A 60,948-nucleotide genomic window follows, 5' to 3' on the forward strand; every position below is an offset into this window, starting at 1 on the left:
TTTGGAGGAAGTGATCAAACCGCTAGGCTTTAATAACCCTTGGCCGCCAAGGATGCTGCGTGCAGTCTTCCTTCTCAAACTTTCTTTCACTTTCTAATTTTTCCCAACTTCCCTCTACAGGACAAGAATGTCTGCAAAAACTCGGAAGAAACATATCGATTGTCAGTCAGAACAAATGAACATTTAAGTTCAGCCGCCAAGGTTAATTTTCCTCAAGCTTGGAGACTTTAACATCTGCAAGAAAGCCACCGAGCTCAGAGAGCTCAAGGATGCCACAGTCCTCCTCCCCCCTCTCCGCTTCTCTGCAAACCCATCCTCTTCTATCATTGATCATGTTACCCAGTTGGGTCACGAAGCGTCTGCAAGAAAACCACCAAGCTCAGAGAGCACCCAGGGCCCTTCAGTTCACACCTGAGCTACCACAATCTCACCTGCTTAAGTGCAACACAGGCACAGCCGTCTCCCTGTCAGAGCAGCCCTTTCCAGGGCAATCTGAACCGTCTGCTGAGAGAGTTGACCCTGGAAGGCTTTGAGAAACTCCTCTTATCCCTCCCACCGTCAAAAGGCTTTGAAACCCCCCGTCACCCCATTGCAGGACTGGGTGTCCACTCTACCTTGCCAGGAGGACCTCTCCAGTGGGCAGAAGGTGCCCTCAGGTGGCGAATGGCTGCACTGCAAGGGGGAACTGCCAGCATGGCGGAGACCCTTCCTCTGGCAGAGTGCCAAGCCAAAGGGCACGTCTTGGAAACTTCAGGGAGGCCCAAAGGGGACAAGTTCAGAGAAGAAGTAGAATCAGCCAGTTTTATTCTCAGACATTTCGGTTACCAGCAAAAAGCTGATGGGGCAAAAAGGGTGATGGAGAGGCAGCTTCTCCTATGCGCATCCTGTGGCGGTGGAGAGAGGGAGAGAGGGAGAGAGAGGGGGGGCAGGCTCTCTCTGACGCTGGGGGTTAAGTGGGAACTTGGTCTTCTCTGAGTGACCCGAGGTTAACGGAAAAAAGCCAGCCGCTCTTTGAGCCACTGCTCTGTCAGCTCTTCTGTGGACCGGATCTCAAAGACCTGGAAGAAAGAGAATTGCCGCCCATGTTAATAATTCAAGGCGGGATATGTGACCCTGCTGCACGCTACATATAAATGGGACATTTGACAAAATTGAAATCCAAGGAGGAGAAAATAAACTCAACACCGAGACTCACCGAGAATGCGGAGCGATCGGCAGCAGAAAAAAGCGAGACGAATAAAAATCTTGGTCACTAGATTCTATGGATCAGCAGCCATAAAAAAGGAGATGGCTTAAAAAAAAATCCCCAGAAGAATCAAAAGGAATGGCAGAACGGTAAACAGTAAACAAACAAAATAAGTCAGGATTAAATACCTTTGTGAGCTCAGCTGCCTGGACCAGCCGGGTTTTGCTCCCAGCGTACATCATCTGCTGCTCCGGCTTGCACCCTGGGTGGGAGGGAGAGGGAGCACGGTTCATTTCCAAGTAGCATTCATTCCCTGAGTCAGAATGCCTTGCAACGGGCGGCATAATTCACGGGCACTCAAGGAGATGGGATTGACTGAGCTAGGGAGAGACTGGACGATCTTGAGTCACTCAGATGCTGGACCACGGCATTCTCTCCATCAGAATAGAGCTGGAAGGGACCTTGGAGGTCTTCCAGTCCAACCCCTTGCTCAAGCAGGAGACCCTATATCAGAGGTGTCCAAACTTGGGAACTTTAAGACTTGTGGACTTCAACTCCCAGAATTCCCCAACCAGGCTGGCTGTTGTTTCTAATTTTATTATTATTGTACAGTTTTTATATCGCCTCCTCTATGTATATGTATATATATGGTGTTTTAACTCTGACTGTACACCGCCCCGAGTCCCTTCGGGGAGAGGGAGCGGTTTATAAATCTAAATAAAGTAATAAAGTAAAGTAGGGAATTCTGGGAGTTGAAGTCCACAAGTCTGAAAAGTTCCCAACTTCGGAGACCCCTGCTATGAGGGATCAAGCCCACCTCGTTAAAAACCATGTGAATCGCCATGTACATTTCCTACAATAAATGAATACATGAACCAGCGCCCCCTTAAGTACCCTGGTTGAGAGAGGGACCGGGTCTTACCCGCTGGACTGGAGAAGATGAAGCAAAGTGGGTAAGAGATGCGCCCATCGTCGTGCGTGTATCTGTAGCTGTAGACGACGAATGTGGAGAACATGGACAGTCAAGGAAACAATGGGGAATCTCACAGCGAGCCAAGAGGACCTACAGGGGCTCCGAGAAGCTTCCTCCTGTGGCTGGAGGATTTTCATGCTTCCGTTCTGAGGGGTCCTTTTTGGGGGTGCTTCCTTTTAAGTGTGCAGCCCTTCACCAATCTGACCTGGCCTGGACCACCTTTGCAAAATCAGCCTGGCTGGCTCCCTGGTGGGAAACGCATTTTGTTCCCTCACCGCCTAACCTACCCTCTCTTCCTGTTGCTGACAATCTTCAGGAGTGAAGGATCCATTTCTCCTTTGATCTATTCGCCTCTTTAATCCTCTCCTCGTTACACGGACATCACCACCGCCTTGGGCAAGGCTGTCCCCCCCTCCCGTGTTCTGCTGGCTTGGATGTATGGCTGAGGCTCAGCGGAACAGAGCTTGCCCGCTTATGTGGCTATTTGTTTTGGGACACGATGGACAACTAACACTGTTTGCCTGATGTCCAGCAGTGAGTAACACAGGTCAAACCGATCTGGGCAGGAAGCTCCTGGGTGACCATTAGACAGCAGCACAGAAACAGGGAAAACTCCAACAGAGGGAGGCCTCGACTTACGACCCCAATTGAGCCCAAAGTTTCTGTTGCAAAGCAGCTGTTAAGTCAGTTTTGCCCCATTTTACGGGCCTTCCTGGCCACAGTTGTTAAGTGAATCCCTGCAGTTAGTCACACAGTTGTGAAGTGAATCTGGCTTTCCCATTGACTTTGCTTGTCAGAAGGTCGCAAAAGGGGATCATGTGACCCTTCGGGATGTTGCGACTGTCATAAGTATGAACCTGTTGCCAAGCATCTGAATTTTGATCAGACGGCCACAGGAATGGGGCAACAGTCCTAAGTGTAAAAAAAGGGCATAAGTCACTTTTCTCAGTGCTGTCACTAAATGAACAGTCACTAAGTGAATTATTGTAAGTCGGCTACCTGTAATGCTGTCATCTCGTGGTCATCCAGATATATACAGCCCTTAATTGTTGGCTGAAGAAGAAGAGCAACAGAAGGCTAAGTAAGAAGGATTTCAGATCAAAGGTCTAGTTATACCCCTTCTTTTCTGGGGGGTCAGCCAGATGTTCCCGAGAAACTACCAGGCGGCCATATTCGCCCGCTGAAATGGCCTCCTCCATCAACTATCCTTTAAACCTCACAGCGATTATCCTTAGACAAGAGCCTGCTAATTAACCTGCAGATTCTGCCCCCTCCTGAGAGCAAATTCCACAAATTAATGACACCTTGGGTGAGGGAGGACTTCCCCTTGTCAGCCCTGAAAGCAGGAGAACAACCCAGAGCAACTTCCAAGTGTGGACAGAGGCCGAAATACACAGAGGATGGGACTAGATTCAGGATATCGGGGCTGGCGCTCAGGTAGCTCACTACTCAGCTGCTCGGGGGAGATGTCCTGTGGAAGAGAAGAGAGGAGAAAAGAGGCATGACTTCCACCCGTAGGGTCAAGACTTCTCAGCTGACCCCTAGGTGGAACTGTGTGAAAGGAGGGGGGGACTTCTGGGGTCAGAAGCAGGGAAACGTTTCCAAAATGTACGCCATGCAATGTGTTTCATACAACAGAATAAGTGTTGGGGGGGCCTTGGAGGTCTTCTAGTCCGACCCTCTGCTCAGGCAGGAAACCCTAGACTATTTCAGACAAACGCTGCGCTGGCTGAAGCATTCTGAGGGTTGAAGTCCACAGGTCTTATATCTCTCCTGCTTGAGCAGGGGGTTCTACTAGAAGGCCCCTTCCAGCCTTATGATTCTATGTTTCTACCAGTGGTGAAATTCATTTTTTTTTTACCACCGGTTCTGTGGGCGTGGCTTAGTGGGTGTTGTGTGGCTTAGGGGCGTGGCTTGGTGGGCGTGGCAGGGGAAGGATACTGCAAAATCCCCATTCCCTCCCCATTCTGGGGCCAGCCAGAGGTGCCATTTGCCGCTTCTCCAAACTACTCAAAATTTCTGCTACTGGTTCTCCAGAACCTGCTGGATTTCACCCCTGGTTTCTACCCATGTTTCCCCGAAAATAGGATCCTGTCTTATATTTTTTTTTGCCACCAAAAAAGGCACCAGGTCTTATTTTCGGGTGATGTCGTCCACTGACCCAGCTCACGATTGCCCGTGTCTGTCGCCCTGGCCTCCTTTTTGCTGTCCGAGGCCTTCAGGAACGTCTCCTTCTGTGGCCGGCAAGGCTTTCCCGAAGGCCCCTGCAGTTGTCACAGAGCTCCGGATCAACCCAGAGCTCTGTTATCGCTTGCAAAGGGCTTCAGGAAAGCCTTGCTGGCTGCAGAGGGAATGGGCCGGCAGGGCAGGGGTCAGGGTGGGAGGGGCCTGGCTGCAACTCTCCCAAGGTAAAGAGTAGGGCAGCCCCACCCCACCCATCCCCACCCTAGCTTAATTTTTTTCCCGTGCACCCTGGCGTGGGAGGGGTCTTCATTATTGAGGGGGGGGTATAGGGCTTATATTGGGTGCATGTGTAATCATCAAGCTAGGACTGACTTTCGGGGTTGGTCTTATTTTTTGGAAAACACGGTATGATACACTAGCACGGTGCATAAAGTTCAGAGATAGCCCCCCTCCTTGCACCCCCCATGGCAGGTCGGGTCTAGTAGTTCTTCCGACCCAAAGGGCCGCCTTCAGCCAGCCACCAAGCGGAGCTGCCCTGACTAAAGGCTTAAAGCAGCGGAAAAGTCTCGGCAGGTGACAGTCAGCGTTCTGAGCCTCACATCAAAATGCCAACGTTGTTTAAAGGCTCAGCGGAGCCTCTTGACACTCCAGATAGTGGAATAAAATGGGCCATAAAATGTTGATGGTTGCTTGCAGCTCTCGAGAGGGGGGGGGGCACAGGAGGAGGAGGAAGCAGCAGCAGCAGCAGCAGCGGTGAGGCTGCTTCTCGCTCTGCAAACTCGACCTGCATCACATCGGAGAGCTGCTGTCTTGGAAGGCTGCCTGCTCTACGTCGTGAGTCGTGAGAAAGGGGCTCAAAAGTTCTCTTCTTCACTTGTTCGACTGCGTTCGAGCTGCCTAAGCTCCGAAAAGAGCAGTGCCTGCTTAGGATGAAAAAAAGGGGGCTCAAAGAGTCTAGAGAAAAGAAGGACTAGGGGTGACATGATAATAGCAGGATTCCAGTATTTGAGAGGCTTCTGCCGAGAGGAGGGAGTCAACCTAGCGGCCCCTGAAGGCAGGAAAGAAGCAACGGGTGGAAGCTAATCAAGGAGAGAAGCAACCCGGAACTAAGGAGAAACTTCCTGGCAGTGAGGACCATCAACCAGCGGAACATCTCCAGAGGTTGTGGGTGCTCCATCACTGGAGGCTTGTAAGAAGAGACTGGACAGTCACTTGCCTGAAATGGTATAGGGTCTCCTGTTGGAGCAGAGGGATGGACTAGAAGGCCTCCGAGGCCCCTTCCTGCTCTATTCTGCTTAAAGAGATCAGCAGCAGCAGCAGGGTTCCTGCCCACATCCTCTTCAAGGCAGAAGAACTGATGCATCCTGAAACCGATCAGCTCAAGGGAGGAGGTTGCTTGCAGCCAGAGGTGCCCCCATCGGCCCTTCTCCACCCAGACTGAGCCGCAGCTGTCATAAACTCTGTGCCCGTGGGCCTTGGGAGGGCTTGGAAGTGGAGGTTGAGGAGGACAGCCCAAGACCTTCCCAGAGTCTGACAACTTGAGAATAGGAGTCCGAGTACAGGAGCCCAAGTAAGTGATTCACGTAACATCTGCGGCAACAAAGGTCATAAAATGGAGCAAAACTCACTTAACAACTCCCTTGCTTAGCAATGAAACTTTTGGGCTCCATTTTGATTGTAAGTCGAGGACTCCCTGTATTACACGAGCTGATCTCAAGATAGAGGATCAATTAATATTTGGATCCCACAAGATGGGAGTAATTGTTCTTGACTCCTTGCTTTCTCTGAATATTCTGAGTGGTTAATTCTATTTAGAAGCATCTATTTTCTGCCTCATCCTACCTCTAATATTATTAAGCGCCGCTTTTTGCTTTCAGGATTCCCTCAGGACCATTAAAACGATTTTGCATTCTGAGAAAATGAAGCTTCCCGTAGAATCCCACCGACTCCTTGTGCGTTGCAAAAAAGCAGTGAACCAGAGACCAAATCATGAACATCTCACTGACATGCGTGAAGATTGTAAAACATACTGAATTAAATAGGGAGGCAAACAATGCCATCAGCACATTGTTCCCCTGAGATAATAAATTTGATTTGAAATTCAATTTGCTTTTTGTCCGGGCCAGTAATTTCTAGCAAAATTTACATCCAGGAAGCCGGACTGTGTAATGGAAGAGTTGCTTTTGGAGGGAAAAAACGATGTTGCCTTCAGTCAGAGTCAAACAGTGACAGCACAGGGTGGGAAGTTAGTCTTTGGATGAACTTAAATCATCCAAAGGAATGGAAATGGAATGTGTATTCCTGCACATATATAAATGTACTTGCATACGCACGTGAAAGAATGAGTGCAAATGGAAGAATAATGAAAAGAACTGTTGATTGCAGCAGGGCCCTCCGTGAAAAAGCATTCCATCTGGGATATGATTTAGGATTTGACAGCCTTGCTGCCTTTCCAGTTTCCACTGTGTGGAAGGAAAAGAGCCGGCTCGTAATTTATCTTAATCCATATGTAGCTAATTCATTTTTACGCCCCAAGGCAAAGTTCCTTTATAACCCCCTCTGATTATAACCAAATACACACTTCTATGTTTTTCTAGCGTTAAAAAATTGAGTTTTTATTTTTAGCATATGAAATTACACTTAAGCAGCTAGAGAACCATTCATCAGAAGCAGCTGCTCTTATGCTGCAAATTTGCACCTTATTTGATATAAAGGAGAACATTCTGGAGTTTTGGTTGATTGGGAGAGTTGTAGCTTCGTCTACCCTCCGTGGCTTGCTTTAATGCAGGGGTGTCCAATTTTGGCAACTTTTAAGACTCGTGGACTTCAACTCCCAGAATTCCCCAGCCAGCACACCAAGGTGGAGATTCCTGGTTTAATATATGAGTCATCTCTGCAGCTTAATTGATCTTTCTAATGTGTTTAGCAGCAAACCCCCCACCCCCACAATTCTCTGATTCTTCAACCAACATATGTTTGAAGGCTAAATCATTCGATTAATGATTGTAACCATGATTATGATCTATGACCTATTATTTGCTTGTTTATATGTACACTGTGAGTTTATGCACCGGAGACAAATTCCTTGTGTGTCCAATTACACTTGGCCAATAAAGAATTCTATTTCTATTCCATTCCATTCTATTTATCTCAGAGGTTGCCACAAAGAAGAGGGAGTCAAACTATTCTCCAAAGCACCTGAGGGTAGAACAAGAAGCAATGGGTGGAAACTAATCAAGGAGAGAAGCAACTTAGAACTGAGGAGAAATTTCCTGACAGTGAGAACAATTAATCAGTGGAACAGCTTGCCTCCAGAAGTTGTGAATGCCCCAACACTGGAAGTCTTTAAGAAGATGTTGGATAGCTATTTGTCTGAAACGGTATAGGGTTTCCTGCCTAGGCAGGGGGTTGGACTAGAAGACCTCCAAGGTCCCTTCCAACTCTACTATTGTATTATTGTATTGTATTATTTCTAACTGCTGCTTTAATTTACAGATTGGAATTATGAACAGGCATTTAAATACATCCAAAATATGGGTGGGCTTCTTTAATGGGAATACTGAACTTGTTTTAGTTTTAAAAATGAGACAAATGTTGTGCCTACCTGAAATTCCTCCTCCAGAATCACCAGTTGTCTGTCTTTGTCAACTTTCACTGATGACAGAGAGAGGAGAAACCAATAAACACGTTTTTCACTTCCACCGGTTCCTAGAAAACTCACTGTCTCCATTATCACCTATTCCTTGCCCTTCTCAAATCTTCCAGCATAGTTGCTAGACAAGAGTGGGCCCAGAGCACTAAGCTGGGAATCCTGAATTTTTTAATAGCGCTGAAGCCATCTACACTAAGCAGGACTACAGCCAAGAGCTGTTTTCATATCTCCTTCACTTTATTCAAAGTGATGACAAATTCACGGATGTTAGATTGCCTATACAGCTGTCAGCAGAGGTTCCATGAACATCAAAGGCACTTTAATAGAAGGGGCATGAAATGCTGACAACATTTCAAAACAGGGGGCTGCTGTCCTCTTCTGTTAAAAAAACAATCATAAAGGTGTACAATGAGTTCATTAAAGGCATAAACACACACACAAGCACAGAGTGCGCACACATACACATAATCACTGAGGAAGCACAAATTCTTAAAATGCATTAGGGCAGGGGCCTCCAACCTTAGCAACTTTAAGACTTGTGGACTTCAACATGAGGAATTCTGGGAGTTGAAGTGCCACTCAGTGTTAAATTTGTGCAAAGTTTGGGCCAGGCATACTCTTTTGCCCTAATGCAGGTAGTCCTTGACTTACGACAGTTGAGCTCAAAATTTATGTGGCTAAGTGAAACATTTCTTAAGTGAGTTCTGTCCCATTTTATGACTTTTCTTGCCACTGTTGTTAATTGAATCACTGCAGTTGTTAAGGTAGTCACACGGTTGTTAAGTGAATCCCACTCCCCATTGACTTGGCTTGTCAGAAGGTTGCAAAAGGGGATCACGTGACCCCTGGACACTGCAACCGTCATAAGTACACGCCAGTTGCCAAGCGCCTGAATTTTGATCGTGTGACCACGGGGAGGCTGCAATGGTCATTAAGTGTGAAAAATGGTCACTTTTTTCAGTGTCGTTGTAACTTTGGTCATTAAATGAACGGTTGTAAGTCGAGGACTAGCTGTGATTGACTGAAAACGAACTTGTAACACATAGGAATTCACTTACTAATTAAAGCTGTGTTGTTAGTCTCCTTCTGGAAACGAAATTTCTTTAGCTTCTCGATGAGTGACGGATCCACATCACACACAACCAGGGAATCTGACTAAAGAAGGAAGAAAGGAAGAGCAACGTGGATTTCTTTCCCACTCAGGTCTATCATGTCTCATTTCAATTCCTGAAGGCCACAGGGGTCTCCTTTCCCCTTTGATTACATACTGCAAAGGACTGGCTATATTTTCAAAAATGTCAGGCTCATATCCAGTAACAAAAACAACAACGCCCAAATGGGAATAGGTGACATATGCCAAAGAGTTCTTAAAACCATTAGTCCATTTTGCTACAGCTGAAGGTTTAGAAGTATCTATAAACTTTAATTGAAACTGATATTGAACTTCCCAATTTCCAGATGGGCACATGGGGTAGGGGCGGATGCGGTAGCTGGTTGCACAAGACTGCAGGATTATATGCAACTAGGCGATATTTTTCTAATGCCTTTTTCTGCTTTTGCAGTTCCTCATTTTTTAAAAACCACAATGTTGACGCCAATCCTTCACAAAATCTTTTTCACCTGGGTTTTGGTGCCTGCATCCTCATTCTGAACACGTTTACTCCGTGTAATGGCATTTGCCTACAGTCAATCCATCAAATCTTAATTAATGGTCATAGACCAGCATATGGCTACTTGTTACAGCTTTTCTCCCAACCTCTCCTCTGTCACTTCGCTATTGTTGACCTGTTAGATCTTTGGCAGCAGAAACCATGTTGCCTGAGTGCATCCTTGGTGCAACAGTCACAAACACAGACATGTTTTGAACTGACTACAAATCACAAGGTTACCAGGGGTCAAGTTAATCTCATCTGCCACCCTAGTTTCTAGGACATTTTATGCCTAAATTAAATTTCTCCAGTGGCTTTTTGAAAACCCGAGGAAAGGGGCTTCCGGATCTTCATTTCAGGACCAAACAGGCTTAAATCTTCACAAGATATTCTGCATCTTGGTTATAACTTAAACTCCGTTATTCCAAAATGCGCTTGTTTTGAAATGCTGATCTTTCAATCCAGCACACCGCAGCAGAGGAAGTGAATTTCTACCAACCGTTAACATGAGCTTCCACTGGGGCCATAACTGTTTCTCCTGAAGTTTCATTTTAAGAGATGGCCAAGAAACGGTTCCTCCAAAACCTCCCCCAGGTCTGAAAAAATAACTGACTGAATGGCAAAGTGACCCATAGAATAAAGATCATTTTTCCAAACCTGCTAAGACAACATTGGAAGCAAGAGCCCCACCCAGAATTAGGAATTGTTTAAGCTAACCATTCTGCCCTTCGGATCTCCAGTCGTATCTCCTCGTCTGTTGAAATCTTGCAGCTCCGAGTTCGGTGCTTTCTGCCCTGGGCAGGATGTGTTGTTCTTCAGCTCGGGACACCCTCCGACAGATGCAAAGGAAAGACAGAGACAGATGCAAAGGAAAGGCAGATTGGGAGGAAGTAATTGCTGCTGATGGGGTGGAGCATAGAGCAACGCCAAAGGTTTGCATTTTTACTTGCAAAAGAGGAAGGGCGACCCAGACCACAAGGTGGGAGCTTACACTGCTGTATTTGGGAGTATTTTTCAAAGGAGGATAGGTGCAAGGAGACATTAAGGCTAGGAATGAGGCTGCAGTCCTCAGCTCCATTTCAAATAGGAGTTTAGCAAAGTAAGTCCCTCAAGCAAGTGAGCCAGGATGCCAGAGGGACAGCAAATTGATTTGACCTAGTAGAGCAAGGTTGGGAAAGTGGTGATTTTATGACCAGTAGACTTCAACTCTCAGAATTCCTCGGCCAGCCATGCATTCACACATCTTAAAGTTGCCAAGATTGTACAGCTGTTTTGTACATTTTTTAAAAAAATTACTTATTTTTTAATATTTCTGAGCAAAAGAGTGCTCAGAAATAAGTGTGAGGTTTTTAAGAGGGATCCAACAGACCTTGGTCAAATCAAGTAGGTTCCTTTAACTCAGTTAATTAAACAGATTAACAGAGTTGGAAGGGACCTTGTAATCATCTAGTCCGACCCCCCCCCAAAAAAGGAGACCATTTAGTTCCCAGAATCCTCAATCAGTTGAATCCATGCATCACAGAAGGCCAGCAGCTGAAAAATAACAAGGACGTCACCTACAGACCGGATTTGCTATATCTGGTGCTAAAATATAATCATCTTCAAACTTAAGTTATCCAAATAAACCAGGTGGCTGTCCCAAAGGTGCTTTTTCAAGGGGCAAATGGACTTTCCGTTTTTTTCTTTGAAGACGTTTCGCTTCTCATCTTCTCAGAGCTGAAGAAGCTTTTTGGATGAGAAGCAAAACGTCTTCAAAGAAAAACCAAAGTCCAGTTGCCTCTTGAAAAAAAGCAGCTTTGGGACAACCGTGACCCGGATGACGGAGAATCTTCATAGAAAAGTTGGCTGGTTTCCCACAACATAGGAGTCACTTGATAGGTGAGATGAGAAGCACGTAAATTTGTGTGTGTGTGTGTACACGTATATAAGTAGATAAATAAGCATGCTGAATGAAAGCAAGCCAAGTGATCCCTAATTCCTTGGGGGAAATCCATCCTACTGGGTGTGGGGCAAACCCAGGTTGGGTGGGTTGAGGAACTACAGATGAGCTGAAGTCCTACAAACCCCGCATACGCAGGGCCATCTTGAGGGGGAAGAAAGCAACATCACAACACACGCGGGATTGCAGCACAAGGCTTAGCTAGCAAACCCAGTTGGCTGGGATGCTCTGTCCCTGCCTTGCATGGCTGGGTTCTCACAATAGACTGACCCTGTTGGGTGAACCTTAGAAGCTTAAGGTGGGAGGGGGGACTTCAACTCCCAGAATTCCATGCTGGCTGGGGAATTCTGGGACTTGGGAGTCCGCTCGTCTTAAAAGTCTCAGAGCTTGACCAACATCGTGCAGCGTCGCAAGAGGATTTGATGGCCGGGGAGTCCGACGAGCTACAAACACATCAGTAGAGGCTTGGCTAACTCGGGTCTGGCGTGTCCCAGGTTGTGTGAACTCAGCCAAGAGGAAGAGGCGTCGCCTGGACCCAAAGGCCCTGAAGTGAGCGGAGGGTGAGGGGAGCGGAGGGGTCGGTCTCGGGAGGAGCCCAGGCGGGGGCAAACCCGCTTCACGGGCGCCCCTCGGGAGACTCCCATCAGCCTGGCTCGGCGCTGAGGGAGAACCGAGATTTGGGCGGGAAGCGGGATGCGTGAGAGGCTGACAGGCCACGCCCCTCTCACCCTCCGCCTCCTGCCTCCATTTCCCGCCAGCTCATTGGTCGCCCGGAAGCCCCCTCCGCACAAACTCCACCCCGCGCCGCCCGACTTCAGCGATTGGCGGAGGAGCGTCCCTAGGACGAGAAAGATTGGCGGGCGGAGAGGGACGAGGAGGAGGGTTTAAAGGGAAGCCTCGCGCCGCGCCAGCCAATGGGCACGGCAAGGTGAACGACGTAACTAGGCGACCGGGGCGACTGGATTGATTGGTTGGTTGGTCGGGCCGGGCAGGCCGCGCGCTCTTGTGCGTGCTTGCGTACGTGAATGCCGTCGCCGTCCCGGTGCGTCCCCACGTCGCCGTGCGTTGTGACGTCGCGCGCCCCCCTCTGGAGTGTGTGGTGGCTGGAGCTGCCCTGCGTGTGTGTGTGAGTGTGCGCGAGTGTGGGAGCGCGCGCGCGCGTGTATGTATGTCTGTACGTGGGTCTCCGGGCGTGCGCGCGCGCGCGTGTGTGTGGAACTCGGTCTCCCCGGTGGGGCCGGAGCGGGCCGCGGCGACGGTGAGTGGGGCGGCGGGGGGCGGCGGCGGGAAAGCGGCGTGTATGAGGAGACCCGGCCGAGCCCCCTCCCCTCCCCCTCCCTCTCCCGGGGGGTCCTCAGGGAGCGGCAGCCCCGCCCCCCGGGAGGGGGCCTCGGCGGGCCCCGCCCCTTCCCCCTCCCCGCTCGGTCGGAGGGCGACCCGAGGCCCCATCATCCCCAGCCACGCCATGGGGGGGTGGACGCTCCCGTCGCCGCCCGAAAGGAGTGCCGCGGCTGGACTTGAGACCCTTCCCAGACGCCGAAGCCCTCCCCCCTCAATTGGACGGTTGTTAGAAAGACCCCCTCCCCATTCGAAGCAGACTTTCCCTCCTGGACGGCTGGGGGAGGTGGACAGTCCTCGCCCCCTAAGTGAGCCCCCCTTCCAATGCCCTCTGGCGTTTTGGGTGCCCTGACGCCCCCCTGAGAGGAGGGAGACCCTCGCCTGCCCCCCTTTCCTTGCCAGGGTGCCCCTTCGTCAGCTGAGGGGGGCTCCTCAGGGTCTTTAAACCCTTTTTCTATTGGAAAGAGAACACCCTGAATTTGGAAACTTAATTTAAAATAAGGCTGACTAGAGAGAAAAGAGGAGGATATCAGTTTACCAATTAAAGCTCCTTTTTCCCCCTTTTCCCCCCCTCCCAAATTTAATTTATTCCATTTATTTGCCGCCCATCTCACCAGCCAGCTACTCTGGGCAGCCTGTAATGCTACAAACCTAGTATGAAACCATTCCAGGATTCAAAGCGTGAAGGTCTTAGGCATTAAAAGTTAAAACATTAAAGTTACTGAAAAAGTGGACACATTTGCTGCTCTCTGGGTTGCTCCTCCACCCACCCACCCCAAGTAGGAAAGGAAGCTGCTTTCCTGGGTCTGCAGCTTTTGCCCCCTTTCCATAAAGTTTCCCCCAGGAAGGAAGGAAGGAAGGACTCCCCGCCTCCCTTTCTCCCAGGTCTCCACAGTTTCTGCTGAAGGCTTCCCTCCACAGGTGGTTTGGGGATCATTTCCGCCCAACATCTCACTTTTGGATCCAGTAGGGACCCTCCTTGGCGGAAGAGAACCAAGGATGGAGAAACTCTTAGGGGTACAAATATATCTGGGGACATTGGCGGTTTCTGAAAGTTTAAAATTTAGTTTTATGACAGCAGACAAAGAGCCGGGGATGGATGGGGTCTGACTGAGACCGTAGGGCCACTTTTCCGCATGGTGTCATAAACAGTTTATAAACTCACTCAGATGTTCCCTTTAGGCTTCTTTTACAGGAAATATTTGCCTGTATTCATCTGATGGGCTGCCTCATTGTTTTCGTCCTTACGTTGATTGTTGCCTGATGTTGTTGCTCTGTGATGCTTTTCTTTTTTTTGTCCTATCACTTAGCTCGCCCTGCGTGATTGTTGCTCGCAAGCTACTTCTCTGGAAGTGAAATACGGTTCGGTAGTTAAATGTCTATGGAGGTTCTCAATCATCCAGGTCATGGTTGTCCCAAAGGTGCCTTTTCAAACACAATTGGTCTTCCTTGCTTTTTCCCCCTTGAAAACATTTCACTTCTCACAGAAGAAGCTTCTTCAGTTCTGTAGTTACTTCTGCTCACATTGGAAGGTTCGCAGGTTCACCTTCACGAGCACCCCTTGGCTGAGGATTAGGTGTGACATGATAGCTGTCTTCCAATATTCAAGAGGCTGCCACAGAGAAGAGGGGGTCGATCTATCCTCCAAAGCATCAGAAGGCAGGACAAGATGTAACAGTTGGAAACTAATCAAGGAGAGAAACAACCTGGAAGTAAGGAGGAATTTCCTGACAGTGAGGCCAAGTAACCAGTGGAACTGCTTGCCTCCAGAAGTTGTGGGTGCTCCATCACTGGAGTTCTTCAAGAAAAGATTGGACAATCATTTGGAATGGAATAGAGTCTCCTGCTTGAGTAGTCTTGGAGTAGAAGACCTCCAAGGTCCCTTCCATCCCTACGATTCTATGTTTCTCTGTTTTTGTCTCTAACTTCTCCATCAGAGGAAAGCATTCCTGTATTTCGCCAGCTTCTGACGATACTTGGTAGGGGTGCATTGTCTCAATATGGCAGCCCATGCACTCTGCTGTCAGGTGTTCCATATCTCCTTTGCCCAGATCCTCTTTGGGATAGTGGAGAGCAAATGCAAAATGAATTCATAATACGTAGCTCTGGGTGATTTGTTAGATGCACCTCCTCTTTGAGGCAAGTCCGCTCCAGCTTAATAGACTTACTGCATCCTTCATTTTAGCCACCTACTTCTTCCTCGCTATCGGATACAGGTTTTCTCCCATCAAATTATTCCTTGTAAGGCTCTGATCTTTCTTCCTCGTTTATAGAGGAATCTTTGATGTTTTTTTAAAATGACTAGCCAGGTTTAATGGTGGTCTTCAGAAAAGAAAGCTCCAACTTCTGTTTATGCCTCCAAACGTGATAAAAGTGGTGGTGTAAAGTTCATTAATCTGTCTCGGGATCAGTACAGAGATTCCCTGAGTCCTTAAATCAATGATGAAAAGGGGATCCAGCTGGGTCAGTTTCTTTCCAAAATTTGGATAACTGGGACAATCCCATATTGTAAAATTGGAGGCACACTTCAGTTTTGCTCTTTTAAAAAAAACTCATTTTATGAGTAAACCTTTAATGCAGGGGTCACCAAACTTGGCAACTTTAAGGCTTGTGGACTTCAACTCCCAGAGCTGGCTGTAGAATTCTGGGAGTTGAAATCCACAAGTCTTAAAGTTGCCAAGTCTGAAGACCTCTGCTTTAATGTGAAAGAGCTCCTATCCTGTGATCTGCAGTTAAGTTCATAAGTTAATGGTCCACCCGTTATTCTCACCACCTGTTCTCACCTAAGCGCCATGGTGGTTGTGCAGCATTTAGCCTCTTGGGGAAGGTTCATGTTTTAGATTGAACCTCATAATAATCTCCTGGGGTCTTCCGGGGTCTTAACTCACGTTAAGCACTTTGTAACCAGGCCTGCCAAGCCAAAGATAATAGCCTTATGAGATTCTGTTCTTCCAGTTTTAAAACTGGAACTAGAAAGCTGCACTAGATTAGAAATTTAGCACAGGTCCTAATGATCTCTCTTGATAAGAACAAAATTCCATATTGCATGTGGTGGCTGAGGCTGCGTGAGGCACACTGGAGGCCTATATTTAGCTGAAAGGCTTGTCCTACTTAATATCTATATTGTTTTATTGCCAATGACAGTTGCCCTTCTACTGAGAGACAGAATTGTGCCACAAGAGCTCAATCCTATGCCGGGTGTCCACCCTGCCCCTTGATTTGAATATGTTGGTTTGTTATCAGGCCTTTGGATGAGAATGGCTCTGGATCTCGTTTTGTGGTTTGCTTTTCTTGGTCCTGAGATCAGCCTGGTTAATGCAAGGTAGTAAGTTACAGAATAACAGCGTTGGAAGGGACCTTGGAGGTTTTCTAGTCCAACCCCCAGCTCAAACAGGAGACCCTAGGGTTGTCCAATCTCTTCTTAAAAACCTCCGGTGTTGGAGCACCCATAATGTCTGAAGGCAAGCCCTTCCACTGGTTGGTTGTCCTCACTGTGAGAAAGTTTCTACTTAGTTCTAGGATTATTCTCTCCTTGATTAGTTTCCATCCATTGCTTCTTCTCCTACCTTCTGGTGTTTTGGAGAAGAGGTTTGCCTCTCCGCTTTGTGGCAGCCTCACAAATATTATCCTTCTTTCCAGACTGGCCATACCCAATTCCTGCAACCATTCTTCATATGTTTTAGCCTCCAGTCCCCTTTAGACTGGAGTCCGAGTCGCCACATCTTTTTTACATCGTGCCTTTTACTACATACTGAATGCAGGATTCCAGGTATGGCCTTATAAAGTGGCATTAACCCTTCACGTGAGCTTGATTCTATCCCTCTGTTGATGCAGCCTAGAACTGTGTTGGCTTTTTTGGCAGCTGCTTCACATGGCTGGCTCCTATTTAAATGGTTGTCCACTAGGACTCCAAGATCCCTTTCACAGTTACTGCTATAGAGCCAGGTTTCATCTCACCTGTACCTGTACATTTGATTTTTCTTGCTGCATCTTTGCCCTGATGGGGAAAACTTGACCAAGTCCAAGAGCAAATTTGAAAGCCAAACTTCAGTGTGGGCCATTCCACAATGTGTTTTGTGTGTTCTAGACCGTGAGAGCACGAAAGCCAAGATTGACAAGTTGTTGTGTAGCTCGTTTGCAGAGTTGTTGGCTGGCAGGCTCTGCCATAGAGAAAAAATGGGTGTGGGTATGTGTGCTTTGGACGCAGTTTGAGACAAGTTGGGCCAGCTAAAACTCCTTCTGTTTTTCCAAGAGAAGCCAGCAAAGGATCGCTGTATGTAGCAAGCTATGTTTCTTGGCTGTAATAGCTGCACGGGTAATCCTGACTTAACAACTGTTCGTTTAGGGACTGTTCAAAGTTACTTACAACAGTTCTGAAAAAAGCAACTTATGACCATTTTTCACACTTACGACCGTTGCGGTATCCCCATGGTCACATGATCAAAATTCAAATGCTTGGCAACTGACTCGCATTTATGACAGTTGCATGTCCCTGGGTCATGATCCCTTTTGCGATCCTCTGCCAAGCAAAGTCAATGCGGAAGCCAGATTACTGGCTAATTGCTGATTTAACATTTGCAGTGATTCCCTTAAGAACTGTGGCAAGAAAGGTCGTAAAATGGGGCAAAACGTAGTTAGCAAATATCTCACTTAGCAAAGGAAGCTTTGGGCTCAACTGTGGTCATACGTTGAGGACTACCTGTATAGGAACAGGGGCCATTCAAATGCTCCTGCCTCACTTCTTTTACACCTGCATGTCTTTTAAGAGGTCTACTCTTAAAGTCAGGGGTCTCCAACCTTGGAAACTTTAAGACCTGTGGGCGTCAACTCACCGCTGGCTGAGGAATCCTGGGAATTAGTCCAAGGTGTGAAAGTTCGGACACTCCTGGTCAATGTTATTTTCAACTCTGTTTGGTGCCATGCAAGTAGACAGCCAGTCTAGTAAGAGTAACATTAAACCTTGCTTTATCTTAGAAGCTTCATCGGCATGAACACATTAGGGAAAAATCTAACTTCTTTCAATCAAAGGGGTTTTTTCCCCTCCCACCTTAATATCATTTTTGCATCAGCAACACAGCGAATATCCGTGCAGGGCTTCAAAGAACTCGATGTTACGTTTCCATGTTAATTCAAAATAAAGAGTCGTGCCTCGCTCTCCTGCAACTAACCATATGATGTCGGCTTGTTCCGTACGAATCTAGCTGCATGCCGTCCATCTTCGTATCCTCTCTGCGTTATTCGAAAGCAACACAAGCTGCAAATATCACAATAGTTGAAGCTTGCTTTTTACTAAGCTCTCTGGCCTCCTTTGATCTGGAAATGGGGGGAGCTCCGGAGTTGAAAACCGTGTTGTTTCTCTCGACTCCACTTTCCGAATTGGAAAGCCGGGAGTGAGGTTGGAGGCTCCTGTTGTTTTCTGATTTAGACCTCCTATTTTGGGACCTGTGGCAGTGAGGTTTCCTGGGTTTTGATTTGCAGGGTGAGAGCCAGAGGGAAGGAGAAGGAGAACCTTGAGTTCTCTTGCTCCAATGGAACATCCTGCAGGGAGTTTTGTAGTAGCCAAATGGGCTTATTAGCCTTGCATTTTTGGCGGGGGAAGAGTAGCCATCAATGTTTGGTAAAGGATATTTCAGCTTAGCTGAGTCACCGGAACCTGAGTGTAATTCTAGGTTTCTCTTCCTGGCTTGTTTGTCTAACTGACATACATTTCCCTCCTTTGGGCAAAATCAAAACTTTACCTGCAAAAGAGTTCAAAGTGAAGTTTTCCGACTTAGTTTATTTAGGGACCGTTCAGAGTTACGGTGGCATTGAAGACAAAGTGGCATGACCATTTTTCACGCTTATGACTGTTGCAGCCTCCCCATGATCACATGATCAAAATTCAGGCACGACAACTGAGTCATATTTACGACGGTTGCGGTGCCCCGGCGTCACACAATCCCCTTTTGCGACCTCCTGACAGGCAAAGTCAATGGGGAAGCCAGATTCACTTAACAACCGTGTTACTGGCTGAAGATGATTTGCTTAATAACTATGGCAAGAACGGTCATAAAATGCTTAGCAACAAATGCTGGGCTGGGATGTAGTCGTAATTCGAGGACTCCCTCTTTTATCTGTCTACCAAGTTTAACTGACCCGGAGTCCCGCTTTTCTTTAGACTGGACAACTCGCGTCCAGTTTTGGCCTGTCGTCCCTTTGGTGCTGTGTTGCTGGCTTGCTCTCTTCCCTCTTCGATGCTCCTGGTCCCTCCTGCCTGTGTGGCAAAGGGCCTCTCTTGGGTGCGCATGGGACTGCGGATGGGATGGCACTTGGTTGCGTCTTGCTTTCTTCTTTTGAAGGTATAATTACGGCCAGCTGCCCCCCTGCTCCTCAAGACGCCTCCAGACGTGGTTTTCTCTGGGGAGTAGGCTTGCTTCAGTTAACTCTAATTATAGTGTCCAGAGAATGGAAGGACCCAGACAGCCGTTTCCTCAGTCTATTCTTTCCCTTTCATTACAAAAAATAATACTACAGATGCTCGCTGTTCGTAGAACGGCTTTAATAGAAGTCTGGTTTTGGGACCCGCTTTTGCTTCTTCCTCTACCAAAAAAGGGATATCGGAAGAGTGGCAGGGGTCCGGGGGCAACGGTAGGCAGGCTAGGCTTATGAACGTGTTGTTTTTAATTGATTCCTTCCCGTCTTCCGGGTTGTCCCAAAGGTGCTTTTTCAAGAGGCACCTGGACTTTCTATGTTTCTCCTTGGAGGCGTTTTGCTTCTCATCTAAGAAGCTTCTTCAGAAGAACTTTGGGAGAATCATGATCTGGTGGACGAGCATCTCCCTAGACACGCTCTTCTGGATTGCTCCTGTCTTGTCTTGAATTCCTGCACCTTAACCACCCTGTGAAATTTCAGGGGTTTTCTATTAGCAGGCTGGCTGGCTTTGATTGGCAGTTAATTAGATTCATCCAACGGGTGTCTGTCTCCTTTGGGGGTCTTGGGGAAGTCATTTAAAGCTTTTACGATATTGCTTCTTGGGGCTGCAGGATTTGCATAACTCTCCGTTGAGCCTCTCAAAATGCAATTTGTTGGAGGTGATTGTCCTCACGCTCTCTTCTTCCTTTTGACGCTCACCCAAACACCATCTCCGGTGTTAGCTTTTTCTCCGACTAGCTAACTCTAGTATGAAGAATGCCAGGTTCATCGTTGGGTGTACATAAATAAGATAACTTGCACAATTGGTAAGCTCCTGGGCTTAACAGAACAGCAAGAGTTGGAAGGGAGCTGGGAGGTCTTCTAGTCCAAGCCCCAGTTCAAGCAGGACCAAGCCCCTACACAATTCCAGACAAGTGGTTGTCCAGTCTGTCCTTAAAGCCTCCCGTGATGGAGGGAAGCTGGTTAGGGTCCACTGGTTAACTGTCCTCACTATCAGGGAGTTTTCTCCTTAGTTCCAGGTTGCTTAGCTCATTGGTTGGTTTCCGTCTGTTGCTTCTTGTCCTGCCCTCAGGGGCTTTGGAGAACAGGTAGACCCCCCCTCTCCTCTGGGGCAGCCCCTCCAATACGGGAACACTGCTCTCATGTCACCCTGGTCCTTGCTTTCACTGGACTAGACCTCCCCAATTCCACCAGCTGTTCTGTATATGTTAGTGAGCTGTTAAGTGTTTAAAGGAGCAGGTGTTTGTGTTTTCTTTTGACTTCTGTGTTTCAAAGCTGGCTGGGGAATTCTGGGAGTTGAAGTCCACAAGTGTTAACGTGGCCAACCTGTGCTAGATAATAGAGAAACGGGGAGGGATTTCCAGAGTATCTTATCTACTTTTTCTCCCTTTTGTACAGGGAGATCTGAAAGGATCCGTCAAAGAAGAGGAATCCCAAAGGATCTACAGGGAACCAGGAGTTTCTGACTGACTTCTGTGCCACCCTGTTTCCCTACTAGTGTGAAAGTTGGTGTTGTGGCGCTGCCTCCCTGCTAACCCCCACCCCACCCCTCCTTGAAAACATGTGAGGGGTGCCCCTTTCCCTGTACTCTTCTTGACCCCTCAGTGGGTGCGTTGCTGCTAAGGCCAAGGCGCTGGCCATCATGATGTTCCGGGATCAGGTGGGCATCCTGGCTGGCTGGTTCAAAGGCTGGAACGAATGTGAGCAGACGGTCGCCCTGCTCTCCCTTCTCAAGCGCATCTCTCGCACCCAAGCCCGCTTTCTGCAGCTGTGCCTGGAGCACTCGCTGGCCGACTGCAGAGAGATCCACGTTCTGGAGTCTGAAGCTAACAGCGCAGGTACGTCGTGTGTGTTGAGTTGAATCAGCTAATCCTTGATTTATGACCATCCCATTAGTGATGGTTTGAAGTTACCTCACTGGAAAAAGTGACTTACGGCCGCTTTTCACACTTAACAACCGTTGCAGCATTCCACCCACCCATGGTCACGTGATCAGAATTTAGCCGCTTGGCAGCTGGCATGTGTTTATGACGGCTGCGGTGTCTGGCGTCACACGATCAAAATTTACAACCTCCCCAGCCGGCTTCGGACGAGCGAAGCCCATGGGTGAAGCCAGATTTGCTTAATGACGGCATGATTCCCTTAACAACCGCAGGGATTTGCAAGGCAGGCCGGGGAATTCTGGAAGTCCACAAGTCGTAAAGTTGCCGAGTCTGGAGAGCCCTGTCCTAGATCCCGCCAGCTGAAATCCCTCGGCTGACGGGGTCCAGTGTATACATTATGCGGTGAAATATAACAGCTGTGTAAAAGAAACGCCCCATAGAAGACAGGGTGGCATCTGATAGGGCTGTTATGGCTGTGGGCATAGCTCTAGTGGCAGCAAGGCAGCCCTCATGGAGGCCCTTTTGGGACTGGTGGACTTCCACAGCCAGAATGAGCCTGGCTGGCTCAGGAATTCTGGGAATTGAAGTCCAGAAGACATAAAAGGGCCCTCCTTCCCCACACCTGACGTAGGCCTTGGTCGGACGGATCCTGCCTCCAGATTCATAAGACCTTCCCTTGGAGAGCCCGGAAGAGGTTCCTGCCTCTGAAGCGGCCTTGTCCAATTTGCATCCCTCTTTTTCTTTCTCCTCCAGCCATCATCAACCAATGGCACCAAGAGCCAAAAGACAAAGTGGTCTCCCTGCTACTCTCCCACCTGCCCCTCCTCCAGCCCGGCAACGCAGACGCCAAGTCCGAGTACATGAAGCTTTTGCAGAAGGTGCTGGCCTACTCCATTGAGAGCAACGTCTTCATCGAGGAGAGCCGGCAGCTGCTGTCCTACGCCCTCATTCACCCGGCCACCACCCTGGATGACCGCAGCTCCCTGGCCCTGTGGCTCAACCATCTGGAGGAGCGCCTTTCTAGCGGCTACCCCAGCCAAGGCCGGGCACGGCCAGACACGGCCTACCACTCGCGCCAAGGCTCCGACGACTGGCAAGGTCCGGGGGAGACGGGCCTCGGAGATCTGGGCCACGGTTGGCAGGAGAAGGCGCCGCGGGAAAACGGGCACATGTCCTTCCACCCTGCCGGCTCGGTGTCCTCGGGCATCAATAGTATTGGGAGCAGCTCGGGCAGCACAGGTTCGGAAGGGCTTTGCTGGGGGACGGGGTTGAAAATGGGGGGGGGGGGCAGTGTTGCCATCCTGGCTGGGATATTTGTGAGGAGCTGGAAAGACTTTTCATAGTCCCAGATCGAAACAGGCTTTTCTGTGAGATGTGTTCAAATCCTGGCTAGGAAACCTTCATTTGGGGGACTCTTAGCCATGTAGTTTGGGTGCCAGCTATACAACATGCTACTTTTATTGTTTGACTTTTTGAATTTGGCTGGGTGACTTTGGGCCAATGACAAGGAGGTTGGGAGTTCTAGCCCTGCCTTAGGCGTGAAAGCTAAGAGGGTGATTTGGGGGCCAACACCAGGAGACGGGGAGTTCTAGTCCCACCTTATGCAGGAAAGCCGGTGGGAGGGCCTTGGGCCAGTCGCGATGTCCTCTCAATGAAAGGAATTGGCTTATTTTGTGACCGTCTCCTCCTCGCAGCCCTTCCTTGCCAAATCCACCCCAGCCCGCTGAAGCGCTCCATGTCGCTCATCCCCACGGGACAGCAGGTCCCCAGCGAGTGGATGAACATGGAGGAGATGGGGGCCCGGCCGGCCTTCATCTCCAGCGGGGAGCACGCGCCCCTCTCGCCCCAGAGCAGCGTGGCCTCCTCAGGCAGCGAGCAGACGGAGGAGCCGCCCAGCAGTCGTAACACCTTCCAAGAGGACGGGAGCGGCATGAAAGGTACGACAGGGGCTGGAGGAGGTGGTGGAATCACAGGGGCTGGGAAGGCCCACTGCCCATTTCTGCCTGGGATCTGAGGGGTCAGCAGAGCCCCTGGGGTTTCCGATCCTCCCTGACTTCTTCAGGGCGTGTCTCGGTTGCCATTTCTTTTTCTACTGGGTTTGGGATGCAGGAGACGCGGCAGAGAAAGCCCAGCCTGATACACAGGTAGTCCTTGGCTCACAGTCGGTCATTTAGTGGCCATTCAAAGTTACGAGGGCACTGGACCGTTTTTCACACAACCTCTGGTCACATGATCCAGATCCAGACGCTTGGCAACTGGCATGTACTTACGACGGTTGCCGTGTCCCTAGGTCAGGTGATCCCCTGTTGGGACCTCCTGGCAAGCAAAGTCGGGGGAAGCCAGATTCACTTAATAACCAGGTGACTAACTTAACAGCTGCAGTGATTCACTTAACGGCTGGCAAGGAAGGGCATAAAATGGGGCAAAACTCCCTTAACAACTTTCTCGCTTAGGAACAGACGCTTTGGGCTCAACTACGGTCGTAGGCCAAAGACTTAGCTGTGCCACTTCAGTGGGTTCTGTAAGTCAGTTACTTAGGGGGCATCCAGAAATACATTTGAAAGAGGAGGGGGCCTTGTTAGCCTCGATTTGGCTGTCCCGAACGTTGCATCAGAGAGTGTGAAGATTGGGGGGGGGGCTCTTGTAGCCCCAGCATGGAGACTTGGTAGACCTTGAGCAGGCCCTGCTCTCAAAGGAAAACTCAATAACAACTTCTTACTTTGCCCCCAAAATCTCTCCCTGAACTTCTCTCGGAGGGCTGCGTGTAGCCATTGGTTGGAGGCCAGCCGCGTGGTTCCCTGGGGGTCTTCTCCAGGAAACAGGGCTTTTGGGGCAGGGTTCCTGACGCCTTGGTCCTTCCCCACAGATGTTCCCTCGTGGCTGAAGAGCCTCCGTCTCCACAAATACGCAGCCCTTTTCTCCCAAATGACTTACGAAGAGATGATGACTCTCACGGAGCAACATCTGGAATCACAGGTATCGTTTCCCATTCCTCTGACTTTGGTCACAGTGACACCCCCAAAATGCAACGCCATGCACTGTTTTGGGGGCCACTCTGAAGAGGCAGCTATGTCCCTCCTATAAAGGCTGGAGGGCAGGTGCGTGTCTGAATTCCCTTTTTAACTCTCTTCTCCCTCTTCTTCCCCGAACAGAATGTGACCAAAGGAGCGAGGCACAAAATTGCCTTAAGTATCCAAAAGTTGCGCGAAAGGCAGAGTGTCCTGAAGTCCTTGGAGAAGGTAAGGGACCTGAGAGCAGACCTGGGATTCCATGGGTGGTTCAAATGGCCTAGAGCGGACCCCCGGGGGGCTGTGATGTCACAAAAGGGTCCTTGAAGGCTTGAATAAATGTTAAGATTTAAATCTGAAGTCTTGTGGGGTCCATGGTGAAGAAAAGGTTGAGAACCACCGGTCTAGTCCCATGTTTCTCAAACTTAGAAATTTTAAGATATGTGGACTTCAACTCCCAGAAATACTTTGCCAACTGGCAACTTTAAGACTTGTGGACTTCAATTCCTAGAATTCCTCAGCCAGCCAGCTGTTCTGACTGGGAATTCTGGGAGTTGAAGTCCACAAGTCTTAAAGTGACCAAGGTTGGTCACCCTTAGTTTAGAGAGCGTTTCTCTAAACATTCAGAAATTATCTCATTAAATACTTGGTTTTCCTGCAAGTGGAAACACAATAAGCAGACGTTGCTTGCCTCGGCATAGGATGCAGGACTTACATCAAATGTGTGTGCTTTGGGAAGCTGTGTGAGTTGTGTTGCTCTTTGTTTGCTGGCAGTGAGTTGTGTCACTCAGCTGTTGGGTCAGAATGCTGGATCAGAGCCAGCAGTTGCTAAGCAGATGCAGGAAAACCCGCCCCCTTGCTGAAAAATGAATTTCAACAACTGTAGCATCAGGCTGGAGCATGAGGAAAGCGAAGGGGGTCGCAATGCGTGGGGAATGCCCTTCATTCCTGCCTAAGTAAAGATAAACAGCTGGCACGAAGCAAGCAGGATTCTTCCCCTCGGCCTCCCCCCCCCCCCTCTTTTCTCTCCAGGACATTTTGGAAGGGGGGAACTTATGGAACGCACTTCAGGAACTGCAGCAGATCCTCACCACCCCCATCAAGGCCTTCCACACTCTGCACGCTGCGTCCGCGTCCAAGGAGACCCAGCCATTGGCAGCAGCTGAGCCGAGGGGGGGCCCCACGCTGGGCCTGGAGAAAAGCAGCAACGAGGACAAGGAAGCCACCGAGGACTCCTTCCCACCCCCAACAGGCTCCCCGTGTGACGGAGAATCCGGAGCGGCACCGATCGCCGAAGGGGACATTGCAGGCCAGTTCACTCGCGTGATGGGTAAAGGTGAGCTCTTTTGGGGGGGGGGGGTCAGGCCTTTTTTCAGTGAGGCCTTCAAGGAGGCTAGAATGAGTGGGCTGTGCTGTGGGTCTCTTTGTCCCATAAGAAAGACTCCTAAGCTCCTCTTGGCATTCCCTGATGAGCTTCCTCTGAGGAGTTTGTTATTGGTAGAAGAGAATCTTTATAGCCCAGGGTTGGGCTGTGGGGTCCTTGGTGCTCTCTGAGCTGGGTGGTTTTCTTCCAGACGTTTCATGACCCAACTAGATAACATCATCAGTGGTAGAAGCGAGTGGGGTTTGTGGAGAGGAGGAGGAGGAGGAGGATAACTGGGTTGCTGTCTGATGTTTTTTGGCCCATCTAGGTAACGTCATCAGTATGCTCTGAGCCTGGTTGTCAGTGCACTGATGAGGTTACCTAGCTGGATAATGAAATGTCTTCAGGAGAACCTCTCAGCTCAGAGGGCATCAAGGACCCTACAGGTGTTTCTTATTGTTCCTTTACATTGTATTTGGCTTCTGGTTTTCCAGCCTTGGTGCAAGCCTCCAGGAGTCGCTTGGTTTTAGTGGTTTATAGGCTGGACAAACAATCTATATGCCACTAATTTCTCCCTCCCTCCAGCCCCCCCCCCCTCCGTAACCATTTCCCCCTCCTTTCTTGCAGTATGTACGCAATTGCTTGTCTCCCGGCCAGACGAGGAGAACATCACCAGTTACCTCCAACTGATCGAGAAGTGCTTGATGCACGAGGTGAGCCTGGGCGTTACGGGAGCCCCAGAGGCCAGCCGTTGTTTGAGGCTGCTGTTTTTTTCCCCTTTCCCAACATGGCGGCCTTTCTGTCCCCCTCCCGCCAGGCCTTCACCGAGACCCAGAAAAAGCGCCTCTTGTCCTGGAAGCAGCAGGTCCTGAAGTTGCTCCGGACCTTCCCGAGGAAGGCCGTGCTGGACATGCAAGGCTATCGCCCCCAGAAAGGGTAAGTCTCGAGGCACCGCTGGGTTAAAATGCCAGCACGGCATCCAGTCGGGCACAAGGAGCTTCCTAGGCTCATTGAGCAGAGCTCCAGTGAAGGAAAACCTGGCAAGATGAATGCCCCAACACTGGAAGTCTTTAAGAAGATTTGTCTGAAACGGTATAGGGTTTCCTGCCTAGGCAGGGGGTTGGACTAGAAGACCTCCAAGGTCCCTTCCAACTCTGCTATTGTATTGTATTGTAAGATTGACCAGACTTAAGAAGCAGACGCTGTGTAGAACTAGAGCTACTTTTATAGCTTTAGGAGTAGCTTCACCTCTTCAGTTGTGTCCGACTCTTGGCGACTTTGTAGGCAGGTGCTCTGCATGTGGCCCTCTCAAGCGCAGCTTCTTTCCTGTAGTTGGATGCTCCCCTTTGTAAACAGCTGGGATGGTATCAAGCCAGCGTGGGTCTGTTTGCTTGCTCCTTCATCTTGATTCACTGTCCATTCCAGCATCATCGACTTCTCCAATGAATTTGCACACAGGGCAACGTAACTCTCACGTAGTCTTGTGGTTTTGGCTTCCAGTGATGTTCCTGGCTGTATACGATTCAGCATTTTCCATTGGTTACTTTACTTTACTTTTATTTGGACTTTTATACCGCCCCCTCTCCCCAAAGGGACTTGGGGCGGTGTACAGTCAGATAAAACACAACAATAGATAGAAAATACAAACATAAAAGAGGAGGCAATAAGAAACTGTACAGAAAGCAAAGCAGTTAAAAACAATATTTAAATAACCCTAAAATACCCAATTAAAATATCTGCCAGGCGGTAGAATAAGACTATAAATGGGCCAGGCCGGCTAAACGGAACAGGTGAGTCTTCAGTTTTTGTCGGAAGGAGCGGAAGTCGGTGGTGGTTCTGATATCGGGGGGGGAGGTCATTCCAGAGGGTTGGGCCCATCACAGAGAAGTGAAGTTACTCCAGTGTCTATGCTATATCTAATAACTGAGCATTAGTACCAGTGCTTAGAACTTTTATACCGCTTCACAGTGCTTTCCAGCCCTCTCTAAGTGGTTTCCAGAGTCAACCCCTTGCCCCCCAACAATCTAGGTCCTCATTTTACCCACCTCGGAGGACAGAAGGCTGAGTCAACCTAGAGCTGGTCAGGATCGAACTGCTGGCAATTGGCAGAGTTTGCCTGCAATGCTGCATTCGAAGCATTGCACCACCACAGGTCTAATGATCATTTAATGGTTACTCTGGCTGTCTTTGATAATATTCAATAATTCACACCACAGTTTGAAGGGGTCCATTCTTTTGCGATCAGACATTTTTAATGTCCAGCTCTCATTAGCAGACATCATTATAAGGAAGAATATTGCTCCAACTACCCTGCTTTTTGCATTTATATCAATGCCAGCAGTTCGATCCTGACCAGCTCAAGGTTGACTCAGCTTTCCGTCCTTCCAAGGTTGGTAAAGTGAGGACCCAGATTGTTGGGGGCAAGAGGCTAACTACGTAAACTGATCAGAGAGGGCTGTAAAAGCATTGTGAAGTGGGATATAAATCTAAATGCAAATGCAATTGCCAGAGAATATTGAAAATCTGATTCTGTTCCCCTTCCTCTCTTTTTCCTTGTGAATGTGTGTGTGTATTGGGGGGGGGGGGTTGTGTTCTTGCAAACCACTTTCTTGGTCTGGGTTCAACCTCATTTACCCGATTGTTGTCCTGGCAGTGGATTCCCCCTGTCCTTCGAGGCCATTCCAGATCTTTGATCCGCAGAGGGCTGCCTCGGGAGGGGTCAAAATACGGCTGGATCTCCAGCCACCCAGTGACCCTGCCTGTAGCGTCCTTCTGCAGGAAGGCAGAGCTCCACTTCGACATCAAAGACCTTTGCCCTCCCAAAACTCTGTTCCCAAAAAGATCTTGGTGTCTTTCAGAGCTTTATGAGCAGCTGTTTGACTAGCTAATATTGTGACAAGCGAAGGGCATGTCTGGATGCCTTTGTCACTTTGTGGTGTCTGCCTGCCACGTGAGTGACACTTCGGGGATCCTTTGCGGGAAAGATGGAACCAGAGCGGTGTCAGAACTATTTCCGAAGCCGCCAGTTTAAACTTGTGAATCCTGAGAGCGTTGTCACCGGTTGCTTGAAAAACTGAATTTAGTTAAACAATAGAAATGGATTTTTTTCTTCTTCTTCAAAATGACAGGGAGGTTTTTTTTGTTGAAGGAATATTTTCATACTTAACAGAAGCTGTCACTGTAGTAAAAAAAAAACCTGCAAATGCCCCTGCGATTGTGAGATAGCGATATGCAAATGAAAACAGCTTGCTTTGGATCCTTTTTGAAAACAAGGCTTCATTGACACACATCCTTATGCAGAGTGGGGAGATTTGGGCTTCTTCCTTGCGGCTCCTCCTGGCTGAGGTCTGCTTGGCTAACTTTGCCGTTTGCAATTTGGATGGGTGGAGTCAGTTTGATAGCTGGCTGCTATCAAATAGAAGCAGAAAGGGAAGGAGGGAGGGCACCTTGGCTCCCAATTGTTAAGTGAGTTTGCACCATCTTACCACCTTCCTTGCCAAAGTTGTTAAGTGAGTCACTGCAGTTGATAAGTTAGTAACTTGGTTGTTAAGTGAATCTGGTTTCCCCATGGACTTGCGTTTGCAATCATCATAAATATGAACCGGTTGGAATTACCTGAATTTGACAGCGTGACCCATGGGGATATACAGCCACGGTTGCATGAAAAGGGGCCATGAGTCACTTTTTCCCGTGTTGTGACTGGGAACAGTTTTTGAACAAATGGTTGTAAGACAAGGACTATGGGTCCTCTCCCTGTGGCCCCTTCTCCCATGCAGGATGCCAGGTGGAGGCTCCTTAGATCTGCCCTCTCCTTGGTGAAGCCCCCGGCAGCCCTGGAGGGTGGGGGGCAGAGGGGGGCGTCCGAGGGCCCTTGAGGGAGGGGAGGCTTCCTCTGAGCCCCTTGAATGGCTTGGGCTCCCATTGGTCGTCTCAGCTTCAGGGGCAGCCGGTGGCATCGCTTTGGGTGGTGAAGCAGTGCCAGACCCGATGACAGCCTGGCCACCGGTAGGATTGACTTCCTCTCCTGTGTTTTTCTAGGTGGGCCTTTGGCTCCAACTCTCTCCCCATAGCTGGATCTGTGGGGGTGGGGGTGGCCCGCCGAGGACAGAGGCAGTTCCAGATGCCCCCCCGTGCCATCCCCCCAAGCCGCATGGGGATCCTGAGTCCGGTGGGGATCGGAGGGGTCTCCCCACGGCACGGACTGACCAGCCCGAATCTGGGGAGCCAAGGTCGGCAGGTGAGATCCGATTCAATTTGGGAGAATAACATCCAAATGCTTTGAACAGCCGGCCGAGAGGTGCCAACGAGCTTCTTTCCTCTCCCTTAGAACCTCTGGTTTGCCAATCCTGGGGGCAGCAACAGCATGCCTGGCCAGAACCGCAGCTCAGTCCAGCGGACCCACTCACTGCCCGTCCACACCTCCCCTCAGGCCATCCTCATGTTCCCACAGGGTGAGTAAGCCGGACCCTAGGCCTGTCACCTGCGTAGGAGGCCTCCGTCTTCGTCCTGCGGCAGGGGATCTGCGGGAAACACTGCTCTCCGCCCGTCCTTAAGTGGGGCGTTGGGTCTTTGGGCGAAGGTCTGCCAGGGGCTTTCTCCTTGTTTTTAAGGGTCCCCCTTATCCTCTTTCCTCTCCCTCTTCCTTTCCGACTTGAGCAAATTTGAGGCGTCTGTATTTCCCCCTGAGCGTTAGCCAGAAGAGGTGCCATCTCCCTCCGAGGGACGCCAGAACCGCCCACGGCTGTGCCTGATGGGTCTTCTCCCCTTTCCTCCAACCTCTCAGATTGCCAGCTCCCTGGAACGGATCTGGAGATCAACCCCACCTTGGAGTCCCTGTGCCTGAGCATGACGGAGCACGCGCTGGGGGGTAAGGAGCCCTGGCTCGCCAGATCGCGAGGATGGGTTTGGGTTGGCCAGCGATGAGTTTACACCGAGGGGGCTGTGACCCTTGTGAAGGTGTGGGACCGGGATTGGGGGACCCCCGTGTCCACATCGAGTCCGTCCCCCCCCCCCCCCCCCCCCCGGCCACCAAGGCTGAAGGGTCAGTCAGCTCGGTCTCCTTGAAGGATTGGGGGCAAAGATGAGAAGGGCCCAAAACATCAGTTTATGGTGGATATAAATCTAAGCAATGCAGCCAGTCCTCGACTTACAACAGTCCGTATAGTGACTGTTCCAAATTACGACAGCACTGAGAAAAGTGACTTTTGGGCATTTTTCACACGACCGTTTCAGCTTCCCCGTAGTCACATGATCAAAATTTGGATGCTTGGCTACTGGCTCATATTTATGACGGTCACAGTGTCCTGCGGTCATGTGATCCTCTTTTGTGACCAAGTGTCAGATGAGGAAGCCAGATGCGCTTTAGAACCGTGTGGCTAACTTCACAACTGCAGTGACCCGCTTAACAACTGCAGCAAGAAAAGTCGTAAAACCGGGACACTGAGCCACTGTCTTGCTTAGCAGCAGAAATTTTGGGCTCTGTTGTAAATCGAGGACTGCCTGAAGACCCCTGAAATGAGTCTCTGTGTTTGCCACTTACTCTAAGTGGTAAATTCCACTTAGGAGCAACTCAGGGCTTTGATTGTCACCGCCAGCCTCTTTTTCTTGCAAGACTCTGATAAAAAGGGACGATCTGAACGGACTCAGAGCTGTTGTTTTGCTGCTCAGGGGTCGTATGACCTTTTTCCTGCAGTGGACCTTCCTGCACCCCGCGAGGCCGGCTCAGGACAGGGGACCGGTCAGTTTCTGACATCTTTTGAAAGCCCAGCTTGCTCAGCCCCTGCCCGTCTTCAAAGCTGAGCTGCAACCGCCATCCTTCCTCCCTTCCTCCCTCCTTTATGGCAAAAGCCCCCTGGGAGCTGAGGAGCAGCTGCAGAGCTACCTGCCTCCCAGGCAAGGATTAAAAATGGCCTTGGCCACCCCGGGGATGGCTTGGGGTCCAGGGAGGGGCCAGAGCAACTGGCAGCCTGTGATATCTCAGCGGCTCCTGAAGAAATTTCCCAACAGGGAAAACAATGAAGACTTACAATTAACAATTCTTTAAAAAAAAAAACGCAAAGATTTAAAGTCTGTGCAAAGAATGCTCCAACAAGTGGCATGTCCAACCTTGGCCACTTTAAAGACATGTGGACTTCAACTCCCAGAATTCCCCAGCCAGGAGAATCCTGGGAGTTGAAGTCCCCATGTCGTTAAAGTGGCCAAGGTTGGACAGGCCTGCTCTCCCCTCTTCCGGCCACCCAACCTGAACAAGCTCAAAGATTCTCAGGACATCAAAGCCCGCCTCCCCTCCCCCCCTTCAATGCTGCCCCTTGACCTCTGCCCTCTCTCTTTTGCAGATGGCACGGACAAGACCTCAACCATCTGAAGAAGCTGGATCTGCGGGCATATTCCTGAGAAGCTTTAGGATGGCTGTTTATTTTTTCTCCTCCTCCCATTCCTTTTGGGTTTTTTTGTTTTTGTTTTAAGCCCCTCCCCCAAGGGGTATGTCACTATGGGGTAGGTGAATACTTTTTTTTGTTTCCCCCCCCCCCCCCCCAAAATCGCCCTTCTCCAGCGTTCCTTAGCAGCCAGAGGAATAGAGGAGAAAAAACGGTCACTACAATCTTTACCATCTTGTGTTCTAATATTTTTTTTCCTATTTTTTTATTATTCTTATAACTTCAGATATTGGTTTAATATTTTTGATGTACAGGGGAGGGGGCAGTCTCCCCGGTTGAACGTGGGGGCCTAAATTAGGCCCAGTATAATTTCCGATTTGGTTTTCCTCCCCTCCTTCCCAGTGCCTCCCTCCTGGGGACAGGGAAGGTGACCCCTGAGGGGAACCAGAGGTCACACACGTAGTGGGGATGGGAGGCATGGGGGGGGGGGGAAACGAGAGGCTGGCTCACCTGAGCCGTTTTCCCCGGGAGTCCTGGGTCAGAAGAGCAGGGAGGAGGAAGAGGAGGGAAAGGGTGCAGCAGGTGACTTAAACCATTTTAAAAGTGCCTCTAACACTTGCTTCTACCAAGAGTGGTGATGGGGTGTGAGGGGGACCCCAGGGAAAGGCCCACGAGGGGGAGCGGGGAGGGGGTATCCAGCACACAATCGGTGTTTGTTTTTCCCTTTGTCCTCTTAAAGCCACCGCCTCTTTTGAGGACCAGACAGACAGACAGACAGAGTAGCGTAGGCGTCTCCCAGGAGTAGCATGGGATTTTTTTTAACCCCTTCAGTTCCTGCTCAGTCAGGCTTTTGTGTTTCTTCCCCACCCTCCCTCCCTTCCTCCCTTCCTTCCTCCCTCCCTTCCTCCCTTCCTTCCTTTTTTTAAACGTGGCAGTATTAAGCCTAGTTCTGTTGAAGCAGTTTGGGTGGATCGGAGATCCCCCGTTTAGGTTTCAGAAGCCGAATTCTCAGTTGAGCTGATTTGAGTTCCTGGCATGGGTTCCAGGCTCCCTTCCCTTTCCCCCTCTCCCCCCACCCCCCCCCCAAGCTGTGGAGGGGGCAGGGTGGGGGTGAACGGTTGGGACACCTGAGAGAAAAAAGCTTTTCTCTCCTCCTTCAATCATTTGGGTTGGATAAATTGTGTGTCTTCCTTTGTTGAAAGGGGTGGGGGAGGAGGAGTGGGGAGGTAGGAGCAGGGCAAACTGGCCATAGCAACGGGGGTGGGTAAGTGTGGGCCTGGGGGGGGGGACGAGGGCTTCCCCTCCACCCACAGTGTTTCCTGGTACTTAGCAAAGGCGAGGAGGAGCAGCCGGGCTGAATTTGGGCAGGAGAGCCTGCTCAGAGGCTGGCAGGCAAGTGATCCAGGAACCGGGATCATGGCTGCAAATTGGGGCTGGGAGTGGGCAGGAAATACGTTGGGGGCCCATCCGAATGGGCTACAAGATTTTGGGTGAGGGGTGGCTGTGCAGGAGACCCTGCCTCTATGGGGTTGGGCACCACCAGCCCCCCCTTCGCACCTCTTCTCTAGCCGCCTTGTTTACGGTTTCCTAGTTTTCAATAGCTTTAGTGCAGGAGGGGGGGGGGAGGGCACTACTTCCTCTCCCGCCCCCCTGCCCAGCCTTTTCCCCTTCCCCAAGGAGGCCATGCCAGGAAGGGCAGGGCAGAGCTGGGCTGGCAAACGGAGGCCAGCCTTCCCTGCTGATAGCAGGTCCAGGTAAGCAGGGTCAGAGGTCGAGCGAGGGTGGGGGCTTCACAACCAGGGGGCTGGGAAAGTTTACCCAAGTAAGGTGGGGGGGGATGGAGGGGGCCGGCCCGTGGGTTCTGCCCCCTCCAACTGGGCACGGTGCCCCTGCTGGGGGTGGCAGCGTCTCCTGGCAGCCCCTTCCCCGCCCAACAGCCAGTTCTTAGGTACCGAATTCTCGCCGAATCCCCTCTCCTCTTCCACACCCTCGAGAACTATTTGAAGTCTGAAAAGCCTTTTTCCAAAGTGTACAGAAACGAAACAAAAAGACGAGAAAAACAAACCAGACAGAGCTACTGTATTTCTAAAACAAAAAAAAAGAGTAGAGAGACAAGGTTCCTGTTTGAAATAGAAATGTTATTTTAGATACATTTTATTATGAATAACTTTTGTTATGACTATGGCTGGTAACCATGAATACGTTATTTAAAAAAAAAACACACACAAAATGTTTTACAAAAAAAAAAGAGAAAAAAAAGATCAAATTCTGACTTTAGATTGCTTTGTTTGGACTCCTTTTGCTGCTTTCCCCCCACCCCCCCACCCCCTTTTCTGGTTTTTTGCTTTGTAAAAGGCATATACAGAATTTAAGCATTAGTCCTTTTTTATTAACCTCTATGATAAAGCTGTGCTTATTTTGTATTACTTTTTTTAAATGCTTGGTTTATTGGGGCCGGGGAGAGGGGGGGGCTTGGCCCAGCTCGGCATTTCCTCCCGGTGGCCTTCGTTGGAAGAGGGGTTGGAGACGTTCAGCAGGGGAGGGGCTTGTCTTGCTCTACCACTGGGGTCCCCAGGGTAGTGGGCTCAATGAGATGAATCCAATCGTCTGGATTCTCTCTTTGCCATTCGCCCCTCATCTGGGGTGGGAGGTATTCATTTAAAGAGGGAGGCTTTGACCACCGAGTCACTTCTGTTTGGGGAGTATCTGGGGGGTCTGCCTTGGTGGGTTGAAGGAAGAGCGGCTTCTTCGGACCAACTGAAGAGCCCACCTCGGGAAGGGTCCGGTGGGAAAGAGCAGCTCCGCAGGTGAAGAAGGTCCAGTGAAGTGGATTTATTGCTAAGGAATCTTCCCAAGAGTCGGGATCTCCTCGGGGTTTGATAAGGGTCAACAAAATCCAGTTGGGGGGGGGGGGGGTTGGACTTAGTTCACTTGTGGCCATGTAGGGATGCTAGGCTGGTACCTCTTTTAACTCCCCCCCCCTCCCGCAAGTTGCTGTTTACAGAGTCAGTCTCTTCCCCCCCAACAATCTTGGCCCTCATTTTACCCACCTCAGAAGGATGGAAGGCAGAGTCAACCTTGAGCCGGCCAGGATTGAACTCCTGGCAGTTGGCAGAATTAGCCTTCAATGCCACACTAAACACAGCACCACCCCAGTTCCTCATGGCGCCTCCTAGCACAGCATCTCCCAAGTGAATGGCCTCCTACTCCCAGAAGACTCATCAGTGGACACGGGTGGTGGAATTCTGGGAGTTGAAGTCCACAAGTCTTAAAGCAGCCTTGGATTAAAGTCTTGGATGCACCCCCCACTCTATAGGGATTCACCTTTTGAAATTACACTCCTGCCTTCGTCCTGGAGGTGTCTCGGGGTCCGCCCTCATGCCCAGGTCCATGGGGTGAGGCCCTGCCCTTGTTTCAGGGTGGGGTGATTGCTCAGGCCAGTGCTTCCCCCAAAACCTCAGGCAGCCTCCCTGAATGAGGGGTCCTTGGTGCTCTTCCTGCAGACGTTTCATTACCTAACTAGGTAACATAGAAGGTGTTGAAGTCATAGGAACCCTGGGGGCAAGTGACCATGCAATATTGGAATTCAACATTATCCAAACACAAGTAGTAGAACAAAGTCAAACTAGAGTCTTGGACTTTAAGAAAGCTAATTTCAATAAACTTAGAGAGAGCTTGGGAAAAATTCCATGGATGAGAATCCTCGAGGGGAAAACAACTCAAGAAGCTTGGGAAATTTTGAAAAATGAGATTAGAAAAGCCCAGTCTAACACAATACCAATGAAGAAGAAAAACAACAGCTCCCAAAAGAAACCAGCATGGCTGCATAAACAACTATCTGACAAACTGAAAGACAAAAAAAGTAAGTATAAAAAGTGGAAGGAGGGGGACATAACTAAGGCAGAATATCAGCAAATAGCCCGAGCCTGTAAAGATGAAGTGAGGAAAGCTAAGGCTCACAATGAAGAAAGGCTTGCCACAAAAGTAAAAATTAACAAAAAAAGCTTCTTCCAACATGTTAAAAACAAGAAAAAAGTTAAGGAAACAATTGGTCCATTGCTAGGAGAAAGTGGCAAGAAGGTGACAAGCAACAGGGAGAAAGCAGAACTATTTAACTCATGTTTTGCATCTGTCTTTACACAAAGGGATAAAACAGTCCAACCTATCAAAAGCAGCACCACAAAATTAGGAACACAAATTGAAATAGGGAAGAAAATGGTAAGTGAGCACCTGTCTACCCTAGATGAGTTCAAATCACCAGGACCGGATGGATTACACCCCAGAGTTCTGAAGGAACTAGCAGACGAGATCTCAGAACCACTGAATTATATCTTTCAGAGATCCTGGAACACCGGGGAACTACCAGAGGACTGGAAAAGAGCTGATGTGGTTCCCATCTTCAAAAAAGGGAAAAAATTAGATCCAGGAAACTACAGACCTATCAGCCTAACCTCAATACCAGGAAAGATTCTGGAAAAAATAATCAAACAACGAATTTGCGAACACCTAGAAGCAAACAAAGTAATAGCCAAAAGCCAACATGGATTTGTCAAAAACAGATCATGCCAGACTAATCTTATTGCATTCTTTGATAATGTGACAAAATTAGTGGACCAGAGGAATGCCGTTGATATAGTTTACTTGGACTTCAGTAAGGCTTTTGATAAGGTAGACCATAACCTACTACTAGATAAAGTAGAAGAATGTGGGTTAGACAGCATCACCACCAGATGGATTGGTAACTGGCTGACCAACCGCACTCAACGTGTAGTTCTCAATGGAACTGCATCTACATGGAGGGAAGTATGCAGTGGAGTACCCCAAGGCTCTGTTTTAGGCCCAGTACTCTTCAACATCTTCATCAATGATTTGGATGAGGGAATAAATGGGGAACTCATCAAATTTGCAGATGATACCAAGCTGGCAGGAATAGCCAACACTCCAGAAGATAGGCTTAAGATACAGAAGGATCTTGACAAACTTGAACATTGGGCACTATCTAACAAAATGAAATTCAATGGTGAAAAAAGCAAGGTTCTACATTTAGGCAACAAAAACGGAATGCACAGGTACAGTATAGGTGATACCTTACTCAGTAGTAGTAACTGTGAAAGGGATCTTGGAGTCCTAGTGGACAACCATTTAAATATGAGCCAGCAGTGTGCAGCAGCTGCCAAAAAAGCCAACACAGTTCTAGGCTGCATCAACAGAGGGATAGAATCAAGATCACGTGAAGTGTTAATACCACTTTATAATGCCTTGGTAAGGCCACACTTGGAATACTGCATTCAGTTCTGGTCGCCACGATGTAAAAAAGATGTGGAGACTCTAGAAAGAGTGCAGAGAAGAGCAACAAAGATGATTAGGGGACTGGAGACTAAAACATATGAAGAACGGTTGCAGGAACTGGGTATGTTTAGCTTAAGAGAAAGAAGGACTAGGGGAGACATGATAGCATTATTCCAATATCTCAGAGGTTGCCACAAAGAAGAGGGAGTCAAACTATTCTCCAAAGCACCTGAGGGTAGAACAAGAAGCAATGGGTGGAAACTAATCAAGGAGAGAAGCAACTTAGAACTGAGGAGAAATTTCCTGACAGTGAGAACAATTAATCAGTGGAACAGCTTGCCTCCAGAAGTTGTGAATGCCCCAACACTGGAAGTCTTTAAGAAGATGTTGGATAGCTATTTGTCTGAAACGGTATAGGGTTTCCTGCCTAGGCAGGGGGTTGGACTAGAAGACCTCCAAGGTCCCTTCCAACTCTACTATTGTATTGTATAACATCATCAGTCTAATCAGTGCTGGTGATGTTAACTAGTTTGGTCATGAAACATCTGCAAGAAAACAAGCTCAGGGAGCACCAAGGGACCCCCCCCCCATGTCAATCCTGAGCTACAAATATACCCTCCTTCATTGAAATCTCACTAAACTCCAAGGGCCCCATTTGCAAGTCCCTCCCTTCAGCACCCTCCTAACTTTGGATGGTCATTGAACGAATGGTTGTAACTGGAGGACATCCGTATTGGGAAAGCAGGGACCGCGGAGGATCTTTCTGTCCTTTGGCAAGTTCTTCCTCTGAACAGGAATTCTCGGGGAGAGTCTCAAATGCGTTTGGCACTCGTGGCAACTGTGCCTCCGTTTAAAGGCGCCTGCTGTGATGGGTGAGGAGTCTGTGCATGTGACTCCAGCCAATTGGAGGCGGGGGGGGGGGAGCCCTGCAATGGGTGGCCACTTTTCATCCAAGGGGCTGGCTCAGTAGCTACAGGAAGTCAACCTAGGTTCTATGGCCCCCGTCTCTTGGACCCCCCCCTCCCTGCTCAACCAGGCCAGCCCTTCCTGACCGGTAGAGGCCGGTCTCCATTTGAGGAGTGGGGTTTCCCCTCCCAAAAATCAATGACTGGCTCTTTACCCCCCTCCCCTTTTACAGGCTGCTCGGACACCTGTTCCCATCAACCCTGGTTTTTCACAGTGGAGGAAGGTTTGGGGGCTTCCCCCCTCTTCCTTTTGTGACCCCCCCTCCGTGGCCCCAGAAAGCAGCTCTTGAGGGGCAGGTGGGCTTTGGAGCGGCTCTGCTTGTGCAGCCCCCTGCCCAACGTGAAGAGGGAAGTCCAGCCTGAGGCCCAGTGGAGCAAGGCGGCTTTAATGTTGACGCAGCAGTACAGAGCAACAGGTGGTACAGCAGGTCCCAAGCACACGCCCAGTGGACCTCCCCGAGTGTCGGGATCTGCGGCTCCTCGTATCATGTCCCTCAAAGGGAGACGGTTCCCTCTGCAGCCACCAGGATTTGGGGTGCTCTCGAGGTCTCCCCAGAGCAGCAACTACAGGTAGTCCTCAACTTATGACCACAACGGAGCCCAAATTTTCTGTTGCCAAGCAGGACAGGTGAATTTTGCCTCATTTTATGAACCTTCTGGCCACGGTTGTTAAGTGAATCACTGCTGCTGCTAATAACACGGCTGTGAAGTGGATCCGGCTTCCCCTTTGACCCTTCTCAGACGGTCGCAAAAGGGGATCGCGTGACCCGGGGACACGGCAACCGTCATAAATGCGATCCAGTTGCCAAGCATCCAAATTCTGATCACGTGACTGTGGTGTGTGCGTTTTGTGCTGCAGTGAATGTGTTCAAAAACGGTCATGTCACTTTTTTCAGCGCTTCAATTGGTCGCTAAATGAACCGCTGTAAGTCGAGGACTACCTGTACAACGTGGAGGAATGGAAGAAAGGCAAAGAAAGGCGGGATTGTGCCCAAGGCACTACCCAAGGAGGAGCTCCAACTTGTCTTCCTGCCCGGCGTTTGTGCCCAAACGCTTGGCTTGGAAACAGCCCTGAGCCCCCCTCCCCAAATGTTGTGCTTTTTCTCGGGAAGGAAGTGGGGGCAGGCCGCAGAGCCCCGGCAAGAGCCCACCCCTGGGGCAGAACCTCCCGTCTAGCGGGGGCCTCAGGCCTTTGATGCTATGAATTCCGATTAACTGGAAGTCCTCATTGTTTTGCTCTGACATGCAAAGATTGGGGGCCTCCTATGCACCCCAAAGTCTCTACCACCCTAAATTTTGCACCCAGATTGAAAAAAAGGCACCCACAAACACCCTTGTGCTCACAAGCCCAAAAAGGCATGGAGGGAGATGGGCCCGCGCTCTCCACCCAAATCCTTCCCGGGTGTGCCAGGCTCCGTGCTCAGTGTTTCCAGCCAGCATGCTAGCTAGGAGTACCGGAAACTGGCAGCCACCCATTCCGGAGAATGCCAGGCGAGAGAAGGTGGGTTCAGAAGTAACAATTGTCCTCCAAGGGAAGGCAGGTAGACCCAGGAGGCCGATTGGTGGTTGGGTCCGCTTCAGGTGCCCCAGGTATCCAGGCGCCGCACCCTCACCCTCTGCTTGTAGTGGTACTCTTTCAGGTACTCCTTCAGCGCCCGGGGCAGCGGCAGATGCCCAATGCCGTCATAGGTGGTGCAGCAGCTCAGCACAGCCCGGCAGAGGTGCTGCAGGCCGAAGGGGAAGGTGCGGTGGACGGGGATGGAGAGCAGCGGCTCGAAGAACATGCAGACGCTGGGGTCCTTGTAGTGCTCCAAGAGGCCGCTGACGGTGGGCGCGTGGAAGACACTGGGGTCGTGGACGTCAAAGCTGAAGTTGTGGTTCCACTGCTCGATGCGGGCGTGGAGGGAGCGGCCGTAGCGCCGGAAACTCACGGAGAAGAGGTAGTCTTCCTGGGCCGAGTCCCGCAGGAGGAAGGTGCCCTCCGGCTTGCCCTCCAGCAGGGACTCAGCTTCGTAGCGGTCCATCACGCCCCAGTAGCAGGGGAGTTGCGTCAGCTGCAGCAGATCGGGCACCAGGCAGTGGATGTAGTCGATCTGGGTGTGTGCCCGCAGGCCGTCCCGGACCTCCGGCAGCCCGGCCAAGGCCGACTCCAGCTCTTCCTCCTCCTCTTCCTCCTCCTCCTCCTGCTCATCAGTGGCGGTCAGCACGGCCCGGCCTGGCCCGGTTAGCTCGCTCATTCCGTGGGCAAGCTTCGGCCCCAATTTGTACAGGGGGTTGATCTGCGCCGTCACCTCGAAGGTGTGGATCAAGGCGTCCGGCGGGGGCTCCACGCCCTGCTCGATGCTGATGCGGCGGCATTCCCTCAGGCGGTCGTCTTCGTCCTCAGGGGGCAGGGCAGCCAGGCCCTCGTGCTCCGAGACGGGCACTGTGTGCTGCTTGATTAGTTCCCAGGTACGGGCCAGCTCTGAGCCCGGTGGGAAGGGGCAGGTGTCCAGCATCAGCTCCCGGAGGTGAATTTTGCGCTGGGAAGAGAGGTCGGGTGAGCGCGGGAGGCTCTTGATAGGGAAGCACTGCCCCATGGCGGCCTGCAGCTTCTGCCGCAAGGAATGGCCGAGCCCCTTGGAAGGCTGGGGATCTGCCCGCCATGGGCCCGCCGTGGCTGGCCCCACTTTGGATGAGGGAAGGTTGCGTCTCTCCGAGGTGTGGCTCGTTTGGGACTTCCCACGGCCACCCCTACGGTTGCTCGTGCCGCCATCCGGCTTCACTTTGGGCCGAGCCCCCGCTGTCCTGTGACATGGCCCCCCAGGCAGGGGGCACGCTGGAGGGCCGGCGCTCCTCCCAGGCACTGGATGAGCCACCTCTTGCTCTTCAGAGGGCCGCGACGATACCGACCTGGGAAAGAAAATGGAGCAGTGTCATTAGCAGCCTGTCTGCCCGAGGGCCAGCAAGAGCAAATCATGAATGCACCAAGACAGAATGAGAGATGGTCCTTGACTTACGACAGTTCACTGAGTGACCGTCCAAAGTTACAACAGCACTGAAAAAAGCGACATGATCTTTTTTTTACACAACTGTTGCAGCCTCCCATGGTCACCTGATCCAAACCACTTGTGATGGTTGCAGTGCCCCCCCCTCCCCCGGGTCACCTGATCCCCTTTTGCAAGCTTTGACAAGCGAAGTCAATGAGGAAGACAGATTCACTTTAACGAACAGGTTACTAACTTAACAACTGCAATGATTCACTTAACTGTGAGAAGGTGGTAAAATGGAGTAAAACTCGCCTAACAAATCTCTCACTTAGCGACAGAACCATAGGGCTCACTTGTGGTCGTAACCTGCAAAGGGCTGCCATTTGTCTACACTGCTTTCTCAACCTCAGCAGCTTGGAGCTGGGTGGACTTCAGCTCCCAGAATTCCTAAGCCGGCTGGGGAATTCTGGGAGTTGAAGTCCACTCCGCTTCACGTTGCTGAGGTAGAGAACCCACTTCGATTTGCTCCCGATTGCCCTTTGCCCTTTGCCCTGTCCTGTAATGCCAGTCATACTTGGTCCGCATGATTGGGGCTCAGAGTATAGTGGGAACCCAGCCAACTGCCAATAATCATGGTTTAGAAGAGCCTGCAGATGGATGTTGGGTTAGCAGGGAGGTCCCTCACCCTCCACAGCTCTTTCTGGGCCTGGGGTCTCAAAGAGGTCTCCTTGCCAGCTGGGTGCCCATCTCAAAACAAACCTGGTGGCATAGCACAACGGGGAGACTCTACAATTCACAGCTGTTGTGACTCCCCAAGGGTGCCCAGGGGGCAAAGGGGAAGAGAGAGGAACTCCTGCCCAGAATCATGGTTATTCTCTGCCCGCCATCCACCTCCTCCTCCTCCTCCCCAAAATCCAAAGAAGCACCGTGTGAGTTTCTGGTGCCAAGAACTGCCAAGGAGGGGAGTCGTCCTTCTCCCGACTGGCAGCTTCATGGGAAGGGATGGGCTTTGGGGTGCCAGAGCTCGCTCGGTCCCAGGCACAGAGTGGCTGGACTGGTTTGCCCGAGAAGGTGCCACCTGGGAGGTTTTGGCATCCGAGCATCACGCAGCCCTCCTCCTCCCCCACCTCCTGCCACAAGCGGCTCTTTGTGCAAAGGGCTCCTCAGGCCGGGCCCCCTGCCTGCCTCGCCCCCCCCCACAGACCAGGGTCGCTCCCGGAGGGGGATTATAAGCCAGAGAGGAGCCAGTCCCGGGGGGGGGGAGGGGTTGGGGGTTCCGGGAACAGCTGGCAACCTCCAGGGGGGGCTGGGGGGGATACCCGGGTTTTCTCTGCAAAGCAGCCCCCCCTTTGCAACCCCGGGCGGTCTCCGAAGCCCCCTTGGCAGGCTAAAAGGGGAGGGGCGTCTAGGGTGCCTCCCCCGCCCAGCCCTCGCCCCCCCCACCCCGAGACCCTCCTGGGGCTGGGCAGCCTCGCCCCAAAGAACGCCCGAGAGTCCGGCGGGGGTCGTGCTTCTCCCTTGCCAGGGCCGCCCCCAGCCCGCTTCCCCCCGGCCCCTCGGCCGCCCAGCCCCTCCCCGGGACCCCCCCCCCACGCACCCGCCGTCCATGCACCCCGCCGCCCGCGCGATCCGGAGGGGCTTCGGCCCAGCCAGGCACTTCCTGGGTGGCGGCGCCGAGAGGAAGCGCAGCCGCAGCGCCGCCCCTCCGCCTCGCCTCGCCCCGCGCAGCGCAGCGCTGGAGCTGGGCGGGGACCGCTGGGTCGTCCCTCTCCGGAAGGCAGGAGGATGGAAGGGCTTCCCTTGAGAAGCCCATAATGCTGGGCGGGGAGGGAGGGAGGGAGGGAGGGAGGAGGCTGGAAGAGCTAAGGGACAATAATGCTGGCGCTGGGGGCAGAGGGGCCGAGCCTCATGAAGGAGGCCTGTCTCTGTGGGGGCCGAGGGGCAACAGGGGCTGCTGCAGAGGACCCCCGCTTCTCCCAGCCACTCAAAATCCCACCACCCACGCTCCCCATGTTGCCCTTGCCAAGTTCCCTGCCCTCCCGGGGGACCTTTGGCCTCTCACAGCGGGCCAGGGGCTCCGGAACCCTCCCAGGCGGCCCCTTTGCTGAGCAAGTGACCCTCAACGAGCCCCTCAGCGAAGGGCCCCCAGGGCCCCCAGGCGAGAGAGTCCCCACGGGGCTGGGGGCACACCAGTCTTTTGGGGAGTCTTCGGCCCCTCCCCAGACCTGGGCTCCCAGCCTCCTCTATAGCATCCCTGTAGACCTCGATGGCCATATGGCCCAAGGGCTGATGGGAGTTGTAGTCCAGCACACCTGCCTAGAGAAACCGGCCCTATCCTCACCCCCATGCCTGAACCCTGCCCTGAGAGCCCAAATCCACCCCTACCTAATGCAGAGATAAGTGTCTTTTCGAGATACAAATGTACTGTTTTATTAAGAGGTGGGGACTTCAGCTCCCAGAATTCCCCAGCCAGCCACATTTTGGGAGCTGAAGTCCCCACCTCTTAAAGTGGCTAAGTGGACCCACCCGATTAACACACAAGGTGGGGGACGCTGCTGTCCCAAAAGCCCCATGACTGAAAAGCCAAGAAAGAAAAGGGGCCAAAACCGGAAATGAAGAAAGAAAAAAACACATATTTTATTGCAACAGAAAAGGCTTCTATGTACAGCAGGGAAGTCCCAGGGCTGAAGCCCCCCACGGGTCCCCCAGCAGGGCCAACTGCCCAGCCAACAGCCTGGGCTTGTGACGGCAGAGCTGGCGAAAGGGCCCTCTGGACCCCCGAAGGGGCCTCTCCCCCCCCCCCCATGCCTCTTGCAACAGTCCCAGTCCCTCCGGACGGCCTACGCAGCTGCTCAGTCACTCTCGCTGCTCTCGCTGCTCGACTCCGAAGGGGCGTCGCTGGGGCTGGCCTCGCCCTCCTCCTCGTCCTCGTGGTTGGAGCGGTCGCTGCCGCTGAAGAAGGGGCTGTGGCTGCCCTGGTGGTGCTGCTGCTGCCGCCTGCCCCCCTCTTCATCCTCCTCCTCCTCGCTGCCGCTCTCCTCGTCCGCCTCTGGCCGCCCGCCCTCCTGCTCGGAGTCTTCCTCGTCGTCGTCGCTGCCGAAGATCTCCTCTTTGTCTCGTGCAGCCCGCTCGTCCTCCTCGCTCTCCTCGGCCGGGACGCCCTCGCCCTCGCTGGGGGAGCGGGCTTCCTCCTCCTCCTCCTCCTCCTCCTCCTCTTCCTCCTCGGCTTCGCTGGCCTCCTTCTCGCTCTCACTGCCTTTCTCCGGCTCTTCGTCTGAAGTGGGGGAGACAGCAGAAGGGAAGGGAGGGAGGCAGGTTAAGCACTTAATCAGCCTCCCTCTATGGTGGGGAGTGGGCAGTTGATTTCCTCAAGGGGCCACAGGAGAAACTGGGATTGTCACCGTTTGCTCTCCTTGGAGCCAGGGCCAAAAACTGATGTCTGGCAGAGTTTCTAACAGGCTCCTGAAGGAAAGTGAAAGGGACGGCTTTTTATTTAGACTTGTTTTGGGAAACCCCCACTGCCTATGCTAATAAACTAAGGTGGGGGTTGGGGCTGGGCAGGTGTGCCTGTAAGTGAATTTGACAAAAATAACCTTTAAAACAAGAGCCCTGCAACTGAATTGCTTGCATCGGCTTATTTACTTTGGATTCCGGCTGCCCTCAAGCGGGCCAGAGAGAAAGGGACAAAGGCTCTCTGGGAGAAAGTCCACCCACCTGAGCCTCGGGCCTCCTTGCCCAGGTCCATCTCCTCCTCTTCCTCTTCCTCTGGTTCGTGGTTCTCCAGCTGGGCTTTGCGGGCTTCCTGCGAGGGAAGCAGAGGTGCTCGGTTCAAGACTCCCTCCCTCCTTCCCTCGGCCATGGGGAGGGGTGCTTGGGCCAAGCCCCGGGGCCCCTGTGACCCAGCAGTAGGGTCCCTCTGCCCACTACGACCCCCAGCTCTACCTGTGCCTCCAGCTCCTTCTCGTTCATGTCCCTGTGTTTCACCACCAGCACAGCGTTGGTGCCCGACTGGACACCGGCCTTGGCTCGCCGTTTGCTGAGCCGGACTCTGCCAGGGGAGGAGAAGGTCAGAGGGGGGAGGGGAGCGGCCTGGGACCGCCCTTGCCAGCATCTCAGTTCCCCACCCCACCCCTCATGCCCCTTTTATCCGAAGACCCACAGCCACCACTCTTCAGACCATCCTGTGACAGCATTCGCAAAGCCCTGGGAACTGGCTCATAAAGCAACCAGACCAGGCCAGGGAGGCTTCACCACGCGGCTTAGCCTGCCCAAGCCAGCAGCTCCAACTTCCGATCCCGCCCCCCCCTCCATCCTGCCCAAACTTCCTCCCCCCTCACCTGGTCTCCAGTTCGTTGTAATAGACACCGTCACCCTCACGGAAGATGAAGAAATAATTCTCTTCGTAGCCCTTGCTGGCTTTGTTCTTAACGTTCCAGTTGTATTCCCGGGCAATTTTATACTCATACCTAATTGGGGGAAAAAGGAAAGGAGGTGAGTTTCACATCTGCTTGGGGAAAATCCACTCCTTCCTAATTCAATTTCCTAAAATTGCTTTTCTTGCTTACCCAAATTCCATGGGGGGGGGGAGCTACTTTGCAACAACAAACCAAGGGAAGAAAAGGCAGGTAGGACATTCAAAGACAGAATTAAAGGCATCCCTGCAACGTAGCGTTTCTATCCCCTGTTCTGAAGGAGTCAAAAGAAAGAAAGCAGCCTCTGCCAACCCAGGCAGCCCGATTTCATTTCAATCCCTGACTCTGAAAAGCCAAATTCCAAACTGCCTCCCCCATCAGACAACACTCGGCGCCGGCGCTCACGTACACGTCCTCAGGTGTGTAATCCATCTCCTCTTCTTCATCCCGTTTGCGCTTCCGCATCGTGTCGTCCACGGGAAGGAAGTAGGCCACAAACTGGTTGCCCTCTTCATCCATCATGCCCCTGGAGGCGGAGGGAAAGAGGCGTTAGCAGCTCCCTGCTTGGGACAGGAGCCAATATTTGTTTTTGTCTTTTAACGATCCTGTAAATCCCTCAGATTGGGCCGGACGCTCTTCCTGTCGCCAATGCAGAGTTCGCAGCTGATATTGACTCATTGTGCCCAGAGAGAGAAATCTCTACCGCTACGTAGGATTGAACTCGCAGCCTCCTGATTGTGAGGTGAGAGCTCCACCTCTAGGCCACTGCACCACTCTTGGATGGAAGAGCCATTGTGCCAAGCAAAAGGCTTGCTGGCCCCACCAGATAAAAGGAGAAAGCTGAAGATTACAAAAGAGAAATAGGCCTCTCTCTGCGCCGGGGTTAAGGCTAGAAAGTGGGAGACAGGGAGTTCTAGATCCGCCTTAGCCGTGAAAGCTGGCTAGGCGACTTTGGACCGCTTGCTCTCTCTCTCTCAGCTCAACCCACCTCACAGGGTTGTTGTGGGGAAAATAGAAGGAGAACGATGTGTTGGATATGTTCACCGCCTTGAGGTATTTGTAAAAATAAAGGTGAGATACCAAAAAACAAGATAAAGATAAAACACCCTTGGCGAGGAAACCAAAGCTGGCTTTCCCCTCCCTACCTAATCATGGCTTGGGACATCATGTCCAGAGCAGCTGCCCCGCTGGTGTCCTTGGGCGCTGGGTCAGAGTCAAAAATGACCTGAGCACAAGGGTTGATCCACATCTGGCAGGGAGGAGAGAGACAATGAGAACAGCAGCTCAGAGCCCAGCAAGTCCACCTGGGGAGGGGCAGTGGGGAGGGGGGGGAAGGAGAGCTGTTGACCTCCCACCCACACAGCAACCCGTTGGCCGGCTCTTCCCTGGAGCCCCTCGCTTCCCCCTTACCTTGAAGTCAGGAAAGACTGGCATGACTTCCATCGGGGTAACACGAGGCTTGCTGTAGTGCTGAGAAATCTGGAAGGAGAGGGGGGGGGGAGTTTCCCATTAGGAAGCAGCCGAGAAAGAGAGAAGGCAACCACCCCCTGCTAGGCCTGAAAGCTGTAGCTGGATGTAGGCTCTGCAAAGCTCTCTTCGCCCCCCCCACCACCCGAAAAATCAGAAAGTGCATTTGAACCACCAATGCAAGGAGAATAAAAATGGCTCCAGTAAGCTTCTTTAACGGGTATCCAACATTGGCAACTTTAAAACATGCGGGTTTCAACTCCCAGAATTCCCTGACTTTTAAGACTGGTGGACTTAAATCCCTCCAGAATTCCCCCAGCCACCTATGCTGGGAAATTCTGGGAATCCACAAGTCTTACATTTGGCAAGTTGGACCCATCCCGGTTCTACTGCTCTACAGGACTAGAAGACCTCCAAGGTCCTTTCCAACTCTGTTACTCTGCTACTTTCTCTCTTACCGCACAGGTTCCGCCTCTAAAACTAAAAAGGCACAGCAATGAGGGAGGGAGGGAGGAAAGGAAGAGGAAGGGCACTCACTGACTTCTGAGCATCCTCAAACGTCTTCTCAATGGCTGCAATCTGGCTGTCTCGGTCCTTGTAGATCTCCTCCTCGGTGAACTGCTGTTTGACAGACACGCCAATTCTAACCAAAACGGGGGAGGGGGGGAGTTGAGAAAGGGAGTCTCAGCCAGCAGTCTAAGACAGAGGTCCCCAAACTTGGCAACTTTAAGACTTGTGGACTTCAACTCCCAGAATTCTCCAGCCAGCTGTGCTGGCAGTTGAGGCCCACAAGCATAGCTGGCTGGAGAATTCTGGGAGTTGAAGTCCACAAGTACAAGCAGTATAAGTAGAAGTCTCAGTAGAAGCAGACTCACACCAGACTATCTCTTTGCTGGTGCAGAGCTGGATGGGAATAAATAATGGCGGAATAATCCAAATGATGTGCCTACTCACTTGACCTCTGGCTTCTCATTGGAGACACCATAGCGGTTGAACTCGGTGGAGATGTATTCGGTCTTCCGCATCCATGGCACCACTTTGGCATGCTGCTGTGACCTGAAGAGAAAAACAACAATAACAAAATAGTCCACCTGGATTTCTGTTCTTCTCCAGAGTTGCCTTCCCCAAAGCCCATCTGGCTAAAATCCAATTATTTCCAGCCAGCGCAGGAATAGCAACTCCTCCTCCACACACACTGACTAGCCTTACAAAAAGCACAAGTCATTTGTTCCCTTGACTTAAATAAGCGTCAGGATTCCCTGACACAGAAGTATAATTTCTTCGAAAAAGAACCTGGTCCAACTACTGGCTCCTACATAAAGTCAGTCCAACATTATTCCAAACCAGTGTATCAGTCTCAATCTTGAGTGCACTGCACAATCTGTATTTATGACTAAAATTTCTTTGGCCACTCAATTCACTCCTGGTGAATTACAACAACAAAACCGCAATGTAGCAAATGCTGAGAGAGAACATGTATTCCCTCAAAAGCAGCTATAATACTCAGTGTAGGAGAAAAAGAGGCAGAACCTGGGGCTGGAATCAAGAGAGGAATCAGCCTGGAGTCCTCACGTTGCCACAAACAGTGTGTCCAACTGCTCTTGAATTCCATTCAATCTTAACTAGCACCAATTTAGTGCCGATCCTTAATTGGCTAGATTCTTGCACAGAGGCATGAGCAATAACTCAGCTTAACTGGAACTTAATGTGGTCTTCATTCTTCACACTTGACAGTTAAATGTATGTGTATGTATGTAGAGCCAGAGTTGCTTCGGATAGGGAGATGGGTGGTATATTAACCAACAAATGTATGTGTGTGAGAGTGGGAGCAGAGCAGATGCCAATATGGTGAGGCTGAGGAGAGTGGTAGAATTAGAGGCAGATGCTAAAGTCCAGGGAGCTTAGGGACCCTCTCACAAAGAAGGAGATCGCTTAAGCAAGTCACGCTACAAAGGACAACTGCAAGGAACTTTGAATAATCTGATGCTGGGGTGGGAGACAAAGAGGCTTCTGGAGTAAGAATAGGGGCAGCAGACCCTGCAGCAAGGCCAGCAGAAGGGGGCAGTGGTGTCTGAGGAATTGCACTACCTCTTGGAACTGGTGGGTGCCTGGATCTCCTCCTCCAGCAGTTTCTCATCCGCAGGATCTAAAAGAACTAAAACACAACAAAGGTGGTCACAGGTTGGTCCCCTCCACTGAGGGTGCTCGGAGAGCTCTGCAAAGGGTGGAGATGCAGTCCGGCCCCTTTGCATTCTGTAGCTAAACTCCTGCGATCCTGCTATATTAGGACGCGGGGGATGTAAGCGTTTAGTATAGGTAGTCTTCGTGTAACGCCAGTAATTGGGACCAGAACTTCCCACGCTAAGCAATGTAAAGCACAACGTCATGTAACTGCACCACTCAGCGACAGAAATCCCAGCAATAGACAACACTATTGTTAAGCGACAATCATGAATCATTAAGCAGCCTCACAATTTCCCGTCATCTCCCCGCAAGCCGTATGCAAGGACTACCTATAAGAGATTTGAATTCACAGTATAGTTGTGTTATCTCCCTAGCAGCTGTTTATTTAGTGGGTACCAGAAATCTAGGGTGCAGGTTTTCCCCACACCCAAAACGGGCACACGTCCCCAACCGGCATCAATTTGCACACACATTATTAACCCCCCATTGCGAAGGGCATAGAGAGAGTCCATCTCACCATTGGGATCAATGCGATATGTATCTGGGTTTATTAGATCTATGGTGACTCCCAAGTCAGGTTCCGTCAGCAAGTCGTGCTTGTGCTGCTTCTCCAGAGAGGTGGCCTTATACTGGACAAACCTGGAAGGGGGAGGGAAGCCTTAATCGGCAGAAAAGGACCGAAGCTGAAGCTCACCATGAGTGCGGGATCAAACCTGCCAAGAGAGAGACCAGCCAAACCTCCGGCCGGACATAAAAGGATCCCCCTCCCCATAATAGGAAGAGTGGGGGTTGAAGGGCTTCGGCTTCCTGGAGACTCAACCCCGCAGCAGTTCAAAAGAGGCAAAGCGGCTTCCCAAATTGTAGTCTATATTCATTCATGTGTGGGAAGGGGCTTCTGGGTGGCCTTCACTAACCCATGAGGCTCTCGGTCTCTGAAGGAGCCAAACTCATTCCTCAAGGCTGTTGGCCAAAGGTCAAACAGAGGACAGGGAGTCCTCAACTTATGACCACAACTAAGCCCCCCATTGTTCATAGTTGGCCAGTTGAAGTGGACTTCAGCTCCCAGAATCCTCCAAAGTTGCTCCTTTAGGGCTCCCAACCCCACAAAGCATCTGCCCCTTTATTTCATGGCCTTTCCTTCCAGACCCCCGGTTGCCTTTTCTTTCTTTCCCCACGGCTCTCAGTGACCACGGGTAGCGGGGAGGCCCAGGAGGAAGGAGCAGCAGGCCAAGAGAAAGCAGAGGCCTCCATGTTGGAGGGGATCTCGAGGCCATCCAGCCCACCTCCGGGCAGGGTTCCCCGCGCTTCCCCTCGCGGGGCATGGAGAGGGGCCTCGGAGGAGGAGGAGGGCTCTCACCTGTTCTGGTCGAAGGGGTAGGTGATGAACTTGGGGTCGAAGGGGATGTCGGGGAGGCTGTTGCAGTACTTGACGCGGCAAACCACCCCGGACCTGCGGGCCGAAGCAGAAGGAAGGGCGCCAGTGAGGGGGAGGCCGCCGCCACAGCCGCCTCTGGAGGGGCCGGAGCCCCCCGGCGACCTCGGGGACAGGGGTCGCCTTACCTCTCGGGGAGCGTCCGGTGCGAGTTGGTCCTGCGGGGAAGAAGAAGAGGAGGGCCGGGAGAGTCAGTGATCGCGGGGGGAGGATAAAAAGGCCGCCACCCCCGCCCCGGCGGCGCCCCCTCCCTTCCTCCCCCCCTCACCTGTGGCCCGGCTCCTCCCGCTGCGCCTGAGTCTGGATCGTGGGCGCCATGGCAGCGGCTCCCCCCCAGCAACCGAGGGCGCAGGCGCCAGGCCTCTCCTGCCGCGGGGAACGCCGGGAAGCGTAGTACGGGAGCCCTCCGATGTCCTCCGCTCTAGGCGCGGAGGGACTGCAGCTCCCAGGAGGCCGCGCTCCGCGAAAGGCGCGCCGGGAAGCGTCGCTCTCAGACTGCGTCGGGGGGGCGGGACAGCGCTTCCTTGGCGCGCTTGGCGTCGCGCGGGGCAGGCCGGGAAGGGTAGTCCCGCGAGAGCGGCCGAAGATGGCGGCGCCGCCTCAGCCGCAGGTCCCGCCTCAGCCGCAGACCCAGGCGCCCCCGCAGCTGATGGGCCAGGTGGGGGCCTCGGGGCAGCAGGCCGCGGCAGGAGTGCCTCCTCTGGCCGGCGGGCCGGCGCCCTCGGGCATGCAGGTGGCCGCCCAGGCGCAGGACTTCGACCCGGTGCAGCGCTTCCGCCTCCTCCTGCCGCAGCTGAAGGAGAGCCTGCAGGCAAGAGGGACTCCGGGGCCCATGGGGCGCAGCGGGTGGGGCTTCTTTCTCAACCCTCAGCCGCAGAGACTCCCTCCTTCGTCTGTGTGTGTGTGTATTATACAGGTGAAACTCGAAAAATTAGAATATCGTGCAAAAGTTCATTTCTTTCAGTCATGCAACTTAAAAGATGAAACTAATATATGAGATAAGACTCATTGCATGCAAAGCAAGATAGTTCAAGCCGTGATTTGTCATAATTGTGATGATTATGGCTTACAGCTCACAAAAATCCCAAATCCACCATCTCAGAAAATTAGAATATTGCATGCAATCAATAAAACAAGGATTGTACATAGAACAATATCGGACCTCTGAAAAGTATAAGCATGCATATGTACTCAGTACTTGGTTTGGGCCCCTTTTGCAGCAATTACTGCCTCAATGTGGCCTGACACGGAAGCTATCAGCCTGTGGCACTGCAGAGGTGTCATGGAAGACCAGGATGCTTCAATAGCGGCCTTCAGCTCTTCTGCATTCTTCGGTCTCATGTCTCTCATCTTTCTCTTGGCACACACACACACAAACATGGTTTATATATATTCTTTAACATACATAAATGCTTAGTAAACACACACACACATATATATACACATACATACATACGGTTTATATATATTCTTTAACATACATAAATGCTTAGTAAACAGTGTATTGTCTGGGTCAACCTACTTATCCATAATAATAGTAATAGTAATAATAATAATAATAATAATAATAATAATAATAATAATAATAATGTTATTTACTTGTACTAGAGGTATTCTTCCAGCTTCCAATTTCTAGCCATTGGTAGAACAAATCCCATGTTAAAAAATATTCTGTCTCTTCTTTGTCCTTTATCTTTAATGTCAACCTCTCCAGTCTCTTCTTTAGGGGTCCCTGCTTGGAAGCCCATTTTTAATATTCTCCTTTCCGTTCCAGAACCTGATGAAGGTGGCTGCGCAGAACTTCGTCCAGAACACGAGCATCGACAGCGGGCAGTGAGTTCCCTCCACCTTCCCTCTCCACGGCCCGGCCTGCTCCCTTTTTTTTCTGTCTAAACGGCAGACTTTCTTTCTTCCTTTCTTTCCCTTTTCTTCAGGAAAATCAGTGACGTTCCAGTGCAGAGAGTGGACAAAAGCCTGGAGGAATTTTACGCCTTGTGCGACCAGCTCGAACTCTGTCTGGTAAGTCCACTGGGGGGGGGGGGGGGGATCCACGCTCGTTCGTCAGCTACGGGTTCCCACTTGTGCACCTTGCTGGGATTTGGGGTTTTGCCCCCCTCTTCTCTTTCGTACTCCACATCTCTGGTGGGTATGGCTGGGGGTGGCCACCCCTTTATGAGGTCTCGGATGTGGTTGTGACGAGGAATTGTGTCTCTGTAGAATAACAGGATTGGAAGGGACCTTAGAGGTCTTCTAGTCCAACCCCCTGCTCAAACAGGTAGCCCTCGACTTACTACAGTTCATTTAGTGGCAAAGTTACAACAGCACTGAAAATAAGTGACTTATGGCCGTTTTTCACACTTACGACCCTTGCAGCATCCCCATGGTCACATGATCAAAATTTGGACGCTTGGCAATTGACTCACACTTATGACGGTTGCAGTGTCCCGGAGTCATGGGATCCCCTTTTGCCACCTTCAGACAAGCGAAGTCTATGGGGAAGCCAGATTACTTACTTAGCAACTGCAGCGATTCACTTCATAACAAAAAAGGTCATAAAATGGAGCAACGTTCACTTAACAAATGTCCTGCTTAGCCACAGAAATGTTGGGCTCCATTGTGGTCGTAAGTCGAGGATTGCCTGTAGCATTCCAGACAGGTGGCTGTCTAATCCCTTCATAAAAACCTCCAGTCTTGGAGCACCCACAACTTCTGGAGGCCAGCAGTTCCGCTGGTTAATTGTTCCCACCGTCAGGAAATTTCCTCTCCGCAGACCCTCCCCGGGGTAACATCCGACCAGCTCTGTTCTCACCCCCACCCCCTCTCTCCCTCGTCCCAGCGCCTGGCCTACGAGTGCCTTTCCCAGAGCTTCGACAGCGCCAAGCACTCGCCCACCCTGGTGCCCACCGCCACCAAGCCCGACGCCGTCCAGGCAGAGAGTCTGCCCTACACCCAGTACCTCAGCATGATCAAGTCCCAGATCTCCTGTGCCAAGGACATCCACAACGCACTCCTGGAGTGCTCCAACAAGATCACGGGCAAGGTGCCCTCCCAGGGGACCTTGTGAGCTGCAGGGTTCGTCTGGATCCTGACCCCTGGACAGAAGAGCTGCAAGAGGCAGAGGCCGATTCTGGGCCTCGGTCTTCCCTTCCGCTCATCTCCGCTCATTCTTTTGGCCCCATCCTGTGTGGCGTTCAAGTTTTGGATAGTGTTTGCGGCAATCACAAAAAGTCTGCCATCTGCAGGCCGTAAAGCTCTCCCAGAGATGGCTGGACAATTTTTCCTACTTTTATTTTCCATTAAGAGAAAACCCCAGTGAGGTCTGCCCCCCACAACGCCTCCCACAACTGCTGGAAATTTCAGAACTACTATTTAAAAGATGACTTATCCCAAAGGCAGATAAATCCAAATTAGTACCCAGAAGATGAACCTGGGCACGAAATACAATCTTTTTAGGGACCTTGTTGTTGTCAAATGTGTATCTATAAGAAGATGACTTCTGGGCTGAGGAGGAAGCTTCTAGAATCGTATCTTTTTGTTTTTGTTCACTTTTCTGTTACACTTGATTGAAGACGTTGCAACACAATAAAATTTGCCTAAATAGTTTAGTTCAAAAGAGCGCTGATAATGTTATCTAGTTGGGTGATAAAATGTCTGCAGGAAAACCACCAAGCTCAGAGAGTCCAAAGGACCCCACAGTCCTTTCCTCCTCCTCCTCTTCCTCCCCCTCCCCACTCTACACACCCCACTTCCTTTTAGCACTGATGATGTTACCTAGTTCGGTAATGAAATGTCTGCAAGAACTTGATTGAAGACGTTGCAACACAATAAAATTTGCCTAATCAGTTTAGTTCAAAAAAGCGCTGATAATGTTATCTAGTTGGGTGATAAAATGTCTGCAGGAAAACCACCAAGCTCAGAGAGTCCAAAGGACCCCACAGTCCTTTCCTCCTCCTCCTCTTCCTCCCCCTCCCCACTCTACACACCCCACTTCCTTTTAGCACTGATGATGTTACCTAGTTCGGTAATGAAATGTCTGCAAGAACTTGATTGAAGACGTTGCAACACAATAAAATTTGCCTAATCAGTTTAGTTCAAAAAAGCGCTGATAATGTTATCTAGTTGGGTGATAAAATGTCTGCAGGAAAACCACCAAGCTCAGAGAGTCCAAAGGACCCCACAGTCCTTTCCTCCCTTTTCCTCCTCCTCTTTTTCCTCCTCCTCCTCTCCCCCCCCCCCACTTTTCTAGCACTGATGATGTTGCCTCCTTGTGGTCATGAAACATCTGCATAAAAACTCTCAAGCTCAGAGAGCAGCCAGGACCCCCTGAGTTTTCTCTTGGAGTTTCATTCAAGCTGAGCGCGCTCTCTCCTCTCTGCCCATGGGGGCGATTTGGGGCCTGGTCAGCTTTTTCTCCTGACCAATTAAGGAGCCACACCAACCGGCCTCTTCAGCTGGAGAGGACCTTCTCTGCTGCGTCCCAGGAAACCCCCAGAAGCGAATGGAAGAAAGGGCTTTGGGGAGGCGGAGGGCCAGCACCGTGCCAGCGTGGTTATCAGTCCGTCAAGCCAAGAGCCCACCGCCCTTTCTCGTGGCGTGCTCTTTGGGCGTGGGCGTGTCCTCCTCCATCTCTTTGTGCGAGATTTCCATCGTTGCCAGCTTCGTCTTGGTCTCTGTGGGTTCTCGTTGCGCATGATTCCCAAGAGCAAAATCTGCCTGGGTCCCTCCAAAGCCCCTGCACGCCCTGCAGCTGAAGCCTGTGAAGTTGTGCTTGCGTCTGCTTCCTGCCCAGCCAGGCCCTCCTCTGCTCTTCCCTAAGCACACACTGCTCCAGATCCTTTCCATCCCGAGGTGCCCAAGGATGGGGGTCAGAGGCCTTCTGCACACACCACCCTGGGCGAGGCAAATCTCCCCTGGGGAGGAACCAGGGACCCCCCTCCTAGCCAGGCCACCTGCAGAAGGAGGCTGCCCCCCCCCCAATTGGGATGAGACCCTCTTTTGTGGGATCCCCCAGGACAAGGCAAATGTTGGCAGAAGAAACTGGGCATTTAAGCCGCCCCAGGATCCCTGGAGCTGGAAAGGTTTGGGGGCTGCTTTACTTTGCTCCTGGGGGGCTTGGAGAAAGAGAAGGGGCCTGGCCGGCTGCCCCGCTTAATTCCTCCTGCAATTCCACAGGGCTGCTTTTGCAATCTTTGACTCCAGGCGTGGGAGCAGGAGGAGGTAGGTAGGACGTCCAGTTCTTGCCACAGACGCCCAGTTGCATCAGCGAAGGCAAAGGAGCCTTTTCCTTCCTTTCTGGTTCTCCAAAGTTTTTGCATGCAGCTGGATGGCTTCTCTCCAGAGCAGCCCTGCCGCCTTCCTCTCCCCCTCCCCGACCCCCCTTCTGTTGCAAGGACGGGGGGGGGGGGGGGCAGGAAGCTCCAGCAGGCAGCCACAGAACACCCTGTTCTAGGCCGCTTTGCCTGGGCCTCGTTTTCCCCTCTTTGGAAGCCAAGGGAGGCGCTGAGCTGTTGGAAAAATCCAGCTGGTGCCAAGCCACAAGCCGGGAGCTGGGTCAGCAAGCAAAAAGTTCCCTCTTTGGGAATTCTAAGGCAGCTTGTTTCCCCCCCCTCCCCCGAATAGCATCTTTTAATCTAAAGGGGATAGGGCTGAAAGGGACCTTGGAGGTCTTCTAGTCCAACCCCTGCTCAAGCAGGAGACCACTCCAGACAAGTGGCTGTCCGGTCTCTTCTTGAAAGCCTCCAGTGATGAAGCATCCCCAACATCTGGAGGGAAGCTGTTCCACTGGTGAATTGTCCTCACTGTTAGGAAGTTTCTCCTTAGTTCTAGGTTGCTTCTCTCCTGGATTAGTTTCCATCCATTGTTTTTTGGTCCTACCTTCAGGTGTTTTGGAGAATAGGATGACCCCCTCTTTTTTAGGGAAGCCCCTCAAATATGGGAAGATGCTATCCTTCACCCCTAGCCCTTCTCTTCCTTAGACTGGACACCCTCCGTTCCCTCAACCATGTTTCATATGATTTAACCCCCAAGCCACTGGCCGATTTCCTCTCTCCCCTCTGCGCGCTTTCTAGGCTCTCAGCACCTATGTGACCAAAACTGGGGCTCCGTGGCCCCAAAAGATCTTTGAAGGGGTCGGTGGTGAAGAAAGGGCGGAGAACAACTGGTGTGGGGCTTCATCCAAGCTGCTTCCAGCCGCCCAGGCAAGCAGTCAGTGGGGAAAACGGGATTCACTTAATGACTCTGTGATTCGTGTAACAGCCGCAGCGTTTTCACTTAACAACCGTGGCAAAAGCTCATAAAATCATGTGCAACTCACTTCATCTCCTTGCTTAACAAGGGAAATTCCAATTGTCGAACGCTGAGACCCACCTGCTGCCACCAGTAGCCTCCTACCGTCCAGTGTGATCCCACAGAGTTGGCCTCCTCAGGGTGCCGTCGGCCAGGCAGTGTCGGCTGGAGACCCCCAGGGGGAAAGCCTTCTCTGTGGGAGCGCCTTCCCTCTGGAATGAGCTGCCCCCGGAGCTTCACATAATCCCTGACCTCCGGTCCTTCCGACGCGCCCTAAAAAGTTGCCTTTTCCAGCAAGCCCACCTGGCCTGTTAATTTTCATTTTAACTTATTTTAAATGTATTTTTTTAAAAAAATTCGGTTTGTTTTTTTGGATATGGATTTAATCTTTTTTAACTTTTGGGATGTGTGTTTTTTAATGTTGTACGCCGCCCTGAGTCCTTTTGGAGAAGGGCGGCATATAAATCCGAATAAACCAAACCAAACCTGTGCTCAGTTTGCATGCCCCCCAATCTCTCCAAGTGATTTGCGTGCCCCCAGCCCACTACAGCTTGCCGTTGCTGCAAATTGCCAAGGGGACACTGAGGCACGCGCACCTTCCCTGGCTGTTAGTGGTCCTGGCAAGGCAGGAGCAGCCCCCCCTGACCGGGATGGGGGTGGGGAGGGGGGCGCTGAGCAGAAAAGGCATGATTCACACCTCAAGGCTTCCTTTGTCTTTAAGCCCAATGACCTTCCCATCTGCAAGCTGAAGCGCCTGCGTTGTGCTGAGCGAAGGTGAAACCACACCACGCAATTCACACTCCTGCCTCCCTCTTGTGGCGTATGTGGGGCTTCCCCCCCCCCCCCGACTGCAGGTGGCAGTGCAAAAACGGTGACACGTGGTCTTCTTCCTCTTGTCTCGTTTTGTTTTGAGGCAAGTTAACAAACGTCCCTTTTGGGCCACCTGGTCTGGGAACAGATGAGTGTTTGCCCTGGTTTGCATTTCCTGCTTTGCAAACATGCCCCGTGAAGGGAGAAGAGCCCTGGAAGAAGTGAACTGAAGGACTGATGGGTTTTGGAGGCGGGGGGAGGTGGATATGCTGGCAGGCAGCTTCAGGTTATTTTTCTAGCACTTTGATCAAACATCTTTTAAGTATGCAGCTTCAGCCACTGGCCTCCTGCAGTTTACCTCCTGACCTGTAGGTGTCGCCCAAGAGCAGATTTTGGGAGGGCCAATTTTCACATGAATGCAAAATGACAGCCTTGGAAGGGACCTTGGAGGTCTTCTAGTCCAACCCCCTGCTTGGGCAGGAGATCCTATACCATTTCAGCCAAAGGGCTGTCCAGTCTCTTCTTAAAAACCTCCAGGGATGGAGCACCCCCTCCAGGAGGCAAAGCCTTCCACTGGTGGACTGTTCTTACCGGAAATCCCTCACTATGTCCTACGTTACTTGTCTCCTTGTTCGGTTTCCATCCGTTGCTTCTTGTCCTGCCCTCAGGTGCTTTGGAGAACAGGCTGAGCCCCTCCTCTCTGTGGCTGCCCCTCAAAATACTAGAAGAAAGACATCCCTCACATCACCCCTGGTCCTTTTTTCAAATTAAACTAACCATGCCCAATCCTTGCAACTGTTCTTCCCAGGTTTTGGCCCCCAGCCCCCCCCCCCCATCCTCTTTGTTGCTCTTTGCACCCTTTCTAGCGTCTCCACATCTTTTTTACATCATGGCGACCCAACTTGGGTGCCGCATTGTGGCCTTCACCAAAGCGTCCTAAAGCGGTGCTAACGCATCACGTGATCTCGATTGGATCCCTCTGGTAACGCAGCCTAGAACTGGGTTGACTTTTGGGCGAGAGAGCAGTCAGGGTGGCTGCTGACGGAATCTGGCTTCCCCATGGACTTTGCTTGTCGAAAGGTCGCAGAAGGGGATCCCCGTGACCGTCATAAATAAGAACCAGTTGCCCAGCATCTGAATGTCAATCACGTGACCATAGGAAAGGTCGTAACTGTGAAAAACGGTCATAAGTCGCTTTTTTCAGTGCTGATGTAACTTGGAACAGTCACTAAACGAACTTGTAAATTGAGGAGAGGTTTCTTCTGGTCCTAAGTGTGCAAATGAATAAATCTCTGCACGCTCGCTAAGGACTAAGTGGGCTGCAGGTGTGAGTGTGCAGGACGGAATCGCAGGGGGTGCCCCTGTCTTGCAACCTGGGCCAGGGGGTGGGTCCTCTGGGGTGGTCGCCAGATGGGCGGGGGATTGGAAGAGAGCGGTCTTCCCAGAGCCTCTATTCAGACGGACCCTCCTCCTCCACAGCCCAATCCTGCCCCCCTTCCTCTGCCTCCTGTTCTGTCTGCAGGGCCCAGGGGGCTTCCCAGGGGGCTCCTCGACCCCCTTGCTCCCCAAACTCCTCCGGGGGGGGGAGAATGACTGGTGGGAGCGCTTGGACGGTGGGGGCTTTTCTGCAGAACTCTGTGCATGGCTAGGAGCTAACGTGGCTAAGGAAAAGGAGAGGAGGAGGCGCTGCCGAGGGGGCATCGGGTTCTCTACACCCCTCCCCCATTTCCTGCCAAGCCAAAGGAAGGAACTGCGACTGACCCCCGGTTGCACCCTCTCACCCACATAAACCCAATGCCCCCCTGTGAATAAAGGCAGTTAATCAGGGTTTACTAAGCAGCCTTAGTGACTCCCAAGACAATGGGGCTGGGCAGGGAGACGGCCGGCTTGCAAGGGGACTCCTCTTCCCTTGTTTAGGCAGGGCTGCTCCAACGGATACCTGCCTGGGTGGGAGGGGAAGGTGGAGGACTCCTGGATGCCCAGCCTTTGCTGCTTGGCTGAGCTCTCTCTCTCTCCTCCCGGCCCTTGGGGGAGTTGCTAGTGCCCCCCCCCCCCCCCGAGAGTTTGGGGAAGCCTTCTGTTCAAAGGGCGGGGGAGGAAGAGGGAGGGGTCAAAGCACAGAGACAGACCCTCCATGTGTCTGTCTGTCTTCTGTCCGCATCCATCACCCACCCATCTATACCTGTCCGGCTCTCTGTCCACCTGTTCATCCATCACCCATCCACCCTCCCGTCTCTCCATCCGGCCATCTTTCCGTCTATCCAGCCAGCCGGCCATCTGTCCGTCTCTTCACTCAGCCAGCCATCCTCTAGGCCAGGGGTCTCCAACCTTGGCACTTTTAAGCCTTGTGGTCGTAACGCCTACAGTTCCCTAGGCAGCTGTGTTGGCTGGGGGATTCTGGGTGTTGAAGTCCACGAGTCTTAAAATAGCCAAGTTTGGAGAACCGTGCTCTAGGTAAGGGGGGGAGGGGGCAACCTTGCTTTAAAAATTTGAAGACCAGTGGACTTCAACTCCCAGAATTCCCCAGCTGGCCCCTTCCTTGTTTTCCCCAAGCCCCCCCCCCCGCCTGTTTCTCTTGCTTCGCCCTTCACGCTTCAAGGGTATGCCAGCCGATTCTTTTTTATTTATTTAATGGTTTATTGTAAACCATCATCTCGGCTCCTGCCCCCCCCCCCATCCAAACAGTGCACTTCCCCAGCCCTTCAGCCCCCGTGAAATTGCAGCCAGCGGGCTGGGATGAGTCACGGGTGTCTCGAGGAGGCCAGACGCTGCCACTTGCAGAGGGTTTTCCCGGCACTTGGGTCACCAGTGCGAGAAGCGCCTAGTAGCAGATGGAGGAGGACGAGGCTGAGGAGACAAGGAGGGGCCCAGCCCCCCCCCTCTGTGCTACACCAAAGAGGCTGTTCACACTCGCTTGAATGCCGCCCGATCTCTTAACCCATCCGGGTCAGTTTTGAAGTGAAAACGATGATGGTGGTTCATCAGACAGTCAGCCAGATGTTTAGACTGGATCTGGCCTTTTGGTCCACCCATCGTGTCCTTCCCATCCAGGGCCTGAAATAGGCAGATGTCACTCTGGTCGGTCTTAACTTGGGTCTAGCCGTGGGAAGCGGTCCCAAGTCTTTGGCAATTGACCAACGTTGGGTTTGTCAATGATGAAGCATTAATAAGT

At 51.5% G+C, this 60,948-nt stretch overlaps 5 protein-coding genes across 12 annotated transcripts; 2 read left to right on the plus strand and 3 right to left on the minus strand.

The window, feature by feature from the left end:
• Positions 1-787: 787 nt before the first annotated feature.
• On the minus strand, positions 788-10,779 carry GMFG (glia maturation factor gamma). Its single transcript, XM_081961690.1, has 7 exons — positions 10,362-10,779; positions 9,054-9,150; positions 7,948-7,997; positions 3,579-3,630; positions 2,109-2,189; positions 1,375-1,448; positions 788-1,058 (listed from the first exon to the last, which is right to left on the minus strand). The coding sequence occupies exons 1-7, from the start codon at positions 10,362-10,364 to the stop codon at positions 987-989; spliced, it is 429 nt and encodes a 142-aa protein (XP_081817816.1). The 5' UTR covers positions 10,365-10,779; the 3' UTR covers positions 788-986.
• Positions 10,780-11,382: 603 nt separating this feature from the next.
• On the plus strand, positions 11,383-34,389 carry SAMD4B (sterile alpha motif domain containing 4B). Of its 7 annotated transcripts, XM_081961801.1 has the most exons (14): positions 11,902-12,132; positions 12,342-12,511; positions 20,731-21,170; positions 21,969-22,454; positions 22,910-23,152; positions 24,082-24,191; positions 24,368-24,454; positions 25,256-25,559; positions 26,214-26,299; positions 26,404-26,522; positions 29,625-29,823; positions 29,914-30,037; positions 30,370-30,453; positions 31,922-34,389. In XM_081961801.1, exons 3-14 carry the CDS (start codon positions 20,975-20,977, stop codon positions 31,948-31,950), a joined length of 2,067 nt encoding a protein of 688 aa, XP_081817927.1. In that variant the 5' UTR covers positions 11,902-12,132; positions 12,342-12,511; positions 20,731-20,974; the 3' UTR covers positions 31,951-34,389. The 7 variants fall into 7 exon arrangements, with proteins under 7 accessions (XP_081817928.1, XP_081817927.1, XP_081817925.1 ...); XM_081961802.1 differs by lacking the exons at positions 11,902-12,132; positions 12,342-12,511 and adding an exon at positions 11,383-11,522; XM_081961799.1 differs by lacking the exon at positions 12,342-12,511.
• Positions 34,390-38,587: 4,198 nt separating this feature from the next.
• LOC309396773 (suppressor of cytokine signaling 5-like) lies at positions 38,588-42,903 on the minus strand. Its single transcript, XM_081962195.1, has 2 exons — positions 42,784-42,903; positions 38,588-41,109 (listed from the first exon to the last, which is right to left on the minus strand). Exons 1-2 carry the CDS (start codon positions 42,792-42,794, stop codon positions 39,795-39,797), a joined length of 1,326 nt encoding a protein of 441 aa, XP_081818321.1. The 5' UTR covers positions 42,795-42,903; the 3' UTR covers positions 38,588-39,794.
• Positions 42,904-43,799: 896 nt separating this feature from the next.
• PAF1 (PAF1 homolog, Paf1/RNA polymerase II complex component) lies at positions 43,800-51,094 on the minus strand. The gene is made up of 14 exons (XM_081962194.1): positions 50,950-51,094; positions 50,810-50,839; positions 50,607-50,699; positions 49,767-49,888; positions 49,154-49,220; positions 48,020-48,121; positions 47,603-47,708; positions 47,009-47,077; positions 46,744-46,847; positions 46,008-46,124; positions 45,524-45,652; positions 45,129-45,234; positions 44,901-44,988; positions 43,800-44,460 (listed from the first exon to the last, which is right to left on the minus strand). Exons 1-14 carry the CDS (start codon positions 50,997-50,999, stop codon positions 44,039-44,041), a joined length of 1,605 nt encoding a protein of 534 aa, XP_081818320.1. The 5' UTR covers positions 51,000-51,094; the 3' UTR covers positions 43,800-44,038.
• On the plus strand, positions 51,091-54,294 carry MED29 (mediator complex subunit 29; the record flags this gene model as incomplete). Of its 2 annotated transcripts, none has more annotated exons than XM_081962196.1 (4): positions 51,091-51,582; positions 52,456-52,514; positions 52,616-52,700; positions 53,518-54,294. In XM_081962196.1, the coding sequence occupies 4 exons, from the start codon at positions 51,091-51,093 to the stop codon at positions 53,743-53,745; spliced, it is 864 nt and encodes a 287-aa protein (XP_081818322.1). In that variant the 3' UTR covers positions 53,746-54,294. The 2 variants fall into 2 exon arrangements, with proteins under 2 accessions (XP_081818322.1, XP_081818323.1); XM_081962197.1 differs by having other exon boundaries at positions 51,091-51,492.
• Positions 54,295-60,948: the final 6,654 nt, after the last annotated feature.

The sequence above is a fragment of the Natrix helvetica genome (assembly GCF_964273705.1).
Source record: "Natrix helvetica genome assembly, chromosome: 9".
NCBI lineage: Eukaryota > Metazoa > Chordata > Lepidosauria > Squamata > Natricidae > Natrix > Natrix helvetica.

Excerpts from the sequence above, each read along its gene's own strand:
- GMFG (XM_081961690.1), bottom strand. Across the intron at positions 2,190-3,578 it reads ACCTGAGCGCCAGCCCCGAT|TCGTCGTCTACAGCTACAGA; the intron begins ATCCTGAATCTA and ends TGTTCTCCACAT. Across the intron at positions 1,449-2,108 it reads CATCTTCTCCAGTCCAGCGG|GGTGCAAGCCGGAGCAGCAG; the intron begins GTAAGACCCGGT and ends CCTCCCACCCAG.
- SAMD4B (XM_081961802.1), top strand. The coding sequence starts at position 20,975 with ATGATGTTCCGGGATCAGGTGGGCATCCTGGCTGGCTGGTTCAAAGGC. Across the intron at positions 21,171-21,968 it reads GTCTGAAGCTAACAGCGCAG|CCATCATCAACCAATGGCAC; the intron begins GTACGTCGTGTG and ends TTTCTCCTCCAG. Across the intron at positions 30,038-30,369 it reads CATCCTCATGTTCCCACAGG|ATTGCCAGCTCCCTGGAACG; the intron begins GTGAGTAAGCCG and ends CCAACCTCTCAG.
- PAF1 (XM_081962194.1), bottom strand. The coding sequence starts at position 50,999 with ATGGCGCCCACGATCCAGACTCAGGCGCAGCGGGAGGAGCCGGGCCAC. Across the intron at positions 50,700-50,809 it reads CACCGGACGCTCCCCGAGAG|GTCCGGGGTGGTTTGCCGCG; the intron begins GTAAGGCGACCC and ends TTCGGCCCGCAG. Across the intron at positions 46,125-46,743 it reads ATGTCCCAAGCCATGATTAG|GGGCATGATGGATGAAGAGG; the intron begins GTAGGGAGGGGA and ends CTCCGCCTCCAG.